A 72089-nucleotide genomic window follows, 5' to 3' on the forward strand; every position below is an offset into this window, starting at 1 on the left:
TTGGCAAGCAGTTATCAGAAAGGGTAAGGAGTTGGGTAAGAGAAATGTCATCGCTCAAGAGCCTTATACTTGTTGGGTTAGAGAGAGGGTTCAGATGGTAAAACTCCCTTTTCCATTTGATCCTTCTATCTATCCATTGGTTCCTGAGCCAGAACCCATATTACCTGAAGATGTGGAGAAGCTTAATGCCTGTATTAAGGAGCTGGAGTTGGAGAATGCTGACTTAAGGATTAAGCTCGGCCGAGTCTTGGTAGAGAATGTGAATTTGAAAGACGGTCAACAAAAGAAGGACAAAGAGCTTGAAATCTCCAACAAAAGAGCCAGGGAGTCTGAAGCAAGGAGAGAAAAGTTCGGACAAGCATTCTACAGTACTAAATCTGTGTTCAAAACAAAGGAGGAGGAGTTGGATAGAGTTTTACTCCGGATTCAAAAACTCAACAAGACTCTGGAATTAACCCTTGAAATGAAAAGAGAAGCATAACTGATTTCAGAGATTCGTACTCGTGAACTTGAAAATACCATTCAGAAATAGAAGGATGCTTTGGAGCGTGAGAAACTGAGAACTGAAGAGTCGGAAAGAGTTTGCACATGGTTGAACTATCAGTTGGAACAAGCCAATGCTAGAATCCAGGCACTTGAGGGTATGGATCGGGATGCTGCCTATCTGATGTTGCTAGGTGAGTGCAAATATTGGAGAAACCTCTATAGGGACATAGAGGTGACCAAGGCTGAAGACTTGTGCATCATTCAAGACCTCTAAGGACTTTACACTGAGTGAAAGGGAAAATTTCTGAAGCTGTCCAAATTTGCGAATTTCGTCATGTAAGAGCTACCCGAGAAACTGCAAGAAGCTGATTGGTGCATGTGTCCAGAGAACACCCACATCAAGTCTTTAATTAAATTAAATTTTGTAAGACGATGTTAGAAGGGATGACTACCGACCTTGATACGGTTCGGAAAGCCCATAAGCCATAAGCACTTTGTTTGTATTTGAACTTTGTTCTAATTAATGAAAAATTGCTTTTGGGATTCATTTTATTGTGTTTTATTGCTTTATTGCTTTAAATACTTGCGAACAAATGTTGTGGCATTTCTGAAATGAATGACTGAAACTAACCAAGAGTTTTGCAAAAAAGATGCATCCATACATGCATTCATACATTTTCAAAATAGAGTCTCACTCCGTCCTTTCTTCCTCCAGTTTCACGCTGAATCTTCAACACCAGTACAATACTCGCGTCCGAGCAAGACAAAGGATGGCTGAACAAGAGCAAGAGAGCGCCCGAGTTAGAGCTGAATTAGACGAGATCAAACGGGGCATGTCCCAGATGAGGGAAATGCTATAAGCTTTGACTTTCAGATTTGAGGTTCCGCAAGCGACCATGATTTCAGAGACCACAGGCCCAGCAGTTGAAGTCCAGCTTCAAAGGATGTTACCTTCAACTGTCCCCCCATATGGACTACCTTACGACTTCGTCCCTCGAGCGGAAGTAGTGCACGACATGGGGCAATTTGTCCAACAAGTTGTGCCATTACCGGTTTACACCGACGCATGCCCAGTCATCCATGTTGTTGCTCCACCAACTGCCTATGCTAGGCACATTCCACACTTTAAAGATCAACATCACATGTATCAGACTGTCGACTCAAACGTTGTTGGTGACGAAGTAAGATTTGAAGATTTCAGAGAAGTAAAGGAGAACATGCAACTCCTTGAGAAGAAGTTCCGAGATTTAGAAGGAGACCATGTCTTTGGATCCGCCCAAATAAATGTGCCTTGTATCTGGGTTGGTGATTCCGGTCAAATTCAAAACTCTGGACTTCGACAAATACAAGGGACATACTTGTCCAAAGAGCCATCTCATCATGTATTACCGAAAAATGGCTGCACACGTGGAAGACAACAAGCTGATGATCCACTATTTTCAAGATAGCTTGAGTGGGGCTCCTTCCAAATGGTATCTAAGTCTGGATCAAAATAGGATCAAATGTTTCTAAGACCTATTAGACGCGTTCATAAAACATTACAAATATAACATGGACATGGCGCCTGACAGAAGACAGTTGCAAAGCATGTTCCAGCATGACAAGGAGTCCTTCAAGGAATACGCTCAGAGATGGAGGGAACTGGCTTCTCATATTGAAGCACCTCTTGCTGAAAAGGAATTGGCCGAACTATTTATCGACACTGTCCAACCCCAATTCTATGAGAAGATGGTTGGAAGTGCTTCCTTGGGATTCTCCAAGCTTGTGGCTATAGGAGCTCGCGTTGAATATGGTGTAAGAAATGGCAAACTGGTGGCCGTAGCTGGAACTTCAAATGCTAATCCAAAGAAGTTCTCTGGAGGGTTTCCCAGAAAGAAGGAAGGGGAAACAAACGCTGTGACTGTTAGCCAAGGAAGAGCTCCTCCAATAAGGAGACCACAACAATATTCACCTCAACAGTATGTTCAACAACCCTTTCCCTATCAGCAACCCATGTATCCCGTCCAGTATGCTCCACAATCGTACGTGGCTGCTATGACGCCTGCATTCAATCAATAGCCTGCTCAGGCTTATCAAGTGCCTCCAGTTTATCGACCAGCTCCAGATCAACAACGTGCTGCGACTCCTCCAGCTTACCAACAAGCACCAGTAGCTCCTGTTTATCAACAACCGAGAGCTCAAGCGCCAAGGCAAAATGCTTAAAACCAGAATAAGAGGCAATTGGATATGGAGAGAGCACAACAATGTCGTACACTGAGCTTTATCCCTCCCTGTTGCAAAAGGGTTTGGTGGTTCCCATACCTATGAGACCTCCACCTGATCGTCTTCCTCCATGGTACAACCCTAATGCACACTGTCCCTTTCATGAAGGTGCCCCCGGGAATGACCTAGAGGGTTGATATGCTTTGAAGCATAAGGTTCGTGAACTGACTGAAAGCAAGATCTTGTGTTTTAAGGATATGGGACCAAATGCGAAGAACAATCCTCTTCCTCCCCATGGAGATCCTATAGTAAACGCCATTGAAGATACCTCTGTTGGTGTTATAGTTGATAAGGTGGATGATGTTAAGACTCCTTTGGCAGCGTTCCATGCCCGATTGGTGGAAGCTGGCCTAATTAATGTTAATCATGACAACTGTGAAGAGTGTGCCACAAAACCAAGAGGGTGTCAGATGGTACGAGATAATATCCAAAACTTGATGGATAAAGGAGTGCTTCAAATCTCCAATGTTGCAAAGAGCGAAGACGTGTTGGTAATTGAACCTTGTTTCAATTTACCTGAACCAGTTGAAATCCCATATTACAGTGACGGAGTGGTCCCGGTGAATAGTAAGTTGTCGCCTGTTGAAATATGTATGTCCACGCCTTTTCCATATGAGAGCACCAAGGTCATACCTTGGAAATATGATATTACCGTTGTGGATAAGGTTGTTGAAGGAAATGCAGACGTCGAAGTGACAGAAGCTGTGAGTGAGGACGTCACCAATATTGCAGGAATGAGCAGAATGACCCGTAGCGGTCGAATCTATACACCTGAATTCAATGTGACTCCTCAAGGGCCAAACAAGGAATCAACAGTCGCAGCTCCCACTAAAGAACCCGAAGTGGTCCAATCTGAGGATGCTGTTGAATTTTTGAAGTTGATCAAGAGAAGTGATTACAAAGTGGTGGATCAGCTGCATCAAACACCATCTAAGATTTCTATTATGTCCCTGTTATTGAACTCCCAAGCCCATAGGGAGGCTTTGTTGAAGGTGTTTGCCCAAGCTCATGTAACGCAAAGCATAACAATTGACCAATTTGATGGGGTGGTTGCGAACATCATAGCCTACAATACTTTGAGCTTCAGTGGAGAGGAATTACCTGAGGATGGACAAAATCACAATCATGCTCTCCATATCTCGGTAAAATGCAAAGATGATGCTTTGGCAAGAGTTTTGGTTGATACCGGATCTTCTCTGAATGTTATGCCAAAAAGAACACTCGCCAAGTTATCTTATCAAGGACCAACTATGAAGCCTAGTGCCCTGATAGTGAAAGCTTTCGATGGTTCCAGGAGAACCGTGATTGGAGAGGTTTAATTGCCCATATTGATTGGCCCTCACGTATTCCCGATTAATTTCCAAGTCATGGATATTAATCCAGCGTATAGCTGCTTGCTAGGACGTCCTTGGATTCATGCTGCAAGGGCAGTTACCTGCACTTTACACCAAAAAATGAATTTTGTGGTGGATAATCAACTGACTATTATCTCTGGGGAGGAGGACTTCGTGGTCAGTCACCTTTCATCCTTTAGATATATCGAGGCTGATGAGGACGCTTTGGAAACTTCTTTCCAAGCTCTTGAAATAGCCAATGCCACTTTTGTGGAAATGAAGGACCCGATTGGGAAAGCTTGTTCGTCTTTCGCTTCTCTGAAAAGCGCAAAGTCTAGTATTGAAGGAGGAAACCCTGAAGGTTGGGGTCAGCTTATTGATATTCGTGAGAAGCATGATCGCTTTGGTCTGGGATATGTTCCTTCCGCTGCGAAAGGAGCCCGAGTACCTGCAAAGGACAACACCCGAAGCACCCAGGAAGTATCCCTTAGCACAAGATTCATCCATGGAGATCAGGTCAATGCAATTGAAGACAACACCGAAGACGAAGATGATCCATGTTTGGTTTACCGGTGTGAGACAACTTTGAACAACTAGAAGGCGACTGAGATCCCCGAAATTTTTCCTTTGTCAAAGTAATAATTGTTTTTTTTCTTCTTCTTTCAAATCCTTAGCTCTGCCCAAGGCTAATGGATCATGTTGTAGGGCCCCTTCTCATTTTCAAATAATCATTATCAGTGAATGAAAGATATTTTGTTAAATTCTTATTATTCATTTATTTCTCTTCAGAAAATGGCAATCTTTTCAAAAACAAAAACTTTTCATTTGTGCATCTTTTATTTTTACTTTTCTAAAAGAAATCAATCATTCAAACATGCAGAATAAATGATAACCCCGTTGAATCCAATGACTTTACTCCCTCTCATAATTTTGACTCCCCTATCTACCAAGCGGAAGAAGAGGGTGAGGAAGATTGTTACATCCCCGACGAATTGGCAAGGCTGCTCGAGCACGAGTCCAAAGCCCTTCAGCCACATGAAGAACCGATGGAAACAATCAACTTTGGCATAGAGGAAGAGAAGAAAGAAGTTAAAATCGGCACCACACTTGAAGTAAGCGTCAAAGATAGATTGGTTAAGCTGCTACAAGAATATGTGGACGTATTTGCATGGGCATACCAGGATATGCCAGGTCTAGACACCGACATCGTTGAGAACAAGCTTCCGCTTCAGCCAGAATGCCCGCCAGTAAAACAGAAACTCTGAAGAACGAGACCAGATATGGCTCTGAAGATTCGTGAAGAAGTCAAACGACAATTTGATGCTGGTTTTCTCGCAGTGGCGAAGTACCCACAATGGGTAGCTAATGTTGTACTTGTGCCTAAAAAGGATGGCAAGGTGAGGATGTGTGTTGACTATAGGGATCTGAACAAAGCTAGCCCAAAGGATGATTTCCCTCTACCACACATTGATACTCTGGTAGATAACACTGCAAGTTTTGTTATATTCTCCTTTATGGATGGTTTTTTGGGATACAATCAAATCAAGATGGCTCCAAATGACATGGAGAAGACCACTTTTATTACCCCTCGGGGCATGTTTTGCTACAAGGTGATGCCTTTCGGTCTCAAAAATGTTGGGGCAACTTACCGAAGAGCTATGGTCACTATTTTCCATGATATGATGCACAAAGAGATAGAGGTCTATGTTGACGACATGATCGCTAAATCTCAGAATGAAGAAGACCATTTAAGCCATATGAAGAAGCTATTTGAATGCCTCAGAAAGTTTAGATTACGATTAAACCCTACAAAATGCACATTTGGTGTCCGTTCAGGGAAGTTGCTTGGTTTCATCGTTAGTCAATGAGGAATTAAGGTAGACCTTGACAAGGTCCGAGTTATACAAGAAATGCCTACTCCATGCAACGAGCAAGAAGTTAGAGGTTTCCTTGGACGTTTGAATTACATCTCAAGGTTTATCTCACATATGACGGCCACGTGTGAGCCTATCTTCAAATTGCTTCGAAAAGATCAAGTTGTTGAATGGAATTCTGATTGTCAAAGTGCTTTTTGAGAAGATCCGTCAATACTTGCAAGAGCCTCCTATTTTGGTTCCACCTATCCCACGAAAGCCATTAATCATGTATATGACTGTGCTTGAAGGGTCAATGAGATGCGTGTTGGGGCAACATGACGAAACTGGTCGGAAAGAGCATGCTATTTATTATTTGAGCAAAAAGTTTACAGATTGTGAAAGTCGATATTCGCTTTTGGAGAAAATTGTTGCGCGTTAGCATGGGCCGCTCGTCGTTTGAGGCAGTATATGATTTGCCATACTACTTTGTTGATCTCGAAGATGGATCCAATAAAGTATATCTTTGAGAAATCTGCCTTGACTGGAAGACTTGCCCGTTGGTAGATGCTCTTGTCAGAGTATGACATCCAATACGTAACCCAGAAGGCAATCAAGGGAATTGTTAGCAGAGTATCTCGCTCACCAACCAGTTGAAGACTATCAGCCATTGAAGTTTGATTTCCCCGATTAGGATATAATGGAGATAAAGGACTGTGAGATCCCAGGCCCAGATGAAGGACCAAAACCAGGATCTCGATGGAAGCTCACGTTCGATGGTTCTTCCAATTACAGTGGTCATGATGTGGGAGCTGTTTTGATGAATCCAAATGGTGGCTTTACTCCTTTCACAACAAGGTTGTGCTTTGATTGTACGAATAATGTCGCAGAGTATGAAGCTTGCATCCTTGGTCTTGAAGCCGCAATTGATCTCCGAATCAAGATCTTTGAGGTGTATGGAGATTTAGCTTTGGTGATCTATCAGGTCAAAGGAGAATGGGAAACTCGTGATGCGAAGCTGATCCCGTATTGTGCTCATGTTGTAAAGATGATAGAATACTTTGATGATATCACTTTCCATCACATCCCAAGAGTAGAGAATCAAGTGGCTGACGCTTTGGCAACATTAGCATCAATGTACCAAGTCAGATTCCATAATGAAGCTCCACTTATTCGAATCGAGCAAAGATATGAGTCTGCTTACTGTCAGCTGATTGGAGAAGAAACTGATGGTAAACCATGGTTTCATGACATCAAGCAATATCTTTTAAGTCAAGAGTATCCAGAAGATGCTACATTGTTGGATAAGAAAACTATGAGGAGGTTATCGTCCAAATTCTTTTTGAGCAATGATGTGTGTAGCACCTCAAATTTGCACCCTACCTTTTGTACATGCATTTCATATTAGGTCATTAACATAACCTGGTCCATTGCATAACATTGCATTGTCCATTTGCCCAAGTGCAAGCTCGGTTGACAAATTAAGTCAAACTGGTCAGGAGAATCAGTCGAACAAGCAAGCATGTGTCATTTCCATTGAGGCAAAGCCCTAGGATTGATTTATCAAGTTCATATGGTCTAAGGATCATTGTGAAGTGATTTGGACAAATATTGGATGCTCAGAAGTCATCAGTCAAGCTGAATTTCAGCTGGAACCATAGAAAGTCAACTGTGGTCAACTGTGCCTGATTTTATGGATTGGAAGGCGTGAGATGGTTTGAAGGGCCTCATTCATGTCCATACAAGTCTCATTTGACATACCAAAGACCAAGGTTGAAGAATTGGAGGTCAGACAAGAAGTTTCCTAAAATGGCAGGTGACCTGTAATTTCAGCTGCCCAAAATGGAAAGTTTTTCTCCCCAAAATTACTTCATCATACAAGCTTCAAATGGAATTTTGTCCAACATGAAAGTTGAAGATCTTGTTCTTGCCTTTCCAAAAAGTCCAAGAACACTCAATTCCCATGTGTGGTTGGCAAGATATGGTCCAATCATTTTCAGAAAATGCCTAAATTCAAAGTGGCATAACTTCCACATGGAATGGCCAAATTGGATGGTTCTTCTTTGAGAAAACCACATTTAACATGTACTTTCATAATCCATCATCACATTTTGCCAAAAGCCTTCACATAAAAAGGTCATTTTTCAAGTGTACTAATTAAAAACCAAGGGCAAAATGGTCCAAAACTCAAATTACATGGAATTTTGACATGGGACCAATTCCAATAGCTTCTAAATGAAATTTGTGACTTGTTCAAATTGAAAAATCACTGTTACATTGCATGGAATTCTCCGAGGGCAAAAATGCCAAATTGCTTACAAGTGCACATTTTGCTAATTATCCAAAATTGCTAATCATGATTATGAGGTGGATTAGGCAATCATATATAAGCTTAATTATAACAGAAACTCAAGGGGAATAATCACTTTTTCAGATCTAAGATCAAAATCCTCAAAATTCTCTCACTTTTTCTCCATTTTCACATAAGCGTTTTTTCACCATTTCATCAAAATTCGCCATTGTTCTTGCAAGTTTTTGTTTGAATCTTCATGTGTAGGTACTGTTGAAGTTCTGTTTGAAGGAATTGAAGCAAGAAACCGCACCATTTCCAACTGTTGCAAGCTTGAGTTCTCACATGGCAGCTGTAAAATTTCACTTCCTCGTGCATCTTTGAGCTCATAATTCTTCACCATTCACCTCATACATCATCAATCGTGATCTGTTTCCACAAATCAAGGCCAAAAACACGAGAATTTCACGGCTGCGCTTCAAGAAGTTGATTTTTCGAAATCTTTAATTCGTGAAATCAAGATATGGCTTAGATAGTTCGTGGAATGTAGGTTAATTTGATGTTTGAATCGCGCGATTCCGTTAAGTATTGAGCTAGATATGTTGATCTGAATATTTGTGTGTGAAACTTCTCTCGATTAGATCTTTTTGTACGTTAATCTTTGGACGTTTTCGTGACCATATCCGTAACCTACGTTGAGAGACGAAGAGATTGGTATAAGGCTTGCGCGATTTGGTGAAGAAATGCTCGTGACGGAAGTTGGAGATGATGAACATATGAACATGCGGTGAAGAACGAGAAATTCTGGGAATTTACTGCGTTCAATCCATTTCACTTCCTGGCCATTTTCAAATCTCTGTTTGGCGCTAGCTTGGACCAGTAAGAAGCCGCCACCGCATTAAAACGCCACTGTGCGTTTTTGGCTTGGCTTAGATATTTACGGTTCTGCCACTGCAGCATATTTAATCCTAATTAACATTAAATAATTATTCAATAAATATAACAAATCTTAAAAAATTCATATAAAATCCAATATTACTCCAAATTAATTGGGACTTTTTTTGTTAGATCCCAAATTTCCTCTAGTTTTTTTAGGCATAGTAGTGTAAGTTGTGCCTGGTAGAATTTTGGATTTGTATATTGATCTTGATCATGTGTGACATATGTGTATGTTTTACCATTTTAATCACCAAATAATCATGCTAGCTCCAAATTGAATGAAATTTCATATGATGATTCTTGACACATTCCTGGAGATTTTGATGTATAATTTGTGATTTTTGGATCTCTGGTTTGATAGATATGATTTATTCTTTTTGAGTGTGACAATATGTGTCACACTATGCTATGCTGACTTCATGATTTAATTTTCCATGCTTATGCTTTTCCTATGGCTCTGATTTTTTGCATGAGATGACTTTTATATGTTAGGTTTCACCCTGATTTTTTGTGGATTTAATTGATCCATTTTCTAATTGATTTGGATTTTTGATTGCTGTTTAGCATTTTTGGATTGTTTCTTGAGTGACAAACTTACATGACTTGTTAAATACTCATCCCTTACCATATGAATGTGAAATTTGGTGGAGTGCTTCCTAACATGTTAAACTTCATTTTTGCTTTGGTCCCATTCATTTCCCATTTGATCTCACTGTTTTACAATTGATTGAAATTGACACTTGGTTTGTGACCTAGTTTAGGTTGATTTTTGCATGCCATGACATGTTGGATTTAATTCCCATATCTCCACTAGTCCAAATTGCATGAAAATTGACATGTAGCTCATTGAATATGTTCTGTTTAGGATAGAATTTTTGTGGAATTTATTGAGCTGTTTTGATATTTGTTTGGTTGTGATCATGCTGTTGACTCATATGTGGTTCATACTTGACTACTTTGACTTAGATTGTGCATAAAATGAAATTAGTGCATAGTTTTGATGTGAGGCCAATTAGGTTCTCTTTTTAATTGAATTACCTTGATTTTGATCATGTTTCACTTGCTGTTTTAACATTTTTCCATCCTTTTGACCCTAGGCTTGTCCTAGTGGTCTTGTATCTCATGTTTGAATGTGATTTTCAGGTTATGAAGCAAAATACCTTAAGGAGGTGGATTCACATTTGATTGAGATATCATTTGACATTGTACACTAACTTGTTTTGTCTTGTAGGATGTTTGGCTTTTGAGTTGCTTGCACCTTGGTGCATTGGATTGTGTTTGTCTGTTTATAGTTAATTGTGAACCATTTGCTGTTTAGTTATGTGATTGGTATACTGATGATATTTGATTGATTTCAGGTACATTAGTTGCTAATATTGCTTTGCTTTGCTTGATAAGCAATTTGCACTGAGGTATAACATTCTTGTCTCCATGTAGTCTGGAAGACCTGGCCTGTTATTTGGCCAGGCACCTGTCTGAAGTCCTCCTTAAGAGGCGATGTTTGTGATTGTTTACTTTTGTCCCCAAGCAGGTAAAGACCTCTATGAGGCAATTGGCGGAACCCAAGGGATATGCAATCTATCTCCCGCTATTCTGTTGAGTCGTCCCTCTGCTCACACCATTGTGTTGATGCATTGGGACACAAACCCAAGATCTTGTACAATGTACAGTTGTGTCAGAGTCTTGAGTGTAGAAGGGTTCCCACATTCTGAACCCACGCTCCTTTGTCTGAAGCTCTCCCTGGCCAGGGATAAGAGCTGTGAAGTCTTATCTTCACTCTCCTTTCATCAGCTTCACCTTAGCCCCTCAATGGCAAGGTTAAGAGCTAACACTACCTCTGTACAGATGACTTGCTCTTGCAGTCTTACCCTTTGATTGAGCCCCATTTGTGTGCATATAGTGTGTGCTACTTGTGAATGCTTGATTTGCTGTTTACTTGTGTTGAATAGGATAGGCTTGCTTCCTATGCAAGTTAGCTAGAAACCTTGACTTAGGGACAACTTTGCATGATAACAGCTAGGCTCGAGTCGTAGTCTCCCTAGTTGTGTTTCCCTCTGTCATCTGGTTAGGCTAGTCCTGTGTCCCTTCGTAGGGGAACTACGTCGCCCTGATCCTCATACCAGAAGAGGTACGTAGGCAGGAGATGAGCAGATCTCTCCGGGCGCCCGTGTCTTTGTTTTGTGTTGTTGTGTGCTTGGAAGCTGATGTAAGTCCATCGAGTGGCGTTCGGGTTCCAGTGTGTGTGTTTTGGTTCGGATGCTGATGTAAGTCCAGTGATTGGCATTCAGGCTCCACGTTTGCCTTCGCCCGTGTTTGTTTGTGTGCGTGTTAGCCGAGCTACGAATGCTCTGGTTCTCCTTCGTCCAAAGGAGATACGTATGCATAGGATGCGATATCCTAGCGAGCATGTGTCGTTTCCCCAGTCCGAACTACTTAGACTCTGATGTCTATGCTTGATAGACTAAGTAGGCCCAGGATGCGATGTCCTGCCGAGTCAGTTTCAGTCTTGTTTGTTTTCTTGTGTCTCTTTCAGCCAGTGTGTGTGTGTGTTTGAGCAGTGTTTTAGCAACCATTTTCCTTCCTATTGCGCGTGGATCCCGTCGAGTACGACGGATGCGTAGGGGTGCTAATACCTTCCCTTCGCATAACCGACTCCCGATCCCATTCTCTTTGGTCGCGAGACCATGCTTTTTCCAGGTTTACTCTGAGCGTTTCCTTTCCCTCTTTTGGGATAAATAACGCACGGTGGCGGCTCTGTTGTTCTTCGTTTCCCGCCGGTTTTTCGCGTAATGCGACAATGTGCTTTACAAGAGAAACCATGACATGGTTCTGCTCATATGCGTGGATAGACACGAAGCAGACCTGTTGATCAAGGAGATTCATGAGGGATCCTTTGGAACCCATGCTAATGGGCATGCCAGGGCCAAGAAGATTTTGAGAGCTGGCTATTATTGGTTGACCATGGAGTCCAATTGTTTCAGCTATGCAAGAAAATGTCATAAATGCCAAATTTATGCTGACAAAGTGCATGTACCGCCAACACTATTGAATGTTTTGACATCGCCTTGGACTTTCTCAATGTGGGGCATCAACATGATTGGTGCTATAAAGCCTAAGTCTTCCAATGGTCACCGCTTCATCCTGGTCGCCATTGATTACTTTACTAAATGGGTGGACGTTGCTTCCTACACCAATGTGACGAGACATGTGGTTACTCGCTTCATCAAGAAAGAGATTATCTGCCGCTATGGAATCCCAAGCAAGATCATTACAGACAACAATTCAAACTTGAACAACAAGACAATGACAGAATTATGTGAGAGTTTCAAGATTGACCACTATAATTCTTCTCCATATCGTCCAAAGATGAACGGTGGTGTTGAAGCCGCCAACAAAAATATCAAGAAAATCCTGCAAAAGATGGTGAAAACTTATAAGAATTGGCATAAGATGCTCCCCTTTGCTTTGCATGGATACCGGACCTCAATCCGCACTTCAACAGGGACAACCCCATTCTCCTTAGTCTATGGGATGGAAGACGTTCTCCCAGTCGAAGTAGAGATACCTTCAATGAGAATATTGATGGAGGCCAAGCTAGACGAAGCTGAATGGATCCAGAATAACTATGATCAACTTAACCTCATTTATGAGAAGCGTATGACCGCTCTGTGCCATGGACAACTGTACCAGCAACGAATCAAGAAAGCGTTTGACAAAAAGGTCCGTCCTCGAGAGTTCAAGGAAGGAGATCTCATGCTCAAGAAGATCTTGCCAATACACAAAGATTCACGTGGGAAGTGGACTCCCAACTATGAAGGCCCATATGTTGTAAAAAGAGCATACTTTGGAGGTGCTCTATTTCTCACAACTATGGATGGAGAAGAGCTTCTTCACCCTATGAACTCTGATGCAGTCAAAAGATACTATTCCTAACAAATCCCGATGGACTAAAAACCCGAAAAGGTGGTCCAGGCAAAAGTTAGGGATAATAAAAAATGGTAGCTCGGTAAGCTGAAAACCTGAAAGGGCGGCTTAGGCAAAAAGGAGCGTCCCGATGGATTGAAAACCTGAAAGGGCAATCCAGGCAAAAATTAAGGACAAAAGGCATAGACTGCATCAGTTTGTCACTAATCAACACAGAAGAGCTAAAGATGGAAGATCAATCCATTTACTCCCTTCAGAAGCGAAGTTTTGTGGAGTCATTGTTATTATGGATAGTAGTAGTCATTGTGATTCAATGTAAACCTTTCCCTATTGCCATTTTCAAATATGTAACATTCCATGGAGCTACACCATTTGTGTGCTACCATTCTTGAATAAATACAAGTTTGCCTATCAAATTCTATCATTTGTTGTATTTCTCTGATTTTCTTTGTTATGCCAAAATGTCATTTATTTGTTAATAATGAAATTCTGAACTCAAAAAAGAATTTTTCAACATATTGAGAAACACAATTGTGCTTTGACATGTGGAAATATTGAAAAGGAAACCTTTCGTCTTTCCCCGAAAATCTCAAGTTGCAAGACTTCTCTTGGATAATCAACACATATCTCCAGAGAGCACGAATTTAACATTCTCCCTGGGCCAGTTGTAACTGCTCAGCTTGATGGATCCTCCTTTGATGCATTTCTACCATCACTCCCTTGGTTGATTTGATTGGTGTTGAAGATTCAGTATCACACATAAAGCCGTCTGAATCTCCAGTCTGCATATTGTCAGCATTTGCATATCGTGATCATTCATACATCATGCATATAAGCAAAATCCAAATCATGCATAGCCCGAAGTGCTTCGCGCTCATTTTCATAATCTCAGGTCTCGTTGCTGATTGTATCCCTTGACCTCTAAGGCCAGTTGTTACTAGCATCGTTTGTTAAGTCTGGTTGTCACCAGTGTCTTTGACCAAATCCAGTTGTAACTAGTATCCTTTAAAGTCTGGTTGTAACTAGCATTTTTTTAAGCCTAATTTTTATTGGCATCGTCTATTCAAATCCAGTTGTAACTGGTATCTCTTTAAATCTGGTTGTCACCAACATTTTCTATCAAGTCCAATTGCTATTGGCATCACCTGTTAAGTCCAGTTGTAACTGGAATTCGAATGTTAAAATCCAGTTGTAACTGGTATCTCTTTAAAGCCTGGTTGTCACCAGCATCTTATCTCCAATCCAATAGTAATTGGTACCTCAAGCACAGTTGTAACTGGCGCTTTGATAAAATCCATTCGTCAATGGTATGATAAGTCTGGTTGTAACCAGCATTGTCTGCAAGTCCAATTGTTATTGGCATTATCTGTTAAGTCCAGTTGTAACTGGCGCTCAAATGCTAAAATCCAGTTGTAACTGGTATCTCTTTAAAGCCTGGTTGTCACCAGCGTCTTATCTTAAATCCCATTGTAATTGGTATCCCCAATCAGAGTTGTAACTAACATTATCTTAAATCCATTTGTAAATGGTATGATAAGTCTGGTTATCACCATTCTGGTTTGCAAGTCCAATTGTCATTGGCATTGTCTGTTAAGCCTAGTTGTAACTGGCGCACATTTTGAAATCCAGTTGTAATTGGTATCTTTTTAAAGTCTGGTTGTCACCAGTATCTGTCAAATCCAGTTGTAACTGGTATCTTTTTAAAGTTCAGTTGTCACCAGCATCTGTCTAAATCCAATTGTAAATGGTATCTTTTTTAAAGTCTGGTTGTCACCAGCATCTACTAAATCCGGTTGTAACTAGTATCCTTTTATAGCCTGGTTGTCACCAGCATCTGTCAAATCCAGTTGTAACTGGTATCCTTTTAAAGTCTGGTTGTCACCAGCACCTGTCAAATCCATTTGTAAATGGTATCTTTAAGTCTGGTCGTCACCAGCGCCCTTGAAGTCCAAGTGTAACTGGAACTTCCTGGAAAGTGGTCATTTTGACTCTTTCATTGACAATAATTTCTAGAATTTTTGATCGGATGATTTTCTTGTAAGAAATCTCCAGATTTGTCAAGAATGTTCAAGTTGTCATCAGGTCATGTATGAACTTGTTGATATACTCTTTTTGAATCTTTCTGTTTGTTGTCAAGTCATGTTTGAACTCGCTGTCAGAACCGTTCTTGATATTCCCCAGCATTATCAGGTCATGTATGAACCCGTCGTTGAACCTTTTATTCCAGTATTACCAGGTCATGTCTGAACCTATTTTGAAGAAACTTTTTCTTTGATTATTCAGGTGTTATCAGGTCATGTATGAACCTGTTGTGGATATTTTTCTTATTCAAGTTGTTAGTAAGTCATGTGTGAACTTACTGATGAAATATCTTGTATTCTAAGTGTCGTTTATCAACTTTCACTTTGAGTATTCCCCAGTGTGTGCCCGACTCTCCAGCAGGATTGTTATCCCCAACGAGTTAGTTTTACATTATTTGTCTATTTTTCCTGTGGGCCATCAGAATTCCCCACAGATTGGCTTGTCTGTTATAACATCTCCTGTTAAAGGTCCACCATGTCCCTAACAGATAAATTCCAAAATATATAATTCGTCCACCCATGCATATCATATCATAGCATTTTCATTTTTCAGGTTAAAAATCTGGGTCTCCATGGTATTTAACCATCCCCCAATTTTGGCCCTAAGATCCCTCATGGCATCATAACATTGCATTTGCAAAGCCTCAAGGATCATAATCATCTTGGTTCCCTTTACCTTTGGGTGCGACTTCTTGAGAGTGGTTTGAGATCACCAAGCATGCTTGAATTGTATATCATTGCTTTTTTTATTTTATTTACTAACCAAAAGCACAAAAATATGTCACTAACATCTTTTGTTTGAAGCTTGAGCAATCAACAAGGTCAAGAGTTTCAAGAAGATCATTGGTACAAAGATAGGGTCAAGTGAAGAGGAAAGCAAGCATGGTAATGGCTCCCAAAGATCTCATCCATCAAATATACCTCCCTAGCATCTCAATTCATCATTTTGATCAAAGCAAGTCAAAGGGTTGGAGGTTTTGTTTCTCAAGAAACCCTAATTCATCTGTGTACCATAATGCCTTGCTCTTGAAGCAACCTCAGCCCATGATCAAATACAACCAAGGGAAGTTCTTTAATCCATCATTTCATGCATATTTGAACTTATTTGAGTATCCTCAATCATCAATTCATCAAGAGATGAGTCATGGACTTGAGAAGTTGATCAGTCAATTCATCTGACTATTTTGAAGTGCACTGAGACCTAACCTTTTATGTGTTGGTCAAATGGATATGATTCCAAAAGCTAAAATGTTCTTAAGGACAATATGAACAACAATTTTCATCAAAAATTGATTTGAAGCTTGGAAGGTCATCATCCATTCCAAGACATTATAGGTCATTTTGACTGAAACCCTAATTTTGGGTCAACTTCCCAAGGACACAACTCATTCGTTTTTATGATTTTGAGGTGGGATAAAATGCATTGGAAATCTTAAGATGTCAACTTCAAATGTTATGTTGAACAAAATTTCAAAATCTCAAAGGAAATACATGTGATAATGCAAAACATTATAGGTCACTTTGGACCAAAGGCATTGAAAGGCAAAAAAGTCCAACTTCAAGTGCCCATAACTCTTTCATCAAAAATCCAAATGATGCAAAATTTAAGTCCATTTTGATTGTATTGAGAAGATCTACAACTTTGATGTTGGAGGTTTTTTCATTTGAGGTTTGCATCATTGTAACAGAAGGGCTTGAACATTGGCCAAATTTAGAAACTTTACCTTTACATGTTTTGCACCTTGCACTTTAAATTCAAATTTCACCAATTTCCACACTTCAAATGGATTTTTGCCCAACATAACAATTGTTCCTTACATCAAAACCTTTCCAACCATTACTCACATGATCATGTTTGGATTTGGCAAATGGTATTTTCAAAGAGGAGAAGTTTTTGGTTCAATTATGCATAACACCTCAAAATTCCATGCACAAGCAATTACCATTCAGATTACACGTCCATTTCACTTTGGTATGATTTCAGATTGCATTTGGCATTGAATTTGGGCCTTTTGAATGATCATGCAAGCCCATGCAATGAATATCCAATTCCATGCACACGGATTGAATCACACTTGCCTTGCCTTTCCATCTATAAATAAGAGCCTCACTCCATTCAAATATCATCCATGAATCAACCTGAAGTGCTACAGAAATCAAAACCGAGCCACACCTAAAGGAACTATTCCAATTTTCTTCAATTTCTCAGATCTGAAATTCAACTAAATCAGGTTGAATTTCTAGATCTAAAGTTCCTAGACCTCCATCCTTTACTCCATAGATTTTCTGTTTGGCCAAAGGAAGCAAGGAAGCGAGCTCAAATCTCCAGAATTCAAGGTTGTTCTTCAACTGGTTTTCTCTTCGAAACTCACCATTTATTGATCTATTTGCTTGGATTTTGTGTTGGCTGAAGTCCTCTCAATGGAGGCATCATTACTGTGCATTTAATTTTTGAAATCAATCAAGTTCATGATGAACACCACAGAATTTCCATCTCTGATTTCTCTCAATATAGAGATCTAGAGTGGAATTGAGTGGTACAGGGATGATGTACATCATCCCAGCTTTCCAATGATGTATGGATCGTGTATTTTGGTTAAGCTTTTGAAACCTGCAAATGTCACCGGAATCTTCATGCTCACCGGAGAAGAAGGTGGCTCCGGTGGCCGTCTCTCTGTCAGATCAATTGTGGACCCTTGGATTTGTTTTCCAGATCTAATCAGGGCCTCTCATTCTTATGACTTTATTTAATGCCTCGTGTGTCTCAGTTGACTAAGACATTTGGTGCGCGCGCATGCTAGAGCCCTTGGATGTGCCAGCTTAATTAATGAGACTGGATCCAACGCGCCAGATATTTCCTATTTTTCATTTTTTTGATTTTAATTTCTTTTATTTTCTTTTATTTCCTTTTATTTCAAAAAATCATATCTCTTTCATTTTAAATCCAAAAAATATGGGACCAATTGCATTCTTCCCCAAATAATTTCTAGTTTCTAATTTTGATTTTTAATATTTTTTATTTTGTCATTTGATATTTTTTATGAATTTTCTCTTTTCTGGTTATTTTTAATTCATTTAAAATAGTTTTTGATATTCAAAAAATACAAAAATATTTTCCTAACCTATTTGAATGATGATAAATCTATGAAAAATAGTCTCATCAATTTTTTAATTGATTTGAGATTTATTTGAGATTTTAGTTCAATTAGGTTATTTTTATTCATTTTTAGTTGATTAAAAATAGTTTCTGACTTTTAAAAATGCTGAAATTTTTTGTCAAACTTTGGTTGACCTTGTTGAACTTGGGATAAATCACTTGGACCTTTCAAGGTTGATTTGAAGTGATTTTGAAGTTTGACCTTTCCTTTTATTTTTAATTCAAGTTTATTTTAATATTAAAAATGCCAAAAATATTTTGCTTATTGTTTGACTTCCAATCTTCATCTCATTTCTGATTTCTCATTGTTTGACTTTGACTTTCAATGCCATTTGGTCAACACACATGGATTGGTACATTTTATTTCACCTTATGCACTTTATTCTTACTTTTTTTCTTTCCTTTTCCATTATTCATCTCTTTCTTCTTCTTCTTCTTTTTTGTTTTTGATCAATGAGTTGAAGGTTGATAAGTTAGCATTAATTAGGGAGACTTAACCTTCCTTGATCCAAATCTAATTCATCTTGATTAATTGATCAAGTGAATGGCTTTGCATTAAGGATAGGTTGTTTCCTAAATCATGCAAAAGACTTAAAGCAATACAAGATCAATTCTCTTCTTCTTTTTGGCATGATAAGTTGTTGGAACTTGGTTCACTAATCAAGGCTTCTAACTTGTGTTGTTGCCTACATTATTATTGACCGGCCTCAGATAGTTGTGACTTCTACATAAGTCCAATTACGATTGCTTAACATAGCGCTAAATTTTGTCTTATGGCACACTAACTATTGACCACTAACAATTAACATTTACTTTATGCACTTTACTCTTATGCAATTTACCATTCTTGCACATATTATTCATTTGCTTTTTCCTTTGCTCATTGGAGCACATGTTTATGTTATTGCCGTTTGCCTTTTGCTCACTTGAGCATATAATTGTGTATATACTTTTGTGCTTGTGTTTGTCTGTTTGTTGTGAACCAAATGCAAAGAATTGGACAAAATGGACTTAGATTTTAGGACCTTACCCAAGCAAATGGAGTTTGAAGAGCAACTAGGCCTCATGCCTTTAGAGTGCTTAAATGTCAAAGAGCAACTAAGCCTCATGCCTTTAGAATGCTTAAAGCTTAAGGATGAACATTGAAAAGACCATATTCTAAACTCCCTCTTGTCCATTCTTTGATTGTATTATAGAACCTTTTGATGTGTGTTTTCTTGTGCTAGGAGTTCCAACTTGAGCTTAATTGAGGAACCATTACCATGAGCTTCTAAGAGAGAGAGATCCAAGATACCTTGAGGAGCCTTATCCAAGAATTCATTGATTGTTGATTGCTTGAGTTTTTGCTTATTTGCTTGCTTATTCCAAAGGATGGGAGCTACTTGGATCATCAATATGATCTCAAGAGAGGAACTCCATTGTGGTTTTGTTTCTCATTCCTTACCTCTTGCATGCTTAGGACTTTAGCCCTTCTTCTTCTTCTCTCCACTCTAACCCAAGCCAAAACTTTTGTGCAAACATTTAACAATTATTTTCAACATTAGAAACCTAAGCCTTATGCTTTTGATTTTCAAACTTTCTTTTCATAATACTTATTTTGAATTGAATCTTTTAAGTCAACTTTGACCATTTTGTAAATGCTTTTCATTGGTAAATATAACCCATCCAAATATCTTTTTGTGGTTTCAATGGCCACTTCCTTAATCAAAATTTTCATAACCTTTAGCTATTAGGTTTGAGTTATCTTTGTGGTAGATGTAATACTCACCTATATCCTTAGTGATGGACAATGAGTCTTCCATGCTTATTATAGGGTTAACCCCTCACTAGCATGTTGAAGCTATCCTCACATGGTGGATTTGTGGTTTTAGGTTGAGTTTTCTCCCTTAGATAACAAAAGACCTTAAGGCTTTTGGACCAAATCAATTCACCAACTTGTTTTGAGATTTTTACCCCGAACTACGAGGTTTTGATCCTAATCTTTTTTAAGATGGTACGTAGGCAATGGGTTCATCCATTCAAACACAAAATGTAAATAAACTTGTATATTCTTTTCTCATCTCTTCAATCATGTTTGCACAAATAAACTTTCACAAAACAACAACCTTAGAACAAGTGTGAAAAGGGCTCCCTAGGAGTACCTAGGATGTTTTGGGTGCCTAACACCTTCCCATTGCATAACCAACCCCCTTACCCAGATCTCTGACTCTCTTTTACTAGTTTTTGATTCGATAAAACTTTTAGGTTTTTGTTCGCTTTCTTACCATTCCTTTGGATAAATAGAAGTGTGGTGGCGACTCGACTTGTATGGTTTACCTTGGATTTAGTCAATATCTCTAATGGTAACGAATACCCCGCTACAGAAAAGTGGCGACTCCGCTGGGGATGTTTCTCTACCCTAGTGGGTTCTGCCTACTTTTCACATTTTGTTGTGTTGTATTGTATGGTTTTGTGACATATTTTTGTGCAATTTGGGATTACTGTATTGTATGTAATGATTGAATTGCTTGAATGTTAATTCCTTGTATGCTTGGTGATCTTTGTGAGATGAGTTCTATACCCGGACTCGAGTGCACTTAGGATAGGAGAATGGCATAATCTTGTTGACTTGTGTGGAGTTATTCCTTAGCAAGTTGACTTGCAAGTCCATTCACTTGGTGGAGGTCATGTTGGGATCAATAATGTCACACAAGTAGTTGTGGTTAGACATTACTCTTTCCAATATGGACCTTAGAAGCCAAGGACCTTAGTTTACCAAGCCCATCTTGGCCTATTCTTAGGATGTAGTGCGAAAGTTGTTCAAGTGTAAGATTTGATATGATTGTTACGCGATACTACACTCATAAGAGTCTCTTTTGAGAATATTTTTGGAATACGAGTAGTCGTTCCTCCGATAATATCCGAAAGATGGGATGATGACTATGGGAACCTCTTGTAGAACATGCTTGGCAGGTTAAACCCTAATACACTCCCTTTGGGTGGTTCTTAACCGAGACTCCATGCTCGTGACTTGCAACAAACCCTTGATTCGTGGTTGATCCGTTCATGTATCCATAATATCAATGGAACTTGGGTGTTGATAAGGTGTGAACCATAATCCACCAAAATGGATGATTGATATTAAGGATAATATGATCCATCCTATGACCTTTGTTTGGTGTGTTTTGCTTGATCCTTGAGTGTGATTGTTGCATTCATGCATTCATGCACCCATTTGCATCCATATCATCAATAATGAAGAAAATTTTCAAGGAACTTAAGAGGTCTATTTGCAAATTTTCAGACATGGAAAGACAAAGAAGGAATACAAAGAAGTACAATTTCAGACAACCAGATTTGAAAGAGTTAAGGAATCTGACATCCTATGTACTAGATCCCTTGGGTTTCAAGGCTCGTTTTGGGAAGCTTCTTTCTCTTCTGACTACTCAGGTGGATGAAGGATTGATGAGTGTATTGGTGCAGTTTTATGATCCTTTGTATCGCTGCTTCACTTTTCCGGACTTTCAGCTTTTGCCTACACTTGAGGAGTATGCCTATCTTATGGGTATACCAATTCTAGACCAGTTGCCGTTCAGTGGCTTAGAAAGGGTTCCTACTTCTCAAGAGACTGCTGATTTGTTGCACATAGATGAATCTCTGATTGGTTCCCATATGACTACCAAAGGTGGAATTCAAGGTCTCCCTTCTGAGTTCCTCATTGCTCAAGCTATTATGTATGGGAAGGCCATGAGTGAGGACGCCTTTGAGGCCATATTTGTACTTCTCATCTATGGGTTAGTATTGTTCCCCAACATCGACAAGTTTGTGGATGTGAACGCTATTAGGATCTTCTCTACTCTTAATCCCGTTCCGACTCTGTTGGGTGACACTTATTTTTCTTTGCATATGAGGAATGCAAAGGGTGGTGGCGCCATTGTGTGTTGTTTGCCTCTGTTGTATAAGTGGTTTATTTCTCACTTACCGCAGACGGTCGCCTTCAAGGAGAACAAAGGATGTTTACGGTGGTCCACGAGACTTATGTCTCTCACTAATAATGATATCTTTTGGTACAACCGTGCTTATGATGGTGTGCATATTATCGACTCTTGTGGTGAATTCTCCAATGTACCTCTTCTTGGTACATGCGGTGGGATTAACTACAACCCTGTTTTGGCACGTCGTCAGCTTGGGTTCCCCCTAAAGGATAAACCTAATAACATTCTGTTAGAGGGTGTGTTCTTTTAGGAGGGTAAAGATCCCCAAGGTTTGAAAGCTAGGATGGTCCGCGCTTGGCACAAGGTTCATAGGAAAGGAAGGAAAGAGTTGGGTCCTAAGAACTGTGTCACTTTGGAGCCCTACACTGCTTAGGTGAGGAAGAGGGCGTCTGAGTATCTCATGCCTTACGAATATCCGAGACCTACACCTATGATTATGGCTGGGCCTTCAACCCTCCCTAATAAAGGAGTAGAGGAGTTGAGAGACGAAGACCGTTCACGTGCTTGGATCCGTGAAAGAGAGGAGCTTCTTCAGCAGATCAAGGAGAAGGATGCTTTAATTGAGTTTCTTGAGCATCAGGTCATTGATGATCCTGATGATGCATGGACTTCTTTACTTCCTCAGTCTTCTAGGTTCTGGAAGAGGAAGTATGATCGACTTGCCAAGGAGAAGGCAGATATGGAGGTATCCTATGAGGAGGAGGTGAAGAGGCTTCGTGCATCTTATCTTCCTGTGTCCAGAGCTTTGGACGATTGCTTCTAGAGATCCATTAAATGTTTATTTCCCTTCTCTCTTGTATTATATTTGGTTACCAAAACTGTACTTCTTTAGTGTAAAAATGTTTCTAGATATTATTTGATGAAATATTTCCATATGTGATAAATGTTTAATACTTCCAAGCTTTGCAAATAGAAACCTAAAGTTCCTTTGAAATAAAAAGAAAAACAAATCATGTGCACAAGCATTGCATGCATCATGTGCATAAGCAGATTTTGTTCCCGGCTTCTTGTCCTGTGGTCTAACTCTGTGTTCTTCATTTATTTTGAAGACAAGCTGACTCACCGGTACTACACCAGAGCCAACATTTCAAGACTGATGGATCATTTGGAACAAGAGAATCGCGAGCTGAAAGAGGAAGTGGCCAGATTGAGTGCTTTGATGGAGTCATTCTTTGCTGCCCAGAGCCAGTCTTCTCCGACACCTTCAACTCCTCCTCAAAGGACAGTCATCTCTGAGATTGTCTCCTCGACTGTGCCTGCAACTAGTGCACACTTTGCTCCAACGGCCACGCCAACCGGATTCCCGTGGGGGATGCCTCCCAATTTCATACCCGAGGGTCCTGCTCCCACCTTTGCTTCTATGCCGACATCTAGCCCGGTCCTTGCTGTTCCTCCTCCTGTCATGCATACTCTACCTAGAGTAGACGACACCATCTATCATTCTGAGCCGTCTGAGGGTCCAGACGTCTATGAGAAGATGGACGCTATGAACGATCAATTTCTTGAGCTTCGCAAGGAATTGAAAACTCTCTGAGGAAAAGATCTTTTCGGCAAGTCTACTGCCGAACTCTACTTGGTTCCCAATGTGAAGATCCCTGTGAAATTCAAGGTCCCTGACTTTGAAAAGTACAAGGGAAATACCTGCCCTCTCAGCCACCTAGTCATGTACGCCAGGAAGATGTCGACTCAGACCGACAATGACCAATTGCTCATCCACTACTTTCAGGATAGTTTGTCCGGTGCTGCTCTGCGCTGGTACATGGGTTTAGACAGTGCGAACATCCGATCCTTCAACGATCTTGGCGAGGCCTTCGTCAAACAATACAAGTACAATGTGGATATGGCTCCCGATAGGGACCAATTGAGGGCCATGTCCCAGAAGGACAAAAATACATTCAAAGAGTACGCCCAGAGGTGGCGAGAGGTAGCAGCACAGATTGTGCCCCCGCTAGAAGAGAAAGAGATGACTAAGATCTTCTTGAAGACCTTGAGTTCTTTTTATTATGAGCGGATGATTGCTAGCGCTCCTTCTAACTTCACCGAGATGGTGAATATGGGGATGCGTCTAGAAGAAGGGGTTAGGGAAGGGCGTCTGACAAGAGAAGAAGGCTCTTCTGCCAAGCGTTATGGGGCGTTTGGAAAGAAGAAAGATGGAGAGGCACATGCTGTGACCTCCCATATGAAACCAAGAAGACCCTTTGTGAGGAGGAAGACCGTGCGTCCAGCCGGTAACCAGCACCAGGTGGCTCATATAACACCTGTCTTCAGAGATAATCAGCAGTACCAGCAACACAACAACAATCAGCAACCACATCCGCAATATCAACAACAACAACATCGTCCGCAACAGCAGGCCTACCAGCCTCGAAACAGTAATCAAACCAGCACAAGTTATGAGAGGAAAAGGGTCACCTTTGATCCTATTCCGATAACGTATGCAGAGTTATACCCCTCTTTGATAGAGAGGAAGTTGATTACTCCGCGAGACCCACCGGCTATACCTACTAACCCCCAGTGGTGGTATAAGCCCGAATTACACTGTGTTTATCATTCTGGTGCTCCCGGCCATGACGTGGAGAATTGCTACCCTTTGAAGACCAAAGTTCAGGACCTGGTGAGGTGTGGCATCCTGTGTTTCGAGGATGTAAGTCCTAACGTGAAGAAGAACCCATTGCCCGAGCATGGGAAATCTGTCAACATGGTCCAGGGTTGCCCTGGAAAATACAAAGTCAAATACGTCAGTCATATTCGACAATCTCTGGTCGAGATGCATCGTTTGCTATGTGATTATAGTCATTATGAGCATGACCATGATAGATGCCGAGTCTGTTCTGTTAATCAAAGAGGTTGTCGCCAGGTGCGCAAAGATGTGCAGGAAATGCTGGATGAAGGAGTTATTGAGATCCTTCAAAACAGAAATGTTGACGAAGATGCTGATGAGGTCAACGTGATTTCCCCGGTGTTCCGGATACCCGAGCCTGTTGTCATCAAGTATGATGGTAGCAAGCAGAAGGCTTCTCCCGCTCTCATCATTAAACCGGCCGGACCAGTACCATACTCTTCTGAAAAGGCGATCCCCTATTTCTATAATGTTGTAGCAGTGGAAAATGGGAAAGAGGTGTCCTTGCCTTCTTCGTCTGTTGTAAATATTGCTGATGTTAGCGGTTTGACCCGTAGTGGTCGTGTATTTTCAGCACCGTCAAAGCCTCAAGCTGATGTTCGAGGATATGTCGATGCTGATTTTGTTGAACGCCTAATTGGGAACGCGGTGAGCTCTCCGAATCCGGCACTTGTTGTTAAGTCCTCCTCTACATTGAAAATTCCTGCTTCTGTTGGCCCGAGTGGCAATACGAAAGAAAACTGTGATGAGATGCTGAGGCTCATCAAGAGAAGCGAATACAATGTTGTAGACCAGCTTCTACAAACGCCATCCAAAATATCTGTGTTATCACTACTTTTGAATTCAGAACCACACCGAGAAGCTCTGCAGAAGGTGTTGGATGTGGCGTATGTGAATCACGATGTCACGATAGAACAATTCGATAGCATTGTTGCAAACATTACTGCTTGTAACAACTTGAGCTTTTGTGACTCTGATCTCCCCGAGGAGGGAAGAGACCACAACTTGGCATTGCATATATCTATGGGTTGCAAAGACGACACCATGTCCAATGTACTGGTGAACATCGGGTCATCATTGAATGTATTGCCAAAAACCACTCTTACGAAGCTGCCATATTAAGGGCCTCCCATGAGGCAGAGTGGAGTAGTTGTGAAGGCTTTCGATGGGTCTCGCAAAACTGTGATTGGCGAGGTTGATCTCCCAATCAAAATCGGACCAAGTGATTTCCAGATTACCTTCCAGGTTATGGATATTCACCCATCGTATAGCTGTCTCCTAGGCAGACCATGGATTCACGAGGCAGGCGCCGTGACATCCACCCTGCACCAGAAACTGAAATTTGTCAAGAACAAGAAGCTGGTGGTGGTAGGGGGAGAAAAGGCTCTCCTGGTTAGCCATTTGTCTTCCTTCTCATATATAGATGCTGAGGATGAAGTTGGAACTCCTTTCCAAGCTTTATCTATTGCTGAACCTAATGAGAAGAGAACTCCTTCATTTGCTTCCTACAAAGATGCAAAGTTGGACATTGAGCGTGGTGCAACGGCTGGATTAGGGAAAATGATTGAGCTAGAAGACAACAAGTCCCGGGCTGGCATAGGATTTTCTTCTGGGGTCTTCAATACACAAGGTCTGTTCAAGAGTGGAGGTTTCATCCACACCGGTCAAGACGAGGAGGCTGCTGCTATCTTGGAAGAGGATGTAGAGGATTCTGGAAATTTCATCATCCCTGGAGGGGTCTGCAATAATTGGGTCGCTGTGGATATTCCAACAGTTATCCATAAGTCAAAGTAATGTTCATTGTGTTTGAAAACCCTTCTCCCATGCCAAAAGGAGGAGTGATGACATTGTTGGCACATAAATACATTGATATTTTCATTCAATAAATTCATGTTAAATGTTTGTTTTTCCAATTATTTTCCCTTTTTGCTTTTCGCATGAAATTGGTGATCACATAAAACCCTAAAAATAAGAATAAAATCAATCTTTTCATCTGCATAATGATTTGCCTTGTTTGAATTCTAAAGCTTTCATATCCAAAATAATTATGCAGGTTAATCAAACCCATTGAACATAATGATCCAACGCCATCTCCCAACTTTGAATTCCCTGTATTTGAAGCGGAAGAAAATGATGTTGAAGAGATTCCTGATGAGATCACCCGTCTACTTGAGCATGAAGAAAAGATCATTCAGCCACATCTTGAGAATCTGGAAACAGTCAACTTGGGGTCTGAGGATTGTGTGCGAGAAGTGAAGATTGAGGCACTCTTGGAAGAATCTGTTAAGAAGGGGTTGATTGAATTGCTACGAGAATATGTTGATGTCTTTGCCTAGTCATATGAAGACATGCCTGGTCTAGATACATATATTGTGCAACATTTCCTACCTTTGAAACCTGAGTACGTACCTGTGAAGCAGAAGCTTAGAAGAACTCATCCTGATATGGCAGTAAAGATCAAAGAGGAAGTTCAGAAGCAAATTGATGCGGGGTTTCTGGTGACTTCTACATATCCTCAATGGATGGCCAATATTGTGCCCGTGCCTAAGAAAGATGGAAAAGTCCGAATGTGTGTGGACTATAGAGACTTGAATAAAGCTAGTCCGAAAGATGATTTCCCTCTACCACACATTGATATGTTGGTAGATAATACAACTAAATTCAAAGTCTTCTCATTTATGGATGGATTTTCCGGATATAATCAGATTAAGATGGCACCCGAGGATATGGAGAAGACAACATTCATCACACCTTGGGGAACATTCTGTTATCGAGTGATGCCCTTCGGTTTGAAGAACGTTGGAGCCACGTATCAACAAGTTATGACCACCTTGTTTCATGATATGATGCACAAAGAGATCGAGGTATATGTTGACGATATGATCGCAAAGTCAAGAACGGAAGTGGAACATGTAGAGCACCTGTTGAAGCTTTTTCAGCATTTGAGAAAGTATAAACTTCGTCTGAATCCCAACAAGTGTACATTTGGAGTCTGTTCCGGCAAGTTATTGGGCTTTATTGTCAGTGAAAGAGGTATTGAGGTTGATTCTGCAAAGGTCAAAGCAATACAAGAGATGCCTGCGCCCAAAACTGAGAAGCAAGTCCGAGGTTTTCTTGGCCGCTTGAACTATATTTCCAGATTCATATCCCACATGACTGCCACATGTGCGCCAATATTCAAGCTCCTCAGGAAAGATCAGTCTCATGATTGGACCGAGGATTTCCAGAAAGCTTTCGACAGTATTAAAGAGTATTTGTCCGAACCTCCGATTCTGTCTCCGCCTGTGGAAGGGAGACCCTTGATTATGTATCTGACTGTTCTTAAAGATTCTATGGGTTGTGTCTTGGGTCAGCAAGATGAAACAGGGAAGAAAGGATATGCCATCTACTACTTGAGTAAGAAGTTCACTGATTGTGAGTCTCGATACTCAATGCTTGAGAAGACATGCTGTGCTTTGGCTTGGGCTGCTAAGCGCTTACGCCAGTACATGTTGAATCATACGACTTGGTTGATATCCAAGATGGATCCAATCAAGTATATCTTCGAGAAGCCTGCTTTAACTGGGAGGATTGCCCGTTGGCAGATGTTGTCGTCTGAGTATGATATTGAGTACCGAGCTCAGAAGGCTATTAAAGGTAGTATCTTGGCAGACCACTTGGCACATCAGCCAATCGAAGATTATCAGTCAGTTTAGTATGACTTCCCAGATGAGGAGATTCTGTATTTGAAAATTAAAGATTGTGATGAACCCACACTCGATGAAGGGCCAGAACCTGATTCCAGATGGAGTATGGTGTTTAATGGCGCTGTAAATCAATATGGAAATGGTATTGGGGAAGTGATTATTACCCCTCAGAGCACACATTTTCCTTTTACAGCAAGGCTAACTTTCAAATGCACGAACAATATGGCTGAGTATGAGGCCTGTATCATGGGATTGGAAGAATGCATTGATCTCAGGATCAAGCATCTCGATGTTTACGGTGATTCGGCCCTCGTTGTTAATCAGATTAAGGGTGAATGGGAAACGAATCAGCCCGGCCTCATTCCATATAATTATGCGAGGAGGATTTCAACGTTCTTTACTGAGGTTGACTTCCATCATATTCCTCGAGATGAGAATCGGATGGCAGATGCTCTTGCTACTCTTGCTTCGATGATTGTAGTCAGACTTTGGAATGAAGTCCCCAATATCACTGTGATGCGCTTGGATAGACCAGCTCATGTATTTGCAATTGAAGAAGTAAAAGATGATAAGCCATGGTACTATGATATAAAGTGTTTCCTTCAGAGCCAGATTTACCCGCCTGGGGCATCTGTGAAAGATAGGAAGACTTTGAGGAGATTGTCAGGCAGTTTCTACCTCAATGGTGATGTGCTTTATAAGAGGAATTTTGATATGGTTCTGCTCAGATGTGTGGATAGACACGAAGCAAACCTGTTGATGACTGAAGTCCATGAGGGTTCATTTGGTACTCATTCCAATGGACATGCCATGGCAAAGAAGATATTGAGAGCAGACTACTATTGGCTGACAATGGAGTCTGACTGTTGCAAATATGTGAAGAAATGCCACAAGTGTCAGATTTACGCGGATAAGATTCATATTCCCCCGACACTTCTAAATGTTATTTCCTCCCCATGGCCTTTCTCTATGTGGGGAATTGACATGATTGGTATGATAGAGCCAAAAGCGTCTAATGGTCACAGATTTATTCTCGTAGCAATTGATTACTTCACCAAATGGGTTGAAGCAGCGTCATATGCAAATGTGACCAGGCAAGTGGTTGTGAAGTTTATCAAGAATCAACTCATATGCCGTTATGGTGTGCCAGATAAGATCATTACTGATAATGGATCTAACTTGAACAACAAGATGATGAAAGAACTGTGTAGTGAGTTCAAGATTGCACATCATAACTCTTCTCCCTATAGACCCAAGATGAATGGGGTTGTTGAAGCTGCTAATAAGAACATCAAGAAAATCATCCAGAGGATGGTTGTTACATACAAAGATTGGCATGAGATGTTGCCATTTTCTTTACATGGATATCGTACATCTGTCCGCACTTCAACAAGGGCAACCCCTTTCTCTCTTGTTTATGGCATGGAGGCTGTACTCCCAGTAGAGGTGGAGATCCCATCAATGAGAGTCTTGATGGAAGCTAAGTTGACTGATGCTGAATGGGTTCAGAGTCGTTATGACCAGCTGAATTTGATTGAAGAGAAGAGATTGACTGCCATGTGCCATGGTCAGTTATATCAGCAAAGGATGAAGAAATCTTTTGATAAGAAGGTCAAGCCTCGTGTTTTCCGAGAAGGTGACCTTGTGCTCAAGAAAGTCTTGTCCTTTGCGCCCGATTCCAGGGGCAAGTGGACTCCAAACTATGAAGGTCCATATGTTGTTAAGAGAGCCTTTTCAGGCGGTGCATTGATACTTACAACTATGGATGGAGAGGATTTCACTCGTACTGTGAATTCAGATGCAGTCAAGAAATACTTCGCCTAAAATAAAAACTGAATAGCTCGCTAAGTTGAAAACCCGAAAGGGTGGCTTAGGCAAAAATGAGCGTCTCGGTGGATTGAAAACCCGAAAGGGCGATCCAGGCAAAAGTTAGAGACATAAAAAATATATGTATCCCGATAGATTGAGTACCTCATCCTGGGGCAATCTAGGCAAAAATTAGGGATTTGGCAAGTAACTGCATCCTGACAAGACTTTGTTCTACAACTGTCATCCGTCAGAGATTCTTGCTCATTCTTCATCAACCAAAGCTTCAAATACATCAGATTCAGAATTGGTGGAGAAATGGTCATTATGTTCAATGTAGCCCTTTTTCAATATATATCACTGTGGCGGTGTATTCATCGCCATTGGAAATATTGATTAGATCCAAGGTAAATCATACAAAGATAGAGTCGCCACCACACTTCTATTTATCCAAAGGAATGGCTAGAAAGCGAACAAAAGCCTATAAAGTTTTACAAACAAAACTAGTAAAAGAGGGTCAGAGATCTGGGTAAGGGGGTAATTATGTTGTGGGAAGGTGTTAGGCACCCACAACATCCTAGGTACTCCTAGGGAGCCCTTTTCACAACTTGTTGTAAAAATTATTGTTTATGAAATATTTTTGTGCAAACATTGATTGAAGAGATGAGGGAAGAATGTACAAGTTAGTTATTTTTGTGTTTGGATGGATGAAACCCATTGCCTACGTACCTTTTCATGAAAGATAAGGATCAAAACGCCGTAGTTCGGCTAAAAGATTTCCAAAAAGTGAGTGGATTGATTTTAAACAAAAGCCTTAAGGTCTTTCATTATCAATGGGAGAAAACTCAACCTGAACCAACAATCCACCATGTGAGAACAACTTCAACACGCTAGTGAGGGGTTAACCCTATAATAAGCATGGAAGTCTTACAATTCAATCACTAAGGATGCAGTGAGATTTACATCAACCACTAAGATAATTCAGATCTATGGCTAATGTATGAAAACTTGATTAAGAAGTGGACAAGAGCCACAAAAGCAATTGAGTGAGTGAAATTAACCAATTAGAAACATTCACAAAGATGGTCAAAGTTGACATTAAAGTTCAATTCAAAAGAAGTATTGTGAAAATGAAGTTTGAAAATCAAAGGCCTAAGGCCTAGGTTTCTAGTTTTGAAAACAAGTGAAAATGTTTGCACAAAAGTTTCTGGTTTGGGTTAAAATGCAAGTGGAGGTTATAAGGAAACAAAAGGTGGGGATGAGGAGCAAAACTTCATTAGGAGTTCCTCTCTTGAGATCATATGTAGATGATCCAAGTAAGTACCATCCTTTGGAATAGGCAACAAAGCAATAAGCAAATAAGCAAGAGTCTCATAAGAGAACAACAAAACTGGAAATGGAGTGCCAATAAATGGTCTTACATCCAACTCCGAAAACAAATGGGAAACGGAGTGCCAATAAATGGTCTTACATCCAACTCCATAAAGCAACATGGGAAACAGATAGCCAATAAATGGTCTTACATCTAACTCCACAAAAGAAACAAAATAGGAAACAGATAGCCAATCAATGGTCTTATATCTGACTCCTCAAAAGAAAACACATAACAAATGCAAAACAAACATATGAATGATGCACAAATAAGCAAACAAGCAATCAATTATCACACTCTGTACACAACCAAGAGGCTCATACAAGGCAGGGCTTTAGTCAAGGGGTCATATCGACCTTGACAAACAAGCCAAATACTAGAAGGGGTGTATGAGGCTCTTAACCACTGACATTGACCGTCAGGGTGAGCAGATGAAATGGGAGATGAGGGTTAGACCTCATAGCTCTTAACCCGGCCTGGGTGAGCTTTAATCAAAGAAGGTGTGGGGGTCCAGAATGAGGAACTCTATTCCACATGACTGACTCTATATACGAGATTTTGGGTTTTTATTCAAAATGCGTCAGCACTTAGTGCGAGCAAGATGAAAGACTCAACTGAATAGCAGGGGATGGATTGCACATCCCTTCTATCTTCCAATGCCTCTTCACTTAGGAGGTCTTAATATGTAACCATGCCTCATTGAGGTCTTCAGCACAAAATTAAACAAACAAGAACATGGCCTCTTAAGGAGGGCTTCAGACAGGTGCCTGCCAAATGGCAGGACTTCCAGACTGTAAGACCCCAATTTTTGCCCTAAGATCCCTCATGGCATCATATCATATCATGTCATTGCCTCAAGGATCATTGTGCACCTTTGCTTGCCTCCTAGTGGATGGGTACCTTCTGAGTGTGGTTCTTGATCACCAAGCATGTATTGCATTTGGATATCATTGCTTTTCATTTGTTTACTAACCCAAAAGTACAAAAATATTGTCATCTAACCTTGTTTCTTGCAGATGAAGCAAACTAGGTCAAAATAGTCAAATCATTCATTGAGCAATGGTTGGTGGCCATTCTTGAAGAATTTGGGCACCATGATCATTCATCAAGAGTTCATATGGGTTGTGACATCATTTGGTATCAAGATCTCAAGAGAAAAAGGCTTGAAATTCATCAAAGCATGGCTCAGTCAACCAAAACCCTAGCAAAGTCAACTGTGGTCAACTGTGCATTTAATCAGGGATTGGAAGGTGTGAGATGGTTGGAAAGGTCTCATTCATGTCCATATAAGCTTCAATTAACATTTCAAACATCCACAGTGAAGGATTTGAGGTCAGACAAAAAGTTTCCCAAAATAGTAATGACCTGTAATTTTCAGCTGCCCAAAATGGAAAGTCTTTCTCCGCAAAATTACATCATGAACAAAGCTTCAAATCAAAATTTGTCCAACATGAAAGTTGAAGATCTTGCTCTTGCCTTTCTAAAAAGTCCAAGAACACTCATTTCTCATTTATGGTTGGCAAGTTATGATCAAATCACTTTCAAGAATTTTGGGATTTCAAAGTGGCATAACTTTCAAACCATTTGGTCAATTTGGGTGATTCTTTTTTGAGCAAACCACATTTGATGTGTACTATCCAAATCCATCATTACATTTCATCAAAAACTTTCACATAAAAAGGTCATTTTTCAAGTGAACCATTTGATTTTTGGTGGGAAAAAAGGTGATTTTCAAAAATACATGGAATTTTCACACCAAGCCAATGCTATTCACTTCTAAACATGATTTGTGATGTGCTGCAAAAGAAAAATCACTGTTCCATTGGCTACAAGGGCAAAAGGGCAATTTGGCCAAAATGCATAATAAGCTTCATTCACTAATCCATTCCAAATATGCTAAACATGATTAAGGCTTTGGATTAAGAGGTGGTATTTAAGCCTAATCATAACAGAAAGTTTAGGATCAACAATCACAATCTCAAAATCACAACCAAAAATCTCAAATTCTCTCAAAGTTCTTCAAACTTTTTTTCAATTTTTCCTTCGAATTTCATGATCCTTTTGGTTTCTCTTGTGATAATCATCATCCATAGGTACTATTGAAGATCTGTTTTAGGCTAGATCGTGGAGAAGCTTTGAGAATTGCAACTGTTGAAGACAAAGCTCATTCATGGCAGATGCGAGTTTTGGACTCTTGAAGCACAATTGATTCATTCTGCACCTTCCTTCCGTCTTCATAACCACTATAGAATACCTGTTTTGCACTATCAGGACTTGAAGAGCTCGATTTCATCACTGCATCATCAAGAAGGTAAGAATTCGAATCCTCTAATCCATGAAATCTTGATATGCGTCTTGTAGATCTTGCAACGTAGAGTGGACTGCAGCTTGAATCATGAAATTTCGTTGAGTATTCATGTAGAAATCTGGATTTAAAGTTTGGACATCAAAACTTTCTTGGATCGAATCTTTTTGTATGTTGAATGTTAGATGAAATTGAATTGATATTGTTGATGTACTTTGCACGCTGATTCCATCCATATATAGTTTGTGCATTTCCATGAAGATTTGGTCATGAGCTTGATTTCTGTTCAAGAACACGATGAACAATCTGATTTTCGTTCCAAAAACGCGTGTTTGATCTTTCTCGCCTGGCCTGCGTTTGAATTCGCTGTTTCCCGCCTCCGCTAGCCAGTAACACGATGCCACATCTGTTAATGAAACGGGGCGTTTCGCCCCTGGCTTCGCTTTATTTACAAAAATGCCACTGCGCGCCACTTAATTCATTTAAATCATTAAATCTTTATTTCATTTTTTCACCAATCTTCAAAAATTCATAATTAATTCATTTTTGATCCAAATTGAGTGAGGATTTTTGCATTCATCTCCAATTTCTTTCTAGTTTTTTTAGGTATGATAACAAAAGTTGTGCCTGATTGATTTTTAATTTTGCCTAATGACTTTGATCATGTATGCTTTGTGTATATGTTTTGCCATTTCATTCATGAAATCTTGATGCCTTATCCAAAATGCCTGAAATTTTACATGCACATTCTTGACTCTTTCCTGGTGATTTTGATGTATAGTTTGCTACTTTTGAGTTTCTGGATTAGGAGATATGATGTGATCTTTATGAGTGTGACAATGTGTGTCACACTAGGTTATGTCCACTTCTTGAATTTTGTTTCCATGCTTATTGAATGCCATTTGCTCTGGATTTTTGCATGTGATTACATCTGTATGTCTAGTTTGAGCATGATTTTTTGTAGGATTTGTTGATCCATTTCCTATTTGTTTGATATTTTTCTTTTCTGTTTGGTCATTTTTGGATTTTTCTTGAGTGACAAACTTCCATGCCTTGTGAAATTTTCATGCCTTATCATATGAAGCTGAAATTTTATGGATTGGTTCCTGACATGTTTAATTCCATTTTGGCTTTGGAGTGACTCATTTATCTCATGTCATTTCTGTTTTACACTTGATTGAAGTTGATGCTCAATTTGATACCATGTATGAGCTTGTTTCTATATGCCTTGATTTGTTGATTTTAATTGACTTGGTTCCCATTATCCAAATGACATGAAATTTGATATTCTGCTCATTGAATGTATCCTGTTTAAGCTTGAATTTTTCTGGAATTTATTGAGCTATTTTGATATTGGTTTGATTGTGATCATTCTGTTTGCTCCAATGTGATTCCAAAATATATAGTTTGACATGTTTTGTGTATGAAATGGATTTGGTGTATAGTTTTGACATGGGACCAATTAGAATTTGTTCTTATTTGATAAATCTTGGTTTTGGTTAATTTTTACTTGCTGTTTTGAATTTTTCCCCTCCTTTTGACCCTAGGCTTGTCCTAGTGGTCTTATTTCTCATGTTTGAGTTTGACTTTTCAGGTTAAGAAGCAAATGCTTTAGGGAGATCAATTCAAGTTGATTGATGTTGGTTTATGTGATTATTGTGAACTAACTTGTTTGTTTTGTAGGATGCTTAGCTCATTTGTTTTGAGCTTTGTGCTTTGCACATGTGAATAATTGTGTTAACTGTTGGTTCTTGTATTGTCTGTTTTGATTTTGTGATTGGTGTACTGATTATATTTGATTGATTTCAGGTACCATAGTCGCTTTAGTTCCTTTGAGAACTTGCTATTGCTTTGCTTTGCTTAAGCATTGAGGTAGACTCTCTTGTCTCCATGTAGTCTGGAAGACCTGGCTTGTTATTTAGCCAGGCAACTGTCTGAAGTCCTCCTTAAGAGGCGACGTTTGTGATTGTTTAACTTTGTCCCCAAGCAGGTGAAGTCCTTTTAATAAGGCAATTGGTAGACAAAAGAGATATGTAGCCTATTTCCTACTATTCTGTGAGTCACTCACATTGCTCACACTACTTGTGTTTGATGCATGTTGAGTAAAACCCAAGATCTATCGAGTCTTTAACTTGTGGAGAGAGTTCCATCTTTCTGGACTCCCACACCTTCTGATATTCAATGCTCTCCCTGACCAGGGATAAGAGTGATGAGGCACACCCCTCATATCCTTTCATCTGCTTCACCTTGGCTCTCAATGTCAAGGTTAAGAGCACCATTGACCCTATTCTAGTTGACTTTTAAGTCTCACCCTTTGATTGAGCCTAATTGTTTGGTTATAGAGTGTGCTAAATGTTTGTTTGATTGATTGCTTCATATGTACATGTTTGCTTGCATACCTTTGTGCATTTATCATCATTAATTTGTTCATTATTGCATGATCGTCATTGCATATCTTTGTGATCCATGTTTGGTTTACCCATTGAGGACAATTGTAAGACCATGTTCTTTGGCCATTTGTTCCTATGATTTGGAAGGGACAGAGTGTAAGACCATTTCACTTGGTCACTCATGTCCATTGCTTAATGCTTGTTTGTTTGTTGTATGTGAGGATGCAAGTATAAGTCCATGTTGTTGGCCCTTGTATTCCTATGATCATCCTTTGGAGGTTGGTATAAGTCCGGATAGATTGGCATCTGACATCCAAGTTTTGTTTTACCTTAGGAGATTGGTGTAAACCCATTTATTGGTATCCGATATCCGCTTTTGCTTTTGTGAGATTGGTATAAGACCATTGATGGCATCCGGTATCATTGTTTTGTTTTAGGAGATTGGTGTAAACCCATTTATTGGTATCCGATATCCGCTTTTGTTTGTGAGATTGGTATAAGACCATTGATGGCATCCAGTATCACCTTGCTTTATTCTTACTTGCTTTGTTGCCTCATTCCTAAGGACACACTTGAATCATCTTCTATATGATCTCAAGAGGTGAACCTTTCTAAGAAGTTTTACATTCCATCATCCATACCCTCTTTGTCCTAAACCTTTCCACACTTTGCTTTCAAAAACTTTGACTTGTTGTGCAAACATCTTCATGTCTTTTCAAATTAGAAACTTGGACCATAAGTCCTTGACTTTTCAAACTTCACTTTTCACAACACTTCTTTGAATCAATCTTAATCATACCTTGACCATATTTTGTGAATACTCATAATCAATTAACCTCACACATTCAATTGTTTTGGCTTTGTCCATTGTTAATATGTTTTCATACATTAGCCTTAGGTTTCAATTACCATAGTTGTTGATGTAAATCTTACCTTATCCTTAGTGAGTTGATTGTAAGTCTTCCATACTTATTATAGGGTTAACCCCTCACTAGTATGTTGAAGCCGTCCTCGCATGGTGGATTGTTGATGTTGGTTGAGTTTTCTCCCATTGGTAATGAAAAGCCTTAGTGCTTGTGTTTTAAAATGAACTCACAAATTTTTGGAAATCTTTTAGCCGAACTACGGCGTTTTGATCCTTACCTTTGATGGAAGGTACGTAGGCAACGGGTTCATCCGTTCGAACACAAAAATAACTAACGTGTATATTCTTTTCTCATCATCCCATTCATGTTTGCTCAATATGTCAAAACCAAATAAACATTTTTATACAACAAGTATGAAAAGGGCTCCCTAGGAGTACCTAGGACGTGATGGGTGCCTAACACCTTCCCATTGCGTAATTTACCCCTTACCCAGATTCTCTGATCTTTTTATTGGTTTTCTAAGTGTAAAACTTCTTAGGTTTTTGTTCGCTTTTTAACCAGTCCTTAGGATAAATAAAAGTGCGGTGGCGACTCGATTCATTGTATGCTTTGCTTATGGTTTAATCAATAAATCATATAGCGACGAATACACCGCTACACAGACTACATGGATAAAAGAAATTACCTAAGTGGTATGCCAACCACAAGCAAAGCAAAGCTCAAATAATGAGCTAAAGCGGCTAAAGTACCTGTATGAAAAGCTAAAACAATCAGTATTCACATTCAGACAACCAAACAGAAAACAGACAAAAACCAACAGTGGTTTCCAATATGTACACAAAACAAGGTGCAAAGTGCAATCAACTCAAATTGTTTCATCATTCAAGTGACCTACAAAACAACAAGGTTAGTTAACCAAAGTAACTTGCATCTCAAGCAAGGAGATCATATCATCCATGAGGACTTATTGCTTGAACCTGAAAGGCAAAGCTCAAATTGTGAGTACAAACCCCTAGGGCAAAGCCTAGGGTCAAAGGTAAGTCAAAAAGTCAAAACAGCAACCAATATTCAACATAAAGCTCATTTAATCAATCATGAACATGTCCTAAAAAGGACCAAGTCAAAAGCATTAAGCAAAGTCATTACATGAGCAAGATATGGCAAAGGCAATTTCAAAGCACACAATTGGTCATCAAGAATGAAAATTCCATATTAAAACAGAAATGACTCAAACAATCATGGAAATTTTTATATGCACATAACATGTCAAACATAATCATCATGCCAAAAATTATAATCAGAGAAGCTCATTTGATATAGATATGAAAATGAATAAGATCAACATCAAATTGTATGACACACATTGTCACACCATACAATCACATGCCTAAAACAGAGGAAAAAAATGCTAAAAATGCACAACCAAGCCTCAAAAATCATGCAACATGTTGGGAATCAGCATACAAAATTTCATGGCAATTGGATCATTATTGAGCATTTCACAATATAATGAATGAGGCATGTCACAATTTGCATACATGTTCAAAGATCAGTCCGCAATTAAAAATCTAGAAATGATAAAAATCAGAAAATCACATCAAAAAAATAGTAGACACTTCAAGGATCATGTAGCAAAAAACTTGGAATTAATTGGAATCATTTGCTATTTTTTATGATTTTTCAAAGTTAGAGAAAAAAATTTGACATAAAATGGAGAAAGCATATGATAATATGGAGGGAAAAAAAAGAAATGTGAATTAATTTGAAAAAGTGGTCTCAGCTGGAATCGAAGCGTGTATGCACGCTGGAAACAAAATAAAATCCAAAATGTTAAAGCCAAGGATCGAATGGAGGTGCGTCTCAAAACGCTGGCGTATCATTTATGAGGTGGCGCCTGCGTCAGCAGTCAAAGGCCACGGGTGGACACGGTCAAAGCACATAGGCCAATCATTTGGCCAACAGGCATGCACAAATGGACAAAACCCTAGCCAGCTCACATTAGTTGCAGACGGCGGCGCATAGGGTGGTTTCCACCGTCTTCTTCGTGAAGACGGTGGCGCTACAGTAGCTAGCGCACAATTTTTTTCCAGATCAAGGAGAAATATACATGGTTCGAAAGCTTATCACATGAGGAATACAAATCTAACATCAATTAAGTCTAAAACATCATGTACAATGCAAATCGAATCAAAACATTTTTTGCATCCAAAACTTCAAATCATCATAACACAGTCAATACTCAACCATTTCAAAAACTACTTATATCAGCATGCTCAACGTTCAAAGATCTACCTAAACATGGCAAAAGAATGGAGAATTAAGAGGTTCGAAAAACCTACCTCTTGAAGAGCAGTCACTGAAATCTGTAGATTCAAGGCTTGGCAAGTATCCAAATCTACTCCTGAGATGATATTATGAAGCTTTGTGCGTGAATTGAAGCTTGGAGATGCTTGGATCTAGCTCAAATGTCAGTTTCCATCTTCATGTTCTTGAGCTTCATATGCTTAATTCTTCACCAAAACCTTCGATCCACACCTTGATCTGCACTCAATGATGATCAGAGAACACAAATATGCAAGAAAGTTCAAGTGCTATGTGGAAGAATTTCAAGTTTCAATGGAGAGAAAAATTTGGAGGGAAGAAGAATTTTGGATCTAGAAGTTGTTGTTCTGAACAATTCTGTTATGATTTAGCATTTATACCATGTGTTAATCCTACTGAAAATATAATTAGGCATTGGTTAATTAGAGATTAGTGAGAATAAGGTGCATGACCAAAATTGGAAAGTGTGGAGGTGCATGGCAAATTGGACGTGAACAATACCACATGCATGATCAATTTCACTTAAAATCCTCTTATGAACACAATGGCAATGGTATTTTGTTCATATGATGCACCAAATTTAAATTTGCAAATTTCCCTCCAAAATGAGCATGAATGAGCAAATGGTCATGTGATGAAATTTCATGCAATGTGATGATGGATTTGGAAATTATAGGTCATAAGGAGCAATATGCAAAAAGAGGCACTCATTTTGGAGTTATGAGTCAAAAGTTATGGCTTGTTGAAGTTTCATGCACCCTTGGCAATCATTTGATCATAACTCTTCAACCATTCATCAGATGCTCATTATCTTGGACTTTTTGGAAATGGGAGAGAAAGATATTCAACTTTCATGTTCAACAAAATTTCATTTGAAGCTTCCTTGATGTTGTAAAGTTGAGTTGAATGTGAACCAAAAACTTGCTATTTTTGGAAACTTGAAATTATAGGTCACTTTCCATTTTGGGAAACTTTTGCACTGATTTTAAAATTTTCAACATTGATGTTTGACATGATGAATAAGCCTTGTTTGAACATGAATGGGATGAAGAAATTCAATTCCCACACTCAAAGCCTTCAGTTGACTTTCAGTTGACTTGCATTGGTCCTCAGATGACCAAAAAAATACCATCTGCTCTTGCTCAGAGGAAAACCTTGAATTGCCTTGACTTGTGGCTGCTTAGACTGCAAAACAAATGTTAGATGACATATTTTTGATGCTTTTTGGTTAGTGATTAAACAAGAAATGCAAATGATATATAATGCAAGCAATGCCTGGTGATCTAGAACCACTCTCAAGAAAGATCCCACCCACAGGGTAGGAAGGCAAGATGCTTACTAATCCTTGAGGCTTATGCAATGCTATGATATGATGCCATGAGGGATCTTAGGGACAAAATTGGGGTCTTACAATCACCAATTTCAAATTTGTAAAGATCTATGGAGTCTTGCCATTTGCAGACTACCATTCCATCAAATAAATTTAAGCCTTTTATCCAATTATTTGCACTCTTATTTGTTTCTATTCAACAAATGTTTTGCATATTTTATTGAGAAAATATCATTGTCAAAATTTTTCATAATTTTTTTTAAACAAAGTGAACATTCACAACGATGAAAGGATACTTACGAGATTTTCAGTGCTCTCCCAAGAATGGTATGATCCCCAACAGGGTAAGACTTTTGTTCATATTCCTGGCATGATTGTATCTTTTTCCTCCGGGTCCTTTTGTGGCTTTTCTACCGAGAAAAGTGTGTGGCAAGACATTCATCCTTCTTCCCTCCTCAACAAATGTGATCTCTTTGGTAAGTACGGTGTTTGGTGGTTGATCCCCAGAATTCCTTTATCTCCTCGGATGAATTCCCCAGTAGAGTTGCTTTTGCGACAGATTTTATCTGTGCAATAACTCCTGTCCCCAGTTGGAATGACTGATGTTCATCCCCCTGCAGAGATCTTCGCTTCCCGGTAATACTTGCCCTCAGTGGACTTGGCTTTCTCTCTTGAGATGTAGTACCGGATGTTTGTGTCCTTTGGAGCTGTTTGTGTTAGAAATGTATGTTTGTCAGCATTCATCATACATAAACCACGCATGTGTGCATATAATATTTCAAACATTCAGATATTCATTCTTTGCCATATATCTCTGTTTGTTATCCCCTGCTAGTGGGTAATACATTTCCCAATCAGATGTCGGTGTCTGATCCCTCAATATAGAGTCAACCCCTTAAGCAGAAAGTATTTATCTTTCCTTCCATATTCCCCACCGAGTTATATCCTCGTGGATGATGGTTTTTTCTGTTCCTTCCCAACATATATTGGGATAGGCTTCCCTATTGAGTTATATCCTCACTGGGACGAATCTTGATTCAGTTTGCCTCTTTAGTTTGATCCTAGACTGGCCCTTTGCGACTGTTTCCTGCGCTTCCCTGTGGTAAATGAATAATTGCTCAGTATTTAGTAATCATTCATCTTATCCCCGACGGAGTCTATGGTTTTCTACCTTTATACCGGTAGTTGTAAACCCTACTTCATTCCCTTGCAAAGTTAATCTTTTGTTCATCCTAATCGATGACGGTTACTCTTCCGTGGTTTTCTACCCAGTATCCGGTAGATGTAATCCCCTCATTGGCGGTTATCATTATCCAATATTCGGTGGTGATATTCCCCCATTATTTTGGATAATTGCTCTGAGTAGGCAGTTTATCCCCAGCAAGTCATCTTTCATATACCGGTTGCCGGTAATGTTTGTTGCTCCCCTTGAATGGTCATCATTATATACCTAATTTCGGTATCCCGATGCCCTTCTCTCTCGGTCGATTTATCCTTTATTAACCCAGTAACCGGTTGTGGATAATCTTCCATGCGAGTATATTATCTACGTTCTGACGGTAATAGATAATATATCTCATGCACTCTTTGGTCGAAGCCTTTTATTTCTTCCCCAGTTGAGTAAGATTCGTATCCTTTTTTTGGGAATCGAATGTCCATCCCATAATTGAGTTTTCTTTTAGCCCTCTTTTGGATGATGAGTGTCTTGGGAATATTCCTCAATTCACGTTTTTTGGCTACACCTATTATATGCCCAGTAACCGGTATCCCTGGTGTTCCTTCCCTTTGGCTCCCTATTATGACTTTTTGTCCCCTGTGGAGTCAGAATCCCTGAGTTGAAATATACCTTTTAGGTCTTCCTCAGACGTTTTGGATGTTTGATATCTCTCACCCTTATACCGGTCTTAGATACTCATCCTCCCGAGCATGTTGTTCTCTCACCCTTATACCGGTGTTCAGATCATATGTCTCTTTGAGCTTATTACCCAGTAACCGGTAATACCTCATCTGTTATTTCCTCAGCTGAGTCCTTAGTGGACATCCTCACTTGAGTCCGGATCTTTATCCGAGGTATCCATTACGGATAACTTTGCTGTATTGGCATATCTCCAATACGTGCATCTTCGAGTCAGCTCGAGTCTTGCCATTGATTTTTTTTTCATGGATTCTCTCTGTGTCTCTCAGTACGTTTCAAGTCGTGACCTGCTCACGCGTTCATCCCTTTACTCCCCAGTAGAGTCTCTGCCCCATAGAATGAATTATTCATAGGAATTGTCAATTTCCTCCTGATCTTTGCCTTTGCGGACACATATCCCCACAGAGTGTTACCATTTTGCATGCATATATTTGCATCATGAGGTCTCTTAGGTACCAAAATTCGTCTCTTTGTTATTATTTAAGCCTATTCTACCTCGTCGAGACGAAGATTTTAACCTTCACTTCTCCGGCTAGAATGACCTTAAATAGGGGCATCTGTAAGACCCCAATTTTGGCCTTAAGATCCCTCATGACATCATAACATTGCATTTGCAAAGCCTCAAGGATCATAATCATTTTGGTTCCCTTTACCTTTGGGTGGGACTTCTTGAGAGTGGTTTGAGATCACCAAGCATGCTTGAATTGTATATCATTTCTTTTCTTATTTTATTTACTAACCAAAAGCACAAAAATATGTCACTAACATCTTTTGTTTGAAGCTTGAGCAATCAACAAGGTCAAGAGTTTCAAGAAGATCATTGGTACAAAGATAGGGTCAAGTGAAGAGGAAAGCAAGCATGGTAATGGCTCCCAAATCTCTCATCCATCAAATATACCTCCCTAGCATCTCAATTCATCATTTTGATCAAAGCAAGTCAAAGGGTTGGAGGTTTTGTTTCTCAAGAAACCCTAATTTATCTATGTACCATAATGCCTTGCTCTTGAAGCAACCTCAGCCCATGATCAAATACAACCAAGGGAAGTTATTTAATCCATCATTTCATGCATATTTGAACTTATTTGAGTATGCTCAATCATCAATTCATCAAGAGATGAGTCATGGACTTGAGAAGTTGATCAGTCAATTCATCTGACTATTTTGAAGTGCACTGAGACCTAACCTTTTATGTGTTGGTCAAATGGACATGATTCAAAAAGCTAAAATGTTCTTAAGGACAATATGAACAACTTTAATGTTCATCAAAAATTGATTTGAAGCTTGGAAGGTCATCATCCATTCCAAGACATTATAGGTCATTTTGTCTGAAACCCTAATTTTGGGTCAACTTCCCAAGGACACAACTCATTCATTTTTCATGATTTTGAGGTGGGATCAAATGCATTGGAAATATTAAAATGTCTAATTCAAATGTTATGTTGAACAAAATTTCAAAATCTCAAAGGAAATACATGTGATAATGCAAAACATTATAGGTCACTTTGGACCAAAGGCATTGAAAGGCAAAAAAGTCCACCTTCAAGTGCCCATAACTCTTTCATCAAAAATCCAAATGATGAAAAATTTAAGTCCATTTTGATTGTCTTGAGAAGACTTACAACTTTGATGTTGGAGGTTTTTTCATTTGAGGTTTTCATTATTGAAACAGAAGGACTTGAAAATTGGCCAAATTTAGAAACTTTGCCTTTACATGTTTTGCACCTTGCACTTTAAATTCAAATTTCACCAATTTCCACACTTCAAATGGATTTTTGCCCAACATAACAATTGTTCCTTACATCAAAACCTTTCCAACCATTACTCACATGATCATGTTTGGATTTGGCAAATGGTATTTTCAAAGAGGAGAAGTTTTTGGTTCAATTATGCATAACACCTCAAAATTCCATGCACAAGCAATTACCATTCAGATTACACGTCCATTTCACTTTGGTATGATTTCAGATTGCATTTGGCATTGAATTTGGGCCTTTTGAATGATCATGCAAGCCCATGCAATGAATATCCAATTCCATGCACACGGATTGAATCACACTTGCCTTGCCTTTCCATCTATAAATAAGAGCCTCACTCCATTCAAATATCATCCATGAATCAACCTGAAGTGCTGCAGAAATCAAAACCGAGCCACACCTAAAGGAAATATTCCAATTTTCTTCAATTTCTCAGATCTGAAATTCAACTAAATCAGGTTGAATTTCTAGATCTAAAGTTCCTAGACCTTCATCCTTTACTCCATTGATTTTCTGTTTGGCCAAAGGAAGCAAGGAAGCGAGCTCAAATATCCAGAATTCAAGGTTGTTCTTCAACTGGTTTTCTCTTTGAACCTCACCATTTATTGATCTATTTGCTTGGATTTTGTGTTGGCTGAAGTCCTCTCAATGGAGGCATCATTACTGTGCATTTAATTTTTGAAATCAATCAAGTTCATGATGAACACCACAGAATTTCCATCTCTGATTTCTCTCAATATAGAGATCTAGAGTGGAATTGAGTGGTACAGGGATGATGTACATCATCCCAGCTTTCCAATGATGTATGGATCATGTATTTTGGTTAAGCTTTTGAAACCTGCAAATGTCACCAGAATTTTCATGCTCACCGGAGAAGAAGGTGGCTCCGGTGGCCGTCTCTCTGCCAGATCAATTGTGGACCCTTGGATTTGTTTTCCAGATCTAATCAGGGCCTCTCATTCTTATGACTTTATTTAATACCTCGTGTGTCTCAGTTGACTAAGGCATTTGGTGCGCGCGCACGCCAGAGCCCTTGGATGTGCCAGCTCAATTAATGAGACTGGATCCAACGCGCCAGATATTTCCTATTTTTCATTTTTCTGATTTTAATTTCTTTTATTTTCTTTTATTTCCTTTTATTTCAAAAAATCATATCTCTTTCATTTTAAATCCAAAAAATATGGGACCAATTGCATTCTTCCCCAAATAATTTCTAGTTTCTAATTTTGATTTTTAATATTTTTTATTTTGTCATTTGATATTTTTTATGAATTTTCTCTTTTTTGGTTATTTTTAATTCATTTAAAATAGTTTTTGATATTCAAAAAATACAAAAATATTTTCCTAACCTATTTGAATGATGATGAATCTATGAAAAATAGTCTCATCAATTTTTTAATTGATTTGAGATTTATTTGAGATTTTAGTTCAATTAGGTTATTTTTATTCATTTTTAATTGATTAAAAATAGTTTCTGACTTTTAAAAATGCTGAATTTTTTTGTCAAACTTGAGATAAATCACCTGGACCTTTCAAGGTTGATTTGAAGTGATTTTGAAGTTTGACCTTTCCTTTTATTTTTAATTCAAGTTTATTTTAATATTAAAAATGCCAAAAATATTTTGCTTATTGTTTGACTTCCAATCTTCATCTCATTTCTGATTTCTCATTGTTTGACTTTGACTTTCAATGTCATTTGGTCAACACACATGGATTGGTACATTTTATTTCACCTTATGCACTTTATTCTTACTTTTTTTTCCTTTTCCATTATTCATCTCTTTCTTCTTCTTCTTCTTTTTTCTTTTTGATCAATGAGTTGAAGGTTGATAAGTTAGCATTGATTAGGGAGACTTAACCTTCCTTGATCCAAATCTAATTCATCTTAATTAATTGATCAAGTGAATGGCTTTGCATTAAGGATAGGTTGTTTCCTAAATCATGCAAAAGACTTAAACCAATACAAGATCAATTCTCTTCTTCTTTTTGGCATGACAAGTTGTTGGAACTTGGTTCACTAATCAAGACTTCTAACTTATGTTGTTGCCTACATTATTATTGACCGGCCTCAGATAGTTGTGACTTCTACATAAGTCCAATTACGATTGCTTAACATAGCGCTAAATTTTGCCTTATGGCACACTAACTATTGACCACTAACAATTAACATTTACTTTATGCACTTTACTCTTATGCAATTTACCATTCTTGCACATATTATTCATTTGCTTTTTCCTTTGCTCATTGGAGCACATGTTTATGTTATTGCCATTTGCATTTTACTTACTTGAGCATATAATTGTGTATATACTTTTGTGCTTGTGTTTGTCTGTTTGTTGTGAACCAAATGCAAAGAATTGGACAAAATGGACTTAGACTTTAGGACCTTACCCAAGCAAATGGAGTTTGAAGAGCAACTAGGCCTCATGCCTTTAGAGTGCTTAAATGTCAAAGAGCAACTATGCCTCATGCCTTTAGAATGCTTAAAGCTTAAGGATGAACATTGAAAGGACCATATTCTAAACTCCCTCTTGTCCATTCTTTGATTGTATTATAGAACCTTTTGATGTGTGTTTTCTTGTGCTAGGAGTTCCAACTTGAGCTTAATTGAGGAACCATTACCATGAGCTTCTAAGAGAGAGATATCCAAGATACCTTGAGGAGCCTTATCCAAGAATTCATTGATTGTTGATTGCTTGAGTTTTTGCTTATTTGCTTGCTTATTCCAAAGGATGGGAGCTACTTGGATCATCAATATGATCTCAAGAGAGGAACTCCATTGTGGTTTTGTTTCTCATTCCTTACCTCTTGCATGCTTAGGACTTTAGCCCTTCTTCTTCTTCTCTCCACTCTAACCCAAGCCAAAACTTTTGTGCAAACATTTAACAATTATTTTCAACATTAGAAACCTAAGCCTTATGCTTTTGATTTTCAAACTTTCTTTTCATAATACTTATTTTGAATTGAATCTTTTAAGTCAACTTTGACCATTTTGTAAATACTTTTCATTGGTAAATATAACCCATCCAAATATCTTTTTGTGGTTTCAATGGCCACTTCCTTAATCAAAATTTTCATAACCTTTAGCTATTAGGTTTGAGTTATCTTGGTGGTAGATGTAATACTTACCTATATCCTTAGTGATGGACAATGAGTCTTCCATGCTTATTATAGGGTTAACCCCTTACTAGCATGTTGAAGCTATCCTCACATGGTGGATTTGTGGTTTTAGGTTGAGTTTTCTCCCTTAGATAACGAAAGACCTTAAGGCTTTTGGACCAAATCAATTCACCAACTTGTTTTGAGATTTTTACCCCGAACTACGAGGTTTTGATCCTAATCTTTTTTAAGATGGTACGTAGGCAATGAGTTCATCCATTCAAACACAAAATGTAAATAAACTTATATATTATTTTCTCATCTCTTCAATCATGTTTGCACAAATAAACTTTCACAAAACAACAACCTTACAACAAGTGTGAAAAGGGCTCCCTAGGAGTACCTAGGATGTTTTGGGTGCCTAACACCTTCCCATTGCATAACCAACCCCCTTACCCAGATCTCTGACTCTCTTTTACTAGTTTTTGATTCGATAAAACTTTTAGGTTTTTGTTCGCTTTCTAACCATTCCTTTGGATAAATAGAAGTGCGATGGCGACTCGACTTGTATGGTTTTCCTTGGATTTAGTCAATATCTCTAATGGTAACGAATACCCCGCTACAACTACCATCACCAGTCCATGTTTGTCTTTTGGGTTTTGTTTCTTTATTTTGGTATAATATGATTAATCTCTTTAGCCATACGAGATTTGAAACCTCTGTCATTTATCGATATCAAGTAAACCTCATGTTTCATCTTTCGTTCCAGTTTCATCGAAGTGATTACTCATCTCGCCTTGTCACATTACTAGTTCTCATTTTCTTTCAAATAAGTTATGTGTCAAGTGCAAAAAAATTTGTTTCATTCATTCATAATTCAAAGAATTTCTGTACATATTTCTTCATTCACATTTATATCCTCCATTTCACATTCAAAATTCTACATTTCATATTCAGAATTTTCATTCATATTTCTTCATTACATTGGAAAATTTTCCGTGTCATATTCAAGAATTTCCACATACTCATTGATAGTTCGATTACTTCATTCATTCATTCAATATGTAAAAAACGATTTAAAAAAAATATATTAAGTCATACTGATTGAGAAAGGATTGGTATATGCGAAATGGTTGAAAATGTAATACTATCTTTCAAATGTTCAATGATATCTGGGTGAGTCTTATAATTTAGTACATATTCCTGCTTAAACCTTGGTTGTGCTTTTACCTTAAAGGTCATCTCTTTCCTCGTCATTAAGTCAAGAAGCACAAGGTATTCACGGGGATCAAGCTCTCTTTCCCGAGGGACATTAAAAAGAAAGATGTGTTAAAAGTTATTCCAATTTAAGATAAAGCAAAAAAAGAGACATTTTACAGTTTTATATTTACCTGCATCATTATAGAATAAAGTTTCTCAGTTGTTTTTCCTACTAACTGTATGTAGTCTTTATCCCAAAAAAATAAACTTCGACTTCTGACTATCACAATGCACATCAACTTCAACCTTGTACCTAAACATAAAGAAATAATAAGTCAGATAACATAAAACAATAAAATATGTGAAATCAAACAAACAACGAAAATAAAGCATGATACTTAAGTAGTATCAGTGATGAAATTCCCAGGGAAATGGTATGACCTGATTTGCACTTGTATTGTGGGGTATCCGTGATGAAACGCCCAGGGCAATGGTTGTAACATAAGTAGTGGCATCAATGCTTAGATGCTAGGACATAGTGAGGTGTGGCAAGAGTTTTAAAATTAAAATGATGCAATAATAAGGTTCATATTATGAGTTATATCATTGTTAAATTCTAATAAGTAATTTTAGTAAAATCTATAGTAAAAACTCCATCACGATTGTTATGAGAAAACCTACATCAGGTAGTGTAACCATTTCAGAGAGAGGTTTTGAAAGCTCCATGTATGTGTAGCACGAACCCGATGTGTATTGAGAAGATTGAGAAAACATTGAGTCAAAGACACAATTGTTCCTTTAGCTGGTCCAGTTTAAGTTATTGTTTTGATGGTATTCGGTAGCCTGATGGTTAAAGAAAAATAGTTATATAGTTGAACTTGTAAGGATAAGAAGTTGGAGTAACAAAATTTTCCAAATATATATTATTTTTACATGTCAATAAAGGTTGTTATTTCTGAGAGTTGTTGATTCAAAATCAACTTCGTTCCACTCCAAGCATTTGAAATAGTTAAATCATATTGACCTAGAAGATTAACAATGTAAGGGAAATATGACTATTGTTAAACCATATAAAGTAATATAATAAGTGATTATCTTGAGGCTCCTTAATTTTTGAATGTTTCAGAAAAACAATGTAAGGCAATGATGGATCACGAGTGTTAAATCCATCTAAAAGCTTAGTAGCATATGCTCTTCAAAGAGTACATATTATGTTGTTGATGCTGTCATACCCTGATTTTGGCCCTGAAATTTTTTCCCATCAATCATTCGTTTGCATTCTTTTTTTCATGACCATTCCATTTGGTCATGATGCTACCCACCAACATTAGTTGTTGGACTTGCTACCACGACCAGTCCATGTTTGTATTTTGGGTTTTGTTTCTTTATTTTGGTATAAGATGATTAATCTCTTTAGCCATATGAGATTTGAAACCTCTGTCCCTTGTCGGAATCAAGTAAACTTCATGTTTCATCTTTCGTTCCAGTTTCATCAAAGTGATTACTCATCTCGCCTTGTCACATTACTAGTTCTCACTTTCTTTCAAATAAGTTATGTGTCAAGTGCAAAATTTTTTGTTTCATTCATTCATAATTCAAAGAAATTCCGTACATATTTCTTCATTCACATTTATATCCTCCATTTCACATTCAAAATTCTACATTTCATATTCAGAATTTTCATTCATATTTCTTCATTACATTGGAAAATTTTCCGTGTCATATTCAAGAATTTCCACATACTCATTCATAGTTCGATTACTTTGTTCATTCATTCAATCATAATTATCCATGTACATGGCATATGAATAAATTATAATAAAAAAGTATCTCACATGAATACTTGGAAGTTCTAAGGCAAAAAGAAACTATGTTTTGCTATAAGGACACCAATTTTCATTCACATCCAGTGTTATATTCATTACAAATCATGAGATTTTTCTAAGCTTACAATTTACAGAATGGACATTAGGACCAAGTCGAACTCACTCCAAAAACTACCAAAAAAACTAATTCCAAATAATATGCCAAATCATCCTCCAGCTTCTGCCAATGGAACATATGGTGCTAACAAAATAAATGGTCATGGAGGGAAAACTTCAATTGATGTTACCGCTGAACATGTCCCTACATCAGTAATGAATAAAGGAAGCTCCATTACTGTGGAAAATGGACATTCTTCAAACAATAATCATTCAAATGATGCTTACCAAAGAGTTGGCTTTCCCGTGGTGTAATATCAAGATCCAAGAGTAGGTATTAATGGGACTCAACCATCATATTCTTCGGATCGCTCATTATTTTCTGACAGGCAGTCCAAACATGGAGCAAAATTTGGATTATCTTCGCCAGCAATGCCAACCAAAGATTACAACTCTCAAAGGAATACCAATTTTCCCCTTCCATCATCGAAAAAAAATAACAGCAGCTACTGTTGCTGCTAGGCTTGCTGCCATTACACCCTCAACTCTCATGCTTACATCTGTTCTTTCTTCCCTTTGTCGCTGAAGAAGCTGCCTCCATGAATGGTAGCTTAAACTCTGCTGGATATCCTTCAGCACCACCTGGTTTCTATCCCGAGAAAAGACCCAAACTCAAACGGCAAATGCTGGTACAACTGGTTAGTCCAGCGGCATGGTCACTACAGCAAACACAACTGTGGCCCTACAAAAATTAAACCAAATCACAATGGTCACTATCAAAGCCAAAAACCAATTATAAACCGAGCATTGCCGCAGAAAACGAATGCAAGTCGTAACAGCAATGTGCTGATTCAGAATAATCAAAAGCAAAACGGCATGATTTCCAAAGGTAAATCAGCCTCAAAAATAGATTCAAACAAGCCAACAACGCGAGGTTCTTCTTCTGAAAGTTCTACCGGAATTAGGAAGGCAACAAACAAGAGTGCTACGAATGTCAATATTCCTCCTAAAAGGTCAGGCTCTAGGGTAACTGATAACCGAAAGGAGTTTCCTCCATCCAAAACACAAAGTATTTCCCAAGAGAAAAAGTATAACAACGAAGGTTTTCACGAGGCAAGAAGTCCCGATCATGCAAAAAGCGATTTCGAAAGCAAGTCCATAAAATGCAATTATACGACTGATGGAAGTATTGATCAGAATGCATTTAACATGAACGAAAGCAGTGATGTTATTTCATTTACATTTACATCTCCCTTGAGGAAAAGCATGCCGGAGTCACTATCCTCTGACTAGGTGACGAAAACCAGAACTAGATCTGGTGTCGACTCTCTCGGGCACAATGATAATCTTCATCCCAAAAAATTATCACTATCTCCGACACATATGATAGATAGTGATACATTGAGTGTTCTGTTGGAGTAAAAGCTTCAAGAATTAACACCGAGACTTAACTTACCTCAATGTACCCTAGCCTCGGAGGAGCCATCTACTGATTTGAGATCTAGTTTGTAAGATAAAGCATCCAGTATCGTAAACACCATAGATAAGGAACAAGATGAAATGTTCAGTGATGAACTTGATAGAATGCATAACTATCGATATTATTCAATTGACGAGCTAGTGCTTAACACGAATCAACAACTACAGACATCGGAAGTAAGAGAAGATCCTAGCTATAGTAGCAACGATGAAAGTGGAAATGGTCTTGGTTTTCAGTATTCCAATGCTGATACAAACTTTCAAGGTCCTTCTGTTAGTGAAAGTTACATGGATAGTGAAGATAGTACATATGGCAGCACGATTTATTCATCCATGCAAGATGAGGAAGTATCTAACATTTCCCAGATAAACGGATCTGAATCACTTGAAAATGAAGCGACGTCGTTAGAGCAAAGCTCTTCCGTATCTACTGCACGTAACATGTCTGTCACACAAATAATCAGATCACCGAACATGGTAGATTTTAAAAGATCAGGCATTATGGAACTTGACTATGTACAGAACATACTCGGCAATGCAGAGTTCATGGCAGAAGAATTCCTCATGGGTCGAACTAACACAATCATAATGCCAAATCTCTTCGATCTGTTGGAGAATCACAGTACTGGAACAACAACATACTGAGGAGAAGAGTACTCTAAGCTTGATAGGAAGGTTTTATTCGACTACGTGAGTGAGTGCTTAGAGTCGAGATGCGAGCAAGCTTTTGTTGGAAGTTGCAAATCATGGCCTAGATGGGTGACATCGATTTAGAGGAAGAACATCTTAGCAGAAGAATTGTACAAAGAGATGTTGAGTTTTAGGAACATGAAACTGTGGCTGTGAACTGTGTTTTCCAGCTCCACAAGACCCTCCATGATGGCAGTGGAGGAGCATTGAGAGACTTTTTGGGTCTCATTCGCAGCATCAATCCTACAATTACCGTTATTGTAGAACAAGAAGCGGAACACAACAAGGCGAGGCTGGACTCAAGAGTCTGCAATTAGTTGAAGCGTTACTCGGCGCTGTTTGATTTGATTGACCACAGTGGCCTTCCACTGGAGGATCCTCTGAGAATGTTGCGAAGAGCTCCACACTCACCACCCTTCACAAGACCTTGCCCTGCAAAAGTGTTTCATCCCAAATCTGCAGCATAATACATGAGTTAATATAATTTCATAAAGCAAGAATTCACAACAGTAAATAGCCAATTACTAACGGTAAAGGTTTAAGCTGGGAGTGGAAGGGGGACCACAAGGCAGACAAAGACAAAAATCCCAAGGATTCCCGTACACACTCTCACCACCACTCAAAAAGGATTCTTTGAATCAGGGCTTGAGGACAAAAACCGCTAGCAAGAGATTGATTCAAAAACCCCACTGACGTGTTCTTGCGCACCGGTTGTACTCACTTTCCACACATATAAAAAGGACACCAACCCTAATTGTAAAGGGGGGCGCCGATACTGTTCACAAAGAAAAAATCAGATAGAAAAGAGAGAAAGAAAACCCTACCGTTTCCCTACAGAAACGTATGGTGAACGTCACTCAAAGCTCCATTTTTCAGAAGATTTGTTGAGCAATCACTTAAAAACGTAATCGGCCTGAGCTAAGCTTTGTCACTCAAAACCGATTCAATACCGACAACAAAGACACAGAGTAGAAGGTGAAAAGGCGAAGCAAGTGAGCGGGTTCAGGAGGAGGGTGAACCGACCAACAATAGAGCATTCGGAAGAGAGTTTTTAGCATTACCTTCTCAACCGCCATTGGATTTCGTTGTGACAGTTTGGATTTCTCGTGAGGGAGTGAGATTGGTATGAATGTCTTTTTTTATTTGATTGCTGCTTCTCTACGTTTTTTTATGATTGATTTTAATGTTTTCTTCCGTTGGAAATTGACACCTGTCTAATATGCTCTAACCAAGTCTCTTGACTGTTCATTTTAGTCGTTTTGCATTAAAAGCTAACAGCTAGCCATCAATGATGGAAACTTGTCTTATTTCTAACCCCACAACCATGTGGCTAGGGTTGACTCTTGGATCCCATAGAAATCCAGCGACCCATTTTTGTTGGTTTATTGTTGTTTTTTTTTTCTTTCTCGGTTAGCACTTAGGTATTTGTTGGTCGTAGCCTAGCAGTAAACAACTTGTGTTCGGGTGGAGATGGAGTTAGTTCATCTCCCCTTTTGTAGTGGGTTTGAATCCCACTTGTGGCATTTTGTTTTTTTAGCATTTAACTTCCTATTGTTAATTTTTCATGTTTATGTCTTAACCCAATTTCTCCTATACTTATTTTGTAATGCTTTCCCTTTTATTTATTTTTAATTGACAAAGCATCGATTTTAATTTATGGATTCAATAACTCTCATGTTGTTTATCTATAATTATTTTATCGAAATATCAATAGAATTTTGCCGTGTTATGATTAATCGCATATGACATTTCAATTATTGTCAATATGTGCAAACCGGCTTTGAGCACATTATCTAGGTTTCATGTTTGCTTTTCAATTTCCACCTCTGTGCACGTTCTTGCGTTATGTGACTTTGATTCACATCCTCGCATCCCGATTTTTATCCGTGCACGTCCCGATGTTGTTTCTTTCAATTTAATTTTTGAGTGCCTTGTGAATATAACTTGTTGTGTTATTTATTTTCTTCGCATGGCTTACTCTTGGGCCTTCTTACAATGAGACAGTTCTCTTACACCTACACTCATGCCTTGTTTATTCATTGATTGATCCGATTTAATTATTTCATTACTTTGAATCCCCATTCGATAAAATGTACCCCCACTCCCATGGCATGTAATAATTTTATCACTTTTTATTTCTTTATTTGCTTGACTGTTTAGTTAGCTAATAACACAAGAATAAAATCAACCATTTCTAAAGGATCAAAAATAAAAACTCGATCCAACATCAAGTGTTTTCTCAATAAACAAATTAATCCATTTCTTCCTCCCATTCTATTCCATTTCTTTCAAACCTTCATCAAATGCTTGATCCAACGTCAAGCCATTTTTCATAATAAAAAACTCAAAAAAATATTAATTCATATTTAAGACCTTTTTCAATAAAGATGGAAATGGAACGTGGTGGATACCACGTACTCCTGAGACTAGGGTTCGAGATGGATGTCTCGCCTATCCTAGTTCTCGCCGTCATCCAAATCTATCTATTCTGTTTCTCTCAAACACTCATTCAAATTTCTCTTAAACGTCCATCAATGCTTGATCCAATGTCAAGCCATTTTCATAATAAAACTCAAAAATACTTAATCCCTATTTAACACTTTTTCAATAAAGATGGAAATGGAACATGGTGGATACCATGCACTCCTGAGATTAAGATTCGAGGTGGATGCCTCGCCTATCTTAGCTCTCGCCATCGTTTAAAATTGTCAATACAGTTTTCTTCAAACCCTTTCTTAATCAAATTCAAAACACTTAATCCTTATTAAACACTTTTGCAAATAAGATGGAAATGGAACATGGTGGATACCACGCACTCTGAGACTAGGATTCGAGATGGATATCTCGCCTATCCAAGTTCTCGCCATTACTCAAAACACATCAAACCAATCAATTTATTTTCTCGCCGCCGTGCGATTGAGCTCTTAAACCTTTTCTCAAATGAAAGGTACTTTGTTTCAAAACAATGCAAAGTAATGTTTCTCCACCTGTTTTGGGTAGTCCAACAATGTTTTCATCTATTTGACACAAAGTAGCTTTCGTTAAAATCGACCAACAAACAAACATTTTTCTACCCAGGACTACGTAAGCCTTGACTTCTCTATTGAGATACGCAGGAGCAGGATTTGTAAATCTTGTCAGGCCCACTAATAAAAAACTTAGGTTTAGTCCTTCGTCAAAAATCCAAAAACATTTTCCTCTCTTTTATTATTTCTTTCCCACCTAATAACTTAAAGCCTAACATTTCAAATTAACGCGCACAACTGACCTAATGGTTCCCGTTGAGTACAACGGATGTGAGGGGTGCTAATACCTTCCCCTTGCATAATCGACTCCCGAACCCTGATTAGGTTGTGACGACCAATATCATTGTCGTTCTTTCTTGGGTTTTATCGATATTTCCCCTTTCCTTTTTAGGAATAAATAAAGTTCGGTGGCGACTTTGTTCAGTCCATCATTGTGAGCGTGCGATTGCGCTTCGTTTAAGCCGTGTTCTCATTTTTCCTGAGGTACGACAGATGCTGTAAAAAAATATTTAAATAAGCAAGTTGGAGAAATGGAAAACATATAATAAAGATGTATGTAAAAGAGAGTGAAATAATGTACTACTCTGCATCAGTCAGGGTAAAAGTGGTGGGTAGTTTCTTAGCGCCCGAATGAGTTTTGATAGGACCAACTCCATGAACTACTTCAATGATGTCTGGATATAATATCGACGTTAAACCATTATAAAGTTTGGATAAATAATAAATAAAAATATAATTAAGTAAATGTCATTGTATTCTTGTAAGCGCCATGATGAGATCTGAAAGGACCAAGTCCTTGAACAACTTCAATGATGTATATAAATAATACACAAGTCAAACCCTGACTGGCATTGGGGGAAAACAATGTGATAAACCTAAGTAATGTAAATATTTTAGCAAGTAATAGATTAGGACATTATTTTCTATTGTTTATTTCAGAAAAGCTATTAAAATTATACCTTAGAGATGGATATGAAGAAATTCCTTGGCAATGACTTTGGAACCTCCATTACCTCATATGAAAAGTAGTTTAAAATGATGATCACATGGCTTTAATGTAAAATCATTATCTTGAACCTTGAAGTTATGCATAAGATATGACGACCCTTCTGCCAAAATAGGTTTCAAAAGTGGGCAAAGTTCTTATGGGAGGACAACATGTATCTTGTCTCTCTAGGAAAAATAAGAAAAATATTGTTAGTTTTAAAATATTTATGAAAGTAAATGAAAGAACAATATCATATGTTAATTTTTACTTATGATACCTGTTTATATAGTATGATAAACTCAATATTTTCAAATTTAGAAGGTTGTGTAACACACCACAAATCTTCTATATGAACAACCAGTTTCCACAGATCTTTCGAATCATCAATATAAAAGTCACCCTTTTTCAAAGATATGGACCTATGTCAAAGGAAAAAAAACATTTTATCAGAGAAGTAGTTAAACTAACGACGATGTAAATCAATATAGAGTAGTACATAGGCAAAATACGAACATTCGATCATAGTTTTGAAATCTACGTGAAACTGTAAAAAGGAAAGGAAAGGTGAAAAACATTATTTGAAAATTGTAAAAAGGAAAGGTATAACATCAAATCATTCATAAAAGAAACTTTGAAGCTTTATTCAAGTGCAAAATACACATGCAAAAGACATACAGTTCATAAACCATAAAAAATGTAAGATTGTTGGTGAAAAATCATCAAAAACTTAATTGTTACCAAAACTACTTCAAATCGTTCACAAAAGAATCATTGAAGCCTAATTCAAGTGTAAAATACACATCCAAAAGAAATATAGTTCAAAAAACGTAAAAAAAAAGATTGTTGGTGAAAATCCTAGAAAATATTTGTTACCAAAACTACCTAAAATCGTTCATAAACAAATGTATGAAGCTTGATTCAAGTGCAAAATACACATGCAAAAGAAATAGTTCGGAAACCATTAAAAAAATATAAAATTATTGGTGAAAAATCGTCGAAAAGTAGTTTGTTATGAAAAGAATCTCATTTCGTTCATAAACGAAACACCGAAGATTGAGTCAAGTTTAAAATACACATGCAAAAGAAATAAATATCAGAAACCATAAAAAAATATAAGATTGTTGGTGAAAAATCATCAAAAAGTTGTTTGTTACCAAAAGAACCTCATTTCGTTCATAAATGAAACACTTAAAGTTTGATTCAAGTTTAAAATATACATGCAAAAGGAAAACAATACCTTGTTGATGAAAAAAACATAAGAATGTTTGAAATAATAAAAAAACCTAAAAACGCTTATGAACGAAAGATTTAAGTTTGGTTGAAAACGATTTAGAAACGAAAAAAAAGTTAAAGGAAAGATTGAAGGTTGAGAAATGATAAATAGAAAAATGATTTAGAAACGTTTCATATTCAACCTTGTTGTTGAAAAACGCATAAAAATAAAGAGAAAACAGTGAGGAGAGAAAATAGTGCAAAGAAAAAAAGAAAGTAAGTGATGAAAGAGAAGAAGAAAAAAAGAATGAAGTGAGAAACGGGAAATTGATATATTAATTAGGGGCTGTATTATTTTATAATAAAAGTGAGGATATAAGTGTATAAAGATAAAAAAAATTATCATTGTGTATAAGTGTTGAATTTTAGCATTGGGGGTAAATTCGTCGTAACCAATGTATCTTGTTTTTAAATAAATAAAGATGAGTTTTTATTTTGGATAAATTTAAGCAATTACATTTATCTTTCAATATTATTGATGTAGAAATTAATGACAAACAAATAATGCATTGTATTGCTAACCTTTTCTAGATGATAAAACAATCCTCTTAAAAACAACATTCATAGATATAAGAGACACAATGTTGTTATGCATAAATTATAAACTCTTTATAAAAGATTAATTTTCTTTGGTGCTAGGAAGCCAAAAGTTTCAAAAAAGAAGTTTAAAAGTGTGGTGAGATGTAGCTAAATATTTGTTTTGGAGGGTGTGAGTGTACTGGGGACATGCGTTAGTTGAGGGTATATTATGTGTTGTAGCAATTTTTACATAATATTATTCTATGGATGTCTATTGACAGTGACTGTGGTTTTTTCTATGATTTTAGAGTTTCCACATTATGTTCTTATGTTGTGATTGTATTCCTCTTTTTCTGTATATTTTGCTTTGTTTTCCCCCAATAACTAGTATTAGAGAATAACCACGGCCGTTGTCAAAAGACAACATAAAATAACACTATGTGAACATTGTTACAACACATAATATATCCTCAACTAACTCAGACCCAAGTACACCCACACCCTCCAAAATAAATATTTAACTACATCTCATCATACTCTAATACAAGAGTATAAGAGAATAAAGAAATTCAAAATACAAGCTTAAAATGCTTTTGACAGGGTACATTTGGGAATGAAGAACTTGAAACATATATAGCCTTGGACTCTCTCTTCATTCATAAAACTAAGCGATGTGAGACTTCTTTATCATGTATATTTTCAACCAACCCCAACAATCTCCACCTTGTTTGGAAATAATACATAAGCTTTTAGTGTCTTCACTGATAATCATACTCCTTCATAAAGAGCATCAACATGTATATTTTCAACTAACCCCAACAATCTCCATCTTGATTAAAAATAATACATAATCTTTCATTGTCTTGACCGACAATCATATTCCATCATAAAGAGTATAGTCACTTGAAGTACACCACTCCAAGAATTTTCACATTGTTCTCACCGACAATTATATTTTTAAAAATAATCATACTCTCTCATGAATAATATATTTCCCTTGAAGATAAACCACTTCAAGAATTTCACATTGTCATCACCGACAATTATAGTTTTAAAAACTATCATACTCTTTCATGAAGAATACATTTCACTTAAAGATAAACCACTTCAAGAAGTTTACATTGTCATAGCCGACAATTATATAATTTATCATGAAGAATTAGTTTCACTTGAAGCTAAACCACTCCAAGAATTTCACATTGTCTTCATCGACAACTATAAGTTTAAAAAAATATCGTACTCCCCCTAAAGAAGAGTATACTTCACTTGAAGCTAAACCACTTCAAGAATTTTCACATGTCGAAAACCAGGTTAAACCATTGTGGTGCAACTTCCTTGTTGGTAGGAATCTTTTCAACCATTGACATAATCTCACACCTTGTATAAACTTGATTGTATCAACACATCTTTAACTTGAACTTTCCACAAGTAAAAAAAATTCTTCCATCAATTTTCTCTAGCCCAAACTGCACATCGGAATTTGTGACTGCAACTTAAAATCTCTTTCACAATACTACTCTTCTTTTCTGATATGGAAGATAAGACAAAACTGCAACCATAGAGCATACTAAGAACATTTATAGCTGGATCGAACTAAAGTCTCTGATACCAATTGTTGAAAAAAAACAAATAAAGAGAAAAAAAAGGGAGTTAAAAGGTAGGAGGAGGAGCTAAAATTGTTGTTAACAGAAGTGTCCACTAAAAGGAATTGTAAACAAGTGTTTGTATGGATCCCTGGCTATGAAGGAGGAGTTATAGTAAAATCATGTTAAGGAGGAATACAGTCTATCTCACTTGCTACTCCAGTGTTAGTTTTCTATTCAAATATGGAGATGAGTAGTAGAGTGGCTAGCCATCGCAACGAAGGGAAAGTAAGGGATGAAATCACTTCAATCTATTCTCAAAAGCGTTGAAGGAGGAAGTGGCCAAAAATAAGAAAAACATGATTTGGATTGCAAAATATTAGAGCATTTGGATCAAGAGAAATAATTATTAGAATTAAATCAATAACAATTAATCAGATATATATGTTCTACATATTATGTCATATACTTTAGTGCAAAATAAAATAAATAATACAAACATGTATATAATTACAGGATCTACAATATGTTAGTATATGAGAGAATAAATTGCAGGAATATCTGAATCTATAATCCTGAAAGTTAGAAGATAAATAACGAACAACTGATGGCTTGTATGGTTCTTCCTTAACTGATACTTCTAATGCCTTGAATAGTCTCAGATAGGGAGAAGAGATAAATTATTTGTGTACAGTATATTGGAGACCATAGCCTATATATAAGGTGATGGCCAATTAGGATTCCCATTATTTCGAAATTGGTCATCCTGACATCCACTCATATTTGAGCCCATATCCAATTAATTAATTAATTAATTGCTAAATAGAAATCTAAACAGTCTTTTAAATTTATTTGGCCACTTAATCAATTAAGGCTCTTAATTTGATAAGTAGCTAATATAATTAAAATATATACTCCCACTTTGACAATATACTTTTAATAATTATATCACAATTCTTTAGGCGCACATCTCAATGATATTTACCTTTAGATTTTAACTTTACAATATGATCCACCTCATACATCAATAATTGGACCACCACGATTGTTGTCACTAACGTATAACGTGACAGAACCCCAACAACCACCACACCAATGTACTTGATGACATAGATCGATATGGATGAGTGGCGTGGAAATTTCATGTAATGTGATCTCTGAATCATGTATATTTCTAACTGGTCCAACTAAATTTATTATTAAGATCAAACTGAAGTTTGTAAATTTAATATTTGCACAAACGATATAGAAATGGTTATAATAATAATAACCTTATAAACTTTATTTATATAGGTAATCTTAACCTAAAGTTTGTATCGATATCAAAACAATATTATAAAATATAAAAAAGGAGCGAATTCCACTAATCTAGGACATCCTTAGTGACAACAATCATATGAAAGATCTTATATTGAATTCCATATGTATATATTATAGTCTTTAGCTTAAATTTCATACGTATATATTATAGTTTCAACAATAATAACTTATAAGTTAACGAAACTTTTAAAATCTATTGTTGAAACACTATATGATTGTCTTACAACAAAATATAACTTAAGCGGTATTTCAAATCCTTATATTGAATTGTAATTGAATGACATAAATATATATCTACATTTATTTTGTATTAGAATGTCTATTTGACATCTAAAGTATCAGAGTCTAACATACTAATGATCTCCTCATTGTTCGATCTCCGATTTGTGAGCACAAACTCTTTTGTTCTCTCTAATAATCGTCGTGGTTGCTTTTTTTTTTCTTTCAACAATTCAATATTGATTTGTTCAAGTGTACAGATTTTTCATATACATATAAAAAAATCATATATAAAATTCTTACAACCAAAACGTAAGAAAATACTCAAAATTTTAAATTTCCATGTTTACTTTAAGGTAGTTATAATTGAGATCTAATAGTCTAACTTAGTAATTGAAATATCTCAAATATTATTATATTTCATGTTGAATTTACTTTCAACCTTATTGATGAAACTCTTTTGTGATATCCGAATGGTGCCTTGAGATTAATCTCTAATTACTAAAATAACTTAATACAAAACATGTTTTTCCAAGATCTTTCATCGCAAAGTTTTCATTAGATATTTATTGGTTTCACATGATAAATTATATATTTTTCACTTAATACAATAAAGTTGACATGTTATATAAGAAACATAAACTTACTCCCACCGACTTTATAATATCCACAATGATTTTCTCTTATTCATCTCAAAAACATAATTAGAAACTAACTTTAGAGTACTCATCTTAAAACCAAATAAGACAATTATTATCATAATATTCATAACGCAGATAACTTTATTAACTCGTAAATGAATTTTGTCAATTTGAAAACCATATACCTTTTGTCTATTGACACAAAGTTAGCAACTGCACCATATTATTTCATTAATATTTCTATTAAGAAATACAATCTTAACATCCATCTCATGTAGTTCCAAAATATATAATGAGCAAAGAGTGTTATGATAAAACATACAAAGAGTTTCAAGAAAACCAAATTGATTTCTCTTTATAGTCAATCATTTATAACACATGATGAATTTTATACTATCACAATAAAAGAAAACATCCCCAATTATTATCATAAAAAATTCATGTCTTGAGAAACAAAAATTCACACCATCATGAATTTCAAATATATGTATCATAATCGCATATCCATATAAAAAATAAATTTGAAGTTTAGTGGACAAATATCAATAAACTTAACATAAATATCAATTAATTGTTAGAATTAAATCAATAAGAATTAATCACATATACATGTTGTATATATTATGTCATATACTTTAGTGATACGAACATGTATTTAATTACAAGATCTACGACATATTAATATATGAAAGAAGAAATTGTAGGGATATCTAGATCTATTGAGAAAGTTTTTTTGTTGACGTTAGTCCTGAAAGCAAGAAGATAACCAACGAATACCCGATGGCTTGTATGATTCTTCCTCAACCGATACTCCTAATGTCTTGAATACTCTTTCGATGGGGAGAAGCGATAAATTTCTTGTGTATAGTATATTGGAGATCAAATCATATATATATATATATATATATATATATATATATATATATATATATATATATATATATATATATGTATATATATATATATATATCTAAATAACATTTTAAATTTATTTGATCACTTAATCAATTAAGACTTTTAATTTAATAAAAGTTAATATAATTAAAATATATATACCCACATAATAATTATTAAAATATAATAATTAAATAATATCTAAATTATAAATTATTCAAACAATAGTATCTTATTTAGAGGAGAGATAAGTGAAGTTGAAGGGAATCATAGTGCATGGGTATCACATGTAATAGACTCAAATCTAGTGATAATAGTATTTTTTATGATTGGTGTAAAGATACATTGGACTACCTTAAATTGTATTGAACTTGTACTGCAATAAAATATCTCTTGTACTCAATTAATCAATTATACTTATAAAAAAACTTCAAACTAAAGAGTTGTTTTTATGAAACATCAAAACCTATGTAAATTAACATCATTAATATTTAAAAGAATATATTAAAATAACTAAATACATGTGATGGTAATGGTGACAAAATTAACGTCATTGAAACAATCATACTTGATATATAAGACATCTATTTTAATTTTTTTCAATCTCCTAATGATTGGAATTCACTTTTAAAATTTAACAACTAGCATGTGGTGAGTTCGAATTCGTGTTTTTACATTTGTAATTGATGTTTTAGCACAACTACCAACTGAATTTAACTAGATTTAAAACACTTAATTTATTAATTGATCATTGATTTTATAATACATAACATAAACATGAATATCATATATTTAAATTAAAAACAGTAGAGAATATAATGCCGATGCATTATTCTGAATAATTAAAAAAAAGAAATATATATAAATTTGCATTTTTCTTATGGAAGAAGAGGAGATAATTCTCTTATTAAAAAAGTTTGGGTTTATAGATATTCATCCCTTTCAAATTCTAAAAAAGAAAATAGAAAACCAAAAATCTAGCCTAAAAGACCATTTACAAGGTGAGTCTAAAATCAATGGTAAGAATCATCTAAACCTGTGAACTAGCTATCTTATGGAAGACCATTGTCCATGAGAGTCCGAACGATGAAGATGAATTCATTAAGAGTAATGGCATACATTTCATAAAGGAAAATAACACTTCTAACCCAAACATCCAACAAGTCTTCTACTATTATGATCATATTTTGGAGAATGCAAGATGTTGATGTAAAGAAGGGTGAAGAAAGTGATTATATATATATATGGACTGAGCTACACATAGCCTCCTGTTGTCGTATGCCCCACTATATTCTACATATATTTTTATTAATATTGAGATGATTTTTTAATATGTTGAATGAACAATGCTTATTAATACATAAATTAACATTCCATTATATAAAATATAATTGATTCAACTTTTTAGTATTTAATTGCTATTTCAAAATATGTGCTTAAATACAACTTAGTTCAATTTTTAGCATAGTAGTTTTTGGTGCCTTAAATTAATATCAAGTTTTGTATTATTTTCTCACATGTTGAATTTGTCGAAGTTAAAATTCTAAAGACCATGATAATTTATTGATACAACACATAATTACGTTGCTAGTTATAGATTTTTAAGCTTTATTTGAGAGTTTGAATGAGAGAGAAAGAGAGAGTTAAAAAAATGATTCTTTAAAAAAAATATAGAGAATTCTTTAATATTTGTTGAATTTATTTTTCTATGAAATGATAAAATAGTGTTATCATTAGAATATTTTTATTTTTTAGGATACTGTAGTAATACAAATTATATTCGAACAATCGGTCTAAACTCTCCAAAACCTTCAAAACTCCTCACCTAAGTCATTCTATTATTTTCACTCAATCTTTCCCTTTTTCCAAAATTCGTTTAATTCACTATGTTATTATCAATAATTTAATATATTTTCTTTACTTATTTTAGTATAAACTATAGAACTGTTTCAGATGATAATTTCTTATATTATTCATATTGTATTGTAGTACATATATATACAAAAGAGTCCCTATAATTCCTCTTCTATTAAAGGAGTTACAGCTAACAATTATCACACTGTACAATTGACTAATTTACAGCAAGCATAATATTTGATTTCCTAATTTAGCTAACACATAATATTTTATAGATAACATGATATTTTATTGCCTAATTTAGCTAACACAGAATATTTGACATATTCTAACACCCCACTCAAGTTGGTGCATGGATATCACACATTCCCAACTTGAATAATGATTCATTGAATACTCTGCTTGCCACTCCTTTCGTGAGAACATCAGCTAACTGCAATTCAGATCTTACAGAGGGAAAGGAAATTATTCCAGCTTCAAGCTTCTCTTTGATGAAATGTCTATCAATCTCTATATGTTTTGTTCTATCATGTTGGACAGGATTATGAGCAATTGATATTGCTGATGTATTATCACAGTACAAACGCATAGCTTCATTAGGTTTAAAGCCCAATGTGGAACTATTATACACACTACTCACACTTGATACATTTTTAACAATTAATATTTAAAAGAATATATTAAAATAACAAAATACATGTAATGGTAACGGTGACAAAATTAACGTCATTGAAACAATCATACTTGATATATAAGATATCTATTTAATATTTAAAACACTTAATTTATTAATTGATCATTGATTCTATAATACATAACATAAACGTGAATATCATATATTTAAATTAAAAACAGTATAGAGGAGATAATTCTAAATTTGCATTTTTCTTGTGGAAGAAGAGGAGATAATTCTCTTATTAAAAAAGTTTGGGTTTATAGATATTCATCCCTTTCAAATTCTAAAAAAGAAAACAGAAAACCAAAAATCTAGCTTAAAAGACCATTTACAAGGTGAGTCTAAAATTAATGGTAAGAATCATCTAAGCCTATGAACTAGCTATCTTATGGAAGGCCATTGTCCATGAGAGTCCGAACGATGAAGATGAATTCATTAAGAGTAATGGCATACATTTTATAAAGGAAAATAGCACTTCTAACCCAAACATCCAACAAGTCTTCTACTATTATGATCATATTTTGGAGAATGCAAGATGTTGATGTAAATAAGGGTGAAGAAAGTGATTATAATGTTTTGGATACTCGAAAATCTTATTATATATAGATGAAGGATTTAGAATGAGAATGCCTCTAATTTCTCTTCAACAGTTTGATCTCAATATATATCTAATTAGATTTGATTTAATTATAATCAGATTATTTCAAATTTTAGTTTTTTTATTGGATACAAAACAAAATAAGATCAAAAAATTTATTAAAATGCCTTTATTTTCGGAATGGATTAGATCTCAACATTTTCTATCATATATAATTTTTTATTATAAAAAGCAATCGTTCGTGGGACCTTTTTCCTTTCGTATATGATTTTTTAAAATTATTATTTTTTGTTAGTCTTTTAGTTGCTTAATAACCCTTTATCTATCTATCTTTTTTGTTATCCACGTTAGCATTGGTATGTCTTTTTTTTATTTTATTATTACTATATATTAGTTTGATATCATTTTTATTGAATATTTTTTTTATAAATAAGATGATATAAATAGAAGATAATATTGAGAGAAATAAAAGGTCGTTAGAACATCTTTTGTTATAAAGTAAAAAGAGAGACTATAATATGACATGATTTTTCTCTAACCTATTTTGAATGAATTGAATTTGTATAGATAAACTACATAAATAGAATTTGTATTTGTATTCAATCAAATTACACTATCTAATATTTCTGATTTTTTTTTAATATTTACAAAATTAATATTAGAATGTGATTTGATTGAAAATATGTGCGGAAAAAGAATAGATTATCAATGTATTATAACTTAATATATTTTTCTTAAATTTATCTCCAAATCAAACATTAACATCATGGATACCAAATAACTAATAGATAATAAAAAAATATCCAACAATCATGCTTCCATTCAAATCTTAATCAAGACTATATATATATATATATATATATATATATATATATATATATATATATATATATATATATATATATATATATATATATATATATATATATATATATATATATATATATATATATATATATATATATATATATATATATATATATATATATATATATATATATATATATATATATATATATATATATATATATATATATATATATATATATATATATATATATATATATATATATATGGACTGCGCTACTCATAGCCTCCTGTTGTCCTATGCCCCACTATATTCTACCCATATTTTTATTAATATTCAGGTGATTTTTTAAGATGTTGAATGAAAAATGCTTATTAATACATAAATTAACATTGCATTATATAAAATATAATTGATTGAACTTTTTAGTATTTAATTGCTATTTTGAAATACGTGCTTAAATACAACTTAGTTCAATTTTTAGCATAATAGTTTTTGGTGCCTAAAATTAATATCAAGTTTTGTATTATTTTCTCACATGTTGAATTTGTCAAAGTTAAAATTCTAAAGACCATGATAATATATTGATACAACACATAATTACGTTGCTAGTTATAGATTTTTTAAGCTTTATTTGAGAGTTTGAATGAGAGAGAAAGAGTGAGTTAAAAAAAAAGATTCTTTAAAAAAAATATAGAGAATTCTTTAATATTTGTTGAATTTATTTTTCTATGAAATGATAAAATAGTGTTATCATTAGAATATTTTTATTTTTTAGGATACTTTAGGAATACAAATTATATTCGAACAATCGGTCTAAACTCTCCAAATCCTTTAAAACTCCTCACCTAAGTCATTCTATTATTTTCACTCACTCTTTCCCTTTTTCCAAAATTCGTTTAATTCACTTTGTTATTATCAATATTTTAATATATTTTCTTTACTTATTTTAGTATAAACTATAGAACAGTTTCAGAGAATAATTTCTTATATTATTCATATTGTATTGTAGTACATATATATACACAAGAGCCCTTATAATTCATCTTCTATTAAGGGAATTACAGCTAACAATTATCACACTGTACAATTGACTAATTTACAGCAAGCATAATATTTGATTTCCTAATTTAGCTAACACATAATATTTAGCTAACACAGAATATTTGACATATTCTAACACCCCCACTCAAGTTGATGCATTCATTGAATACTCTGCTTGCCACTCCTTTGGTTTGAACATCAGCTAACTGCAATTCAAATCTTATAAAGGGAAAGGAAATTATTCCAGCTTCAAGCTTCTCTTTGATGAAATGTCTATCAATCTCTATATGTTTTGTTCTATCATGTTGGACAGGATTAAGAGCAATTGATATTGCTGATGTATTATCACAGTATGGAACTATTATACACACTACTCACATACATTTTTAACGACTAATATTTAAAAGAATATATTAAAATATCAAAATACATGTAATGGTAACAGTGACAAAATTAACGTCATTGAAACAATCATACTTGATATATAGATATCTATTTAATTTTTTTCAATGCACTTGTAATTGATGTTTTAGCACAACTACCAACGTAATTTAACGAGATTTAAAACACTTAATTTATTAATTGATCATTGATTTTATAATACATAACATATACGTGAATATCATATATTTAAATTAAAAACAGTATAGAATATAATGCCGATGCATTATTCTGAATGATTAAAAAAAAGAAATATATATAAATTTGCATTTTTCTTGTGGAAGAAGAGGAGATAATTCTCTTATTAAAAAAGTTTGGGTTTATAGATATTCATCCCTTTCAAATTCTAAAAAAGAAAACAGAAAACCAAAAATCTAGGCTAAAAGACCATTTACAAGGTGAGTCTAAAATCAATGGTAAGAATCATCTAAGCCTGTGAAATAGCTATCTTATGGAAGGCCATTGTCCATGAGAGTTCGAACGATGAAGATGAATTCATTAAGAGTAATGGCATACATATTTCATAAAGGAAAATAGCACTTCTAACCCAAACATCCAACAAGTCTTCTAGTATTATGATCATATTTTGGAGAATGCAAGATGTTGATGTAAAGAAGGGTGAAGAAAGTGATTATAATGTTTTTGATACTCGAAAATCTTATTATATATAGATGAAGGATTTAGAATGAGAATGCCTGTGATTTCTCTTCAACAGTTTGATCTCAATATATATCTAATTAGATTTGATTCAATGATAATTAGATTATTTCAAATTTTAGTTTTTTTATTGGATACAAAATAAAATAAGATAAAAAAATTTATTAAAATGCCTTTATTTTCGGAATGGATTAGATCTCAACTTTTTCTATCATATATAATTTTTTATTATAAAAAGAAATCGTTCGTGTGACCTTTTTACTTTCGTTTTTTTAAAATTATTATTTTTTGTTAGTCTTTTAGTTGCATAATAACCCTTTATCTATCTATCTTTTTTGTTATCCATGTTAGCATTGGTATGTCTTTTTTATTATTATTACTATATATTAGTTTGATATCTTTTTTATTTAATAATTTTTTTATAAATATGATGATATAAATAGAAGATAATATTGAGAGAAATAAAAGGTCTATAGAACATCTATTGTTTTAAAGTAAAAAGAGAGACTATAATATGACATGATTTTTCTCTAACCTATTTGGAATTAATTGAATTTGTATAGATAGACTACGTAAATAGAATATGTATTTGTATTCAATCAAATTACACTATCTAATATTTCTCATTTTTTTTAATATTTACGAAATTAATATTAGAATGTGATTTGATTGAAAATATGTGCGGAAAAAGAATAGATTATCAATGTATTGTAACTTAATATATTTTTCTTAAATTTATCTCCAAATCAAACATTAACATCATGGATATCAAATTTATCTTCCATTCAAATCTTAATCAAGACTATACAAACTTCTCTCTCTCTCTCTCTCTCTCTCTCTCTCTATATATATATATATATATATATATATATATATATATATATATATATATATATATATATATATATATATATATATATATATATGTATGGACTGAGCTACTAATAGCCTCCTGTTGTCCTATGCCCCACTATATTCTACACATATTTTTATTAATATTGAGATGATTTTTTAATATGTTGAATGAACAATGCTTATTAATACATAAATTAACATTGCATTATATAAAATATAATTGATTCAACTTTTTAGTATGTAATTGCTATTTTGAAATACGTCCTTAAATACAACTTAGTTCAATTTTTAGCATAGTAGTTTTTGGTGCCTAAAATTAATATCATGTTTTGTATTATTTTCTCACATGTTGAATTTGTCAAAGTTAAAATTCTAAAGACCATGATAATTTATTGATACAACACATAATTACGTTGCTAGTTATAGATTTTTTAAGCTTTATTTGAGAGTTTGAATGAGAGAGAAAGAGAGAGTTCAAAAAAGATTCTTTAAAAAAAATATAGAGAATTCTTTAATATTTGTTGAATTTATTTTTCTATGAAATGATAAAATAGTGTTATCATTAGAATATTTTTATTTTTTAGGATACTGTAGTAAAAGAAATTATATTCGAATAATCGGTCTAAACTCTCCAAAACCTTCAAAACTCCTCACCTAAGTCATTCTATTATTTTCACTCAATCTTTCCCTTTTTCCAAAATTCGTTTAATTCACTATGTTATTATCAATAATTTAATATATTTGCTTTACTTATTTTAGTATAAACTATAGAACAGTTTCAGAGAATAATTTCTTATATTATTCATATTGTATTGTAGTACATATATATACACCAGAGCCACTATAATTCCTCTTCTATTAAGGGAATAGGGAATTACAAGTAACAATTATCACACTGTACAATTGACTAATTTACAACAAGCATAATATTTGATTTCCTTATTTAGCTAACACATAATATTTTACAGATAACATGATATATTATTGCCTAATTTAGCTAACACAAAATATTTGACATATTCTAACACCCCACTCAAGTTGGTGCATGGATATCACACATTCCCAACTTGAAAAATGATTCATTGAATACTCTGCTTGCCACTCCTTTCGTGAGAACATCAGCTAACTGCAATTCAGATCTTACAGAGGGAAAGGAAATTATTCCAGCTTCAAGCTTCTCTTTGATGAAATGTCTATCAATCTCTATATGTTTTGTTCTATCATGTTGGACATGATTATGAGCAATTGATATTGCTGATGTATTATCACAGTACAAACGCATAGCTTCATTAGGTTTAAAGCCCAATGTGGAACTATTATACACACTACTCACACTTAATACATTTTTAACAATTAATATTCAAAAGAATATATTAAAATAACAAAATACATGTAATGGTAACGGTGACAATATTAACATCATTGAAACAATCATACTTGATATATAAGATATCTATTTAATATTTAAAACACTTAATTTATTAATTGATCATTGATTTTATAATACATAACATATACGTGAATATCATATATTTAAATTAAAAACAGTATAGAATATAATGCCGATGCATTATTCTGAATGATTAAAAAAAAGAAATATATATAAATTTGCATTTTTCTTGTGGAAGAAGAGGA

General features: G+C 36.0%; 1 protein-coding gene and 1 long non-coding RNA gene across 2 annotated transcripts; one reads left to right on the forward strand and one right to left on the reverse strand.

Moving 5' to 3' along the window:
- The first annotated feature begins 6635 nt into the window (after positions 1-6635).
- Positions 6636-8609, forward strand: LOC127123695 (uncharacterized). Its single transcript, XM_051053898.1, has 3 exons — positions 6636-6768; positions 6856-7289; positions 8493-8609. The coding sequence occupies exons 1-3, from the start codon at positions 6636-6638 to the stop codon at positions 8607-8609; spliced, it is 684 nt and encodes a 227-aa protein (XP_050909855.1).
- Positions 8610-50838: 42229 nt separating this feature from the next.
- On the reverse strand, positions 50839-55179 carry LOC127120303 (uncharacterized). Its single transcript, XR_007803175.1, has 3 exons — positions 53881-55179; positions 53310-53512; positions 50839-51629 (listed from the first exon to the last, which is right to left on the reverse strand). It is a non-coding gene; the product is annotated as an uncharacterized LOC127120303 (long non-coding RNA).
- Positions 55180-72089: the final 16910 nt, after the last annotated feature.

The sequence above is a fragment of the Lathyrus oleraceus genome, chromosome 2 (assembly GCF_024323335.1).
Source record: "Lathyrus oleraceus cultivar Zhongwan6 chromosome 2, CAAS_Psat_ZW6_1.0, whole genome shotgun sequence".
NCBI classification, from domain to species: domain Eukaryota; kingdom Viridiplantae; phylum Streptophyta; class Magnoliopsida; order Fabales; family Fabaceae; genus Lathyrus; species Lathyrus oleraceus.

What these genes read in the sequence shown, in the direction of transcription:
- LOC127123695 (XM_051053898.1), top strand. Translation starts at nt 6,636, where the DNA reads ATGGAGATAAAGGACTGTGAGATCCCAGGCCCAGATGAAGGACCAAAA. An exon ending in TGTTTTGATGAATCCAAATG is followed by an intron (nt 6,769 to 6,855) that starts GTGGCTTTACTC and finishes TTGGTCTTGAAG; the next exon opens with CCGCAATTGATCTCCGAATC. An exon ending in AATTCTTTTTGAGCAATGAT is followed by an intron (nt 7,290 to 8,492) that starts GTGTGTAGCACC and finishes CTTCATGTGTAG; the next exon opens with GTACTGTTGAAGTTCTGTTT.